Raw genomic sequence first — 72,089 nt, 5'->3', positions numbered from 1 at the left:
TGTTTTACATTTGCCAAGCTGTGCTTAGGTTACAAACAGTTTTGTAGCCTTAGAACACAAAACTATTAACTGATCAAGCTCTAGAATATCATTAAAGTATGACTTATTTTTCTTGATTCGACATCAATTATTTCTTTAATGCAATTTATCACAAGGACTTCCCTTCTTGTATTACCGTATTTCTCTATGTCACGTCTTAGGTTTTAAACACACAATTCTCTTATAGAGTCATGAAAGAGATAGTCTCATTGATCACTCAATATGTCAAGATCTCATCAAAGTCTCTTGATGAGATCCGCATCCAAGCTTCATTCCGTATAAAACCCGGGGTAAAATATAATTTGATAAAGTGAAGATGAACAAATATATAACACACAGGATTCTGTTTCGAAATTAATACGTAAAAATATTACTTATTTATCATCTTAAATGTGTTATAAAGATTCTTCACTTTTTAGATTGTTGGATCGGATCTCATGATAGGACTTGGTGCTCATTTGAGATTTTTTTAACTCTCAACACAAATTTGTGTTATGAAATAAAACTAGTCGATCGCAATCAAAAATAATAACTCAGTGTTTTTATACAGGTGCAATATGTCTTTTCGTATTTTCAACAAATATATATATATATATATATATATATATATATATATATATTTAGGGATTTAGAGAAAAGAGAATGTATGAATAATAAAGCGCAATAGAGAAAATACAATAATTTGTGTATATGACCTTAATACAACCAAATAAGTATAAAACTAAAATAACACTACATGAATAAAATAATGAAAAATATATAATATTAATATCCCCTCAAACTCATGATGCTACAACAATAAGCATTAAGATTTTGTCAACTAAGAACCGGAAGCAATAAGTGGATTAAGCCTTCGTGAATAAATCAGCAATCTGAAGCGACGAATGAACATAGGACAATGTGATCGTACCAAGCTGTAAATGATGGCGAGTGAAATGAAAATCAATCTCAATATGTTTGGTTCGCTCATGAAAGATTGAGTTACAAGCAATCTGGATGAAACTCTGATTATCATAGTATAACAACATAGGATGATGAAGAGTGACTACCAAACAATCTCACATGTAGTCGTTGCCATGGCGCGATACTCAGCTTCAGTGGAAGAGCTAGAAATGACACCCTGCTTTTTGCTCTTCCAAGAGATGAGTGAATCTCTAAGGAAAACTCAGAATCCAGTGGTCGACTTGCAATCCGTAGGATCACCAACCCAATCGGCATTAGGGTAGGCACGTAGCTCTTACAAGGACGAAGAAGAAAACACTAGACTCTGAAACTCAGTACCACGAAGATACCTGGGAATGCGAAGAACATCAGCCCAATGAACTGTGGTATGAGCATTGACAAACTGAGTGACAACATGAATAACATGCACAATGTCGGACGAGTAACCATGATATAAACCAAGCTCCCTACTACCGTGTAGTATTGACTTGGATCGGGCAGAGGAGACCCTGTCATAAGGAGAGTAGAGAGCATTGGTTTCAAGTGGAGTGTCAACAGTCCTACTGTCAATGAGTGAGCTGTCTCAACAAGATGGCGGTGTTTCCTTTCTGCAACACTATTTTGTTGAGGTGTGTCGATGCATGAGGTTTGACAAATGGTCCCATCAGAAGCAAGTAACAAAAACAAACATTATAAATATATTCACCTCCTAAATCACAACAAAAGCATTTAATGACAACAGGGCGTTGCGTTATAATGAGAGCTCTATAATCACGATAAATGCCCAAATAATCATATCTACGTTTCATAAGATAAAATCAAGTATAACGACTGAAATCATCAATAAAAGAAACGTAATATCTAGAACCACCCTTAGTACACACAGAAGCAAGTCTCCACACATCATAATGCAAAATATCAAAGGGAGCAAAAGATGAAGATACACTGTTTTGAAATGGTAAAAGATGAAAATTTTGCAAGTTTACAAACACTACAATAAGAAATATCATGGGATTTTAAATGTCCTAAAGTTCCCGTAGAAACCAAAAAAATGCAAATGAGACGTTGAAACATGACCCAAACGAGAATACCATAAATGAAAGTCAGACGACAAGTGACTCAAACGAAAGAAAGATAAATTCACACTAGAGACAGCCACATCCGAAACTTTGAGTTCATCCAAGACATAGAGTCCCCCCCCCCCCCCCCCCCCCCCCCCCCTTTCGTTACGGTCTGCCCCTATCACCGTCTGAGACCGTGGATCCTGAACACAACAAGTAGAAGAAAAAAAGGTGATTAACAATAAGAATCACACAATTGACTAACAGACACAAGATTCAGCAAGACTATGTATATAGTATACATTAGAAAGCGAAATATGAGATAATGACAATAGAATCAACACCTCCGATGGCATTCGGGTGCCATCGGCAGTCATAATGGGAAGAGATAATTGACAAGACAATGACACATTGGATGGAAAGTGAGGGGACACAAGGTTTGAGGCAACTGAATCAAGCATCGACAAGGAGGATGGTATACCTGAGACTGACGATGAGGACAAACTTTTAGAGGAAGAGGCAGACATGGCATGTGGCTACGAGGCAAGGAACTGTTGGAACTACTCAAACATGTACGTGTCCATGATGGGGCATCAACATCATTGGTCAACTGAAGTGCCCACTGTAGCCGTCGGACGGGGTGCTCACAGAACCGTCAGACGAGGTGCCCACAACTGGGATGGACATTGTTGCTGAGCATGTGGTGGACATTGTTGATGAGGGGGTCGTTGTTGTTGTTGTGGTTTGCCCCTGCTCAACAAGAGTGGAAACTGAGCCTTCCAATGCTCCTTCTTCTTACAAAAGGCACACTTATCAAGATAAATTGTCATTGATAGCCTTGGCGCACTACCGACGGACGACCGATATGGGTAGCGACGCATCGGGTGGTGGAGTCTCCTTGTCAATCTTATACCTGAGATGAACCTTTTTCGGCCAGCAGCTCCTTGACCACAAAATCAACAGAAGGAAGAAGACTTCGGTGAAGAATCGCACCACGCAATCCCTTGAAGTTGTCATGAAACACCGTAAAAAATTGAGGCAATCGCTACTCTTCATGTCGAGAAATGTAAGCCGTAACTGCTCTCAACTATGTCGACTCAATCAATTCCAACAGATCCCACAACGAGGACATGGAAAAATAGAACTCATGAATACTCATACTATTATGCCGAAGCGTAAGGATTTCCATCTCCAACTGATAATTCTTGGCAAAACCAGACTGAGTGTAGAGTTTCTCTATATGTTCCCAGACCTCCTTCGTAGTCTCGTACTTCGCCAACTGAGCACTGATCGAGTGGGTAACAAAATTTTTAATCCACGAGATAATCTTTGCATTATCACCCTCACAAACATCCACTACAGTGACTAATTTGGTATGAATTCTGACATCCACAGTTTGGCTTTGTATGTGGGAAATCTATCAATTTCCTTACACTACAAGCCTAAATTCCTACAAAAAAAAACCCTTCCTTTTTGTCACTCTGACCCCATGGGATCATTGTCTCCGATAACTCTCGCGTTCGGCTTGGGATTGATCCCACAGTTAAAATCAATGCTGGAGGCCCTCATCTGGAGTCCCGCAGCTTAGGAGCGATCATACTAGACCGTGATGCGAGAAGTGTCAACACTTTCATCTAAGCACAGAGCTAAGAAATCCCGCTGCAATACAGTAGGTCTCCCGTCGGTAGAATCCAACCTGTACGCCACGGGATCTAACAGGTCGGGAAGAAATTTCCCACTGGGAATTCAATTGGACTTCTCGAGAATCGAAGTGACTCCTAACCCTAATCAAGGTTAAGTCCATATAATTGAACTTCCACCTCCACCTCACAAAATCCCGCAACACATGAAGACCCTCAGGAACGAGCCTGCACAGGCCCGATCCCCGGTGTCTCAACTACGTCGAGAATGCACAACTTCAGCCGAACCCGCGCCTCGTAGAGCGGAATGCTCTATGAGTCGACCCAACTAACCTATGAACGCGGGGCACCAAGTCCCGCCTTATCGAGCAGGGGTAGTTTGAAACCCATACTAGTCTGACCAGCCAGATGTTGAGCCCGCAAGAGCTCGCAGACTAAGCACACTCGAGGGCCGGTACGACCATAACGAAATAGCATTGTTACGACGGACCGTGGCCAAAACCAATGCAGGGTTGCGCGTTGTGAGAACGCAAGTTCACAATGCTACAAGGTGTAGCCCCCGAATTGATCGCCTAATCAAAGAAACGCACCACACCTCATTCACCGAGAGGGTAACGAGCATTCGAATTAGGGATGCAGGAAAGCTCAGACTTCCCTTCTACGAGGAAAAGATTGACCCAAAGGCACACATGACCACATTCGAAATCATCATCGGGCAGACTTCCTAAACGATGACGATAAGGATGCCGTTTACTGCTGCCTTTTCATGGAACATTTGACGGGGTCCGCCCTGGAATGGTTCTAGAAGTTATAAGAAGGATCTATCGACACCGGTGACCAGCTGTTGATGGTGTTTTTGAAGCATTATTCCATGTACGTGGATGCTAGTGCTTCAGATGCCGACCTATGGTCGCTCCAGCAGCGGGCTCAAGAGTCACTAAAAACTTTGATGATCCAACTTCAAGACGTCATGTTCAAAATCAGCGACATCAATAACACAAAAGCGATTGCAGCCCTAAAGAACACGCTTTAACATGAATCGAGATTCTCAATGAACTGGACATGAACCAACCTGCCACAATCGAAGATGCTATGCATCGAGCACAAAAATAGGCCGTCGCCAAGGAGGAAAACGTGGCCCTAGCAAGAAAGTTCGCATTCGCGAAGACAACCATAAACACAACAAATCCTCCGACTCAAAACGCTCCCTATTTTGCACCCAAAAATCACAACGACTGGACCGGACAACCGCAAGGAAATCACCCCCATAGTCAAGGGGGAGGCCAAGATTTCCGTAACAGTTCGTGTACGCTATCGTATGGGCAGCAAAGGAATATAATCTGCCTCGAGAGCTAACACATGGACACGAGACATGTCCGTCTGTCGTAACCACCACAAGAACTGGGGTCATAAAATCTAAGATTGCAAGGTAATACGCGACTACCTCACGGCCAAATTTACTCGCGATAACCTGGGAGATGTAAACGTAGGCGAACTTTCCCCTCCTTAAGGCGGACCATCACCTGGGAAGCGTGAACGCCCCGAGGAAGGAGCCTTTCCCCCGGAAGAAGCCATCAAGAAGAGAGTCAATTGTATCATAGGAGGATCTAGACTATGAAAAGAGTCGGTAAACTCTATAAAGGCTCACCAACGTCCAGCTATCACCGAGACCCCTGCCAAGTGTCCCACGAACTTGTCTGACGATCGGATCGAGTTCAAGGAAGTTATGACCGTAATTCCAATCGCACCCCATAGTAGTGATGACTACCTAGCCATTGCGAACTGTCATCCACAATCCAAAGCAGTCCAGAAGATTGACCAAATGGTCAATTGATCTCTCTGAATACGACATAGAATATCGAATGAGGACATGCGCCAAGTCTCAAGTCATCGCCGATTTCCTTGTTGAGATCCCGAAATACCAAAAGGAAGATTTGAAACCAGACAGAGTTTGGACACTCAATATGGATGGAGCTGTTGTCAATGGTGCCCACAAAAAGAGTTGTAGTCTTTATTTTGTACATTTGATGCAATAAAGTCTCACGAACACTCTTGCTTGTAATTGCTTATTCATTAATAAAAAATTGAAACGTTCATTCATTCTTCCTTGTCTGTTTGAAGCTTTATGATAAAACATTAGTCTTTAGTCCATAAACAAACTTAACAACTTACGAAGAGACAAATGTAGATTTGCATGAACAAACTCTTCGTAGTTTGCTTAAAACGATATATTCGCAATCTAAGGGTCAAAGGACTATTGACCTCAGTACGATTGTTAGGAGAATCTATGATGTCTGGTTATGGGGCATTGAGAGTTGGAGACTCTATAGTTCTTCTAGGTATCTTCTGAAGGTACTGAATTGACCAGTGCACTTCTAGAGACAAAATAAGAACAAACCACTTAACCTCTTATGTCTCGAAGTCACTACGTATGAATTGCATCGTGCTTACCTTAATCCTGAAATGAGACATGCCATTTCACAGCTTACGTATTCTCATTTGAGAAAGTCAGAGTTCGGACTCACTATGTGATTCTGAACAGGGCCTATTGGTGAAGTACTAAGTTGTGAGAATCTCATGAGTAACTTTGTGAAGTTCTCATAGATATGGAATTCATGTACAAGATTGCTGAAATGCAATGTATATCACCTCATGCTTTATTCATTGGAATGTGAATAAATGAACTGGCCAGTGTCCAAATTGAGTCCTGACTCTTTTGGATGAAACAATGTGTCTTGTTAGCTCCTCGTCAATACATTGTTTCTAACTTATTCACAAGCGACAAAGGAGTTGAGGAAATAACAGCTAGACGGGTAAAATGGTAATTTTATAAATCCCGACTAGTTGATGATATTCATGAAGGGTAAATATAGATAATATTCAGTGGATCCGCTCATCATAATTTGGTTGAATTTTTTAGTAGAAAATAAATTCATTTGAACCGAGAGATTTTCAGTGTCAACTCTTTAGTGGAGTCAGTTGACATTAAGCTAAACTTGGAAAAAGTTTGTGAACTTTTGAGTCCAAGTGTTTAGCTCAAGCTTTGTTCACTTGGATCCATGAGGTCACTATCACAAATCACATCGAGTAGGAATAGTTAAACTAGAAGCTAAGTCAAAACAAGAACGAGACAAGTTTTATGAAAATTGTCAAAACGGTATTTTTGTCTTTTTGGACGTAGGATGAAATGAATGTCAATAAATTTTTTGACAAGGTCATTTGATGACTTAAAACCACTCGGCCAAGTTAGTTTAATTGGGCCTTGTGGATTAATTTCATTTCATAAGAATTTTATTGAAAATTCTTAATGGGCCTTTTTCATGTTGTTATAATTAAATGAAGAAGCTTCTAGAAGCTCCTTCTAGAAAGCCACTTGGGCGCCCATCACCCAAAGAAAGAGAGAATATTTTGTGCATAAATGTATCAAGATACTTGCCAAAAGAAAAAGAGGAAACAAATTTCCTATGCATGGCATAAGGGAATTCGGCCAAGACAAGTCAAGGGAACAAAAGAGGAAACAAATCCAAGCCTTCTAGAAGGCTCCCTTGGCCGTGTGAGTTATGAAGGAATAAGGCAATATTTGCTCATGAATATGTGATATTCTATAGAAGAGGAAACTACCTTATTGAAGGTAATCCCTCTCCTATAAATAGGGGTCTTATTCTTCTCATTTCATTCATTCCAAAGTTTTAGAGATTGAGAGTTTCTCTCTCTAACTTGGCCGTCCCTCTCTCCTTCTCTCTCTAAGTTCTTTTCGTTTTTTTTTTCGCACCTATGTCCTCATTTGACCTAGCGAGATTAGATGTTCGACTTTGAGACTTGTTCTTGAGTCGTAGTGTTTAAAAGTGCCCACATACTAATTCCTATTTTTCTCGAGTGATTATAGTTATAGAAAATTTCGTGGTTGCTCGAGTTGGCGATGATAGAAGAAAGACGTGATGCGAGGGAGACGAACGTTTTCAACCTTCCGAAGGCTCATCAACGTTCAAGCTTTTAAAAAGGTTAGTAATCTTTAATGCTCATAATAGTTTTTATTTACATGTGCTTGCTCTTTGTCTAGGTTAGTAAAATCGTTTTACTTGTCAGAAGAAAATTTTTAAAATTCCGCCCCTTACCGAAGCGTTAAACTTTTTCTTAAACCCTAGATCAGTTCCAACAGGAGCATCCTCGAAGCAAGGATCGGGGTTTGGAATCCGGCTTGTTTCGCCCACAAGAGAGGTACTTGAACAATTCTTTCGGTTGGGATTCGTTGCCTCAAAAAAAGAGACCGAATGCGAAGCCCTAATTACTGGATTACGCCTTGCTAAAGGCATCGGCGTGAGAAACATGAATGCATTATGCGATTCTCAGCTCGTAGCGAACCAGTTCAGCTGCGAGTTTGACACGCGCGAAGAGCGCATGAAAAACTACATGTCCATCATCCGGGATCTAGCTGATCAGTTCGACCAGTTCGAACTCACTAGAATTCGTTGAGGAGAAAGCACGGCTTCAGACGCCTTGCCCGACTCGCCTCCACATCGGACCCAAACACGAAGAGGATCATCCCCATGGAAGCGATATAATCACCTAGCATACTTATGGAAGTTAATTACATAGATATAGAAGAAGCATATTGGCGAACACCAATCACAAGGTATATTGAACACAGTGTTAGGAATTCTTGTCCACGAGAAGATACTTATTTAAATTCTCGTTGAAATTATTAATAAAATAAAAATTTGACATTTATTATCTATTTGAATTGAAAGCGTTATTTCTTATTTATTGAGATTTATTAAACATTCATTATTCCATAGCCTACGTATCTAACTAAGTCACGTGCTAGGCACCTGAGTTCGGGCGGTGTGCTAAAACATGGTCGATGACTGATATACGCCTGGAAAACTATATCTAAAGTCATATATGTGGAACACATAGGTGAAGGCTGATCACTATGTGGGAGCATTCTATACTTGTGGTAAGTGTACGACTTGGACAGGTCTTGGTGTAGATGTGTCGTTTAAGGACCGTTACGACACACTAACCGAGGCCACTATGATGGTCACAGTGAGACTTGATCTAAATCCTGAAGTGATCATGGACACTGGGTTATGTTACTGAGCTCTTTGACTCATTCGCTAAAAGGCTATTCATGCTAATAACAACTTATGTCTTAGGAGTCTTCTCAGAGCATAATTCGATTGGGAAATGATTTACAGATACGAAATCCAGCCTTCCTGAAAGAAGGTTGATGTTCTCTTACCTAAGGGTTGATTCCAGAACCGATAGATTGCGCGCACTTTCGAAGTAAGTAACGTTCGAAAGAATCTATCGCTAGGGAAGCAACAAGGCTTAGGGCTGATATGTATCAAGGGAAGTATAACGGAATAAATTGACTTCTCTCGATACGGGTTGAACCTGGAGGATCTTGATCACGAACTGACTATATAAGTGGACACTCGTCACGATGAGTAAATATAATTCTAGTATAAAGGAGAGTTCAGTCTTGGCTTACAAAGTGGAGTATTTGACCAAGATTAAACGAATCGATTAAAAAAGAGAAAGGACTATTTCGTCTTTTTCATCGGATTTGTTAAGCTTCCATTACTAGGTCCATGGTCTCCGATTCGGCTATGATAAAGGCGTATAAGAACTTTCGTATAATAATGTTATCATTATTCATCTCACTTGTTGTAATTATGATTGACAGCATTAATTCTGGAAAACGGGTATTCGCAGAATTAAATAAATATTTATGGTAGAATTGTTTATTTATTGTTTGATCAAGTAAATAAACAGTTATTAATTATTTGTTTATTGTTGGACCAAGTAAATAAATGATTAATTTGGTTTTAAGCAATTGGGCCTTGCACACATGGAAAAGTCGAATTAGGGTTTTTTGGCACTAGGGAGTTGCATAAATCACCTTGGCCGTGTGCCATCAAGTTCGAAAATTTCAAATTGGTATTTACCAATATTTTCTCTTTAGTTGTTTAAATAAAGGAGAGAGAATAATATAAGATATTGTCTTTTTATTCTCTTCTTATTTAAAGGAACGTATTTAGGAGAATATATTTAAAGGAAAATAATATATTCTCCTTTATTATCTCACTAAATAAAATACTCTCTATTTAAATAGAGAATAATATCTCATAGATATTGATCTGATGGATGAGAGAAAAAGTAGGATTCACTTGTTGAGATCCAAGGGCCTAGATTAAATCCTCTAGTGTGAACACAATAAAAGGAAATAATATATTCTGGAAGGTTCCATGAATATCTCATTTTACTACTATAAATAGGGGTTCATGGGAAGGCAAAATTAAGCAATTGATTTGTGAAAAAAATTCGTGCATTCTAGCCTCCCTTGGCCGTGCATTTCTACCTCTCCCTCTCCTCGGAAATTTGTTTCCATTCTTAGTAAAATAAGAGCGAGATCTCGAAACACCTAGTTTCGTGATCTAGTGAGATAAAGACTGAGCCCACTCATCTTTCTTATTCGTCTCGGAGATTACGTTTCGGAAGACTAAGGTGTCATCCTCGAGTCCTTTATCAAGACGACTCAAGGAGTATGCGATTGATTTAGGAGCGTTTTGTAGCTGAACCGAAAATCAATGTAAGTATTCGTTTACTCTTAAATCGGTTGCTTGACATATATGCTCTCGTATAAATTAACGTAAATATAGATCTTGTCATATAATCAATGAATTAATTAGCTCATGATTAGCGTAATTAATTACTTTTCCGTATTAATATGGTTATATGGGAGAATCATGCTCATCACACAGAGCATTACCACCCGACGAGCAAGAAGCTTGCAAGTTGAAATCCATAAGTGCGAGATATTGCATCATAAACGGGAAGCTCTACAAAAGGAGCACCTCCGGACCGTATACGAGATGCTTAGGATGGGACAAGGCAGATCGAGTCCTCATTGAGATCCACGACGGTGAATGTGTAAAACATACGGGAGGTCGATCCTGTGAAACTCCAAAAATTTACCATCAAATAATTAGAAATTCGGGAGATAATATACATTATTTTTAATTTATAGTTTTTTTTTCTTGCCTTTTGTGTTATGCTTGTTTCCAGGCTGTGAGTTTTTTTTTTAGCTTCAAGTAAATTAATCTAAAAGATTATTACAATAAAAAAATAATTTTTTTATGTGTATATTTATATACACACCAATACACGTCAGTCTATAAGGTATTCCTTAGTTGTATGAGGAAAGTTTTGATTAGCTATAGTTATTCTCTTAGATACATACATATAAATATATATACACACATATATGAATGTGTATAGATCAATCGGTGACAAAGTTTTCTTTTGATATTAGTCACAATAAAACAAAATAATATAGTTTCCGAATTGGTGTTTTACACTTCCTTTTTATTGCACCTATAAAAAAAATATATGAAGAAAGTGTGTGGAGAGAATATTTTCTTTTTTTGAATATATACATTTGGCAAGCAACTGAATATATTATACATATAGAAAAGGAAACTAATAACTTCCTTATGACTTTTCAGCGTGGATTATATCAAACCTTCAATGCTCACATTAGGTTTTACTTTTATGGTTTCAAATCCCAAATCTTGCTATAGCTTTTTTATTTATTTTTTGTACGTTCAGATTTCTCCCTCTGCGCCCTTCTCTTCTCCTCCCAAAGAAAACTTAAGCCACCATACTATAATTCTCATCTAATATATTTTATAAAAGCGTTGTTTCTTTTTACCACCAAAATCTTCTTCTCTCGTCAGGTATTTTCGAAACCTAGTTCTTTTTCTATCTTTCGGTGCTCATATATTTTTCTGGTGTATATTTTACTTATGAAAAGAAAGATGTAAAACTGTTTTATTTTTACAGATTTTGTACCATAAGAATCAGCTCAGTTTCGAAAGCTAAACATTTTACTTCGCTTTGATATTTTTATACCGAAATATTCAAGATGTTTATAATATGTATATTAAATTTCATAATTTTTGGACAAACAGTTTTGTTTCTAAAATTCAATTATGATCAGCGCGCATAATTTTGTTTTCTGTTTCAAACAGCAAGGTTTTGATTCGGAATGAAATAGCTACAAAACGAATTTTTATTTGATATTTTTATACCTGAATAGTATAGATGTCTTCGGTATGTGTTTAAAATTTTATGAGTTTTAGTTGAATGGTTTATTTTTTTAAAAACATTTACCATCGGTGCTCATATAGTTTTAAATTGATTCAATCAGCAAGGTCTTGTTTTTTTAAAAAATACCTAGAAGATGTATTTTTGAATGAAAATTTTATACAAGATACTTTTATATGTTTATAATATATGATAAAATTTTGATGAGTTTTTAATTAGCAGAACTATTTCTAAATTGAAATTTTGGACCAGTGCGCAGATAGGTTACAGAAGTTTTTTTAAAGCGTCTTATGCTTTTAATTTAATTCTGTTATTTGGGATCCGATTTTGGTAACACCACTGAAAATGAAAACGTTCAGTTATTTATTCTCTAGCTTCTGTAATGTTTTCAGAATTTTTTTCCAGAAAACGTTTTTCCCCGATACTTTAGGATTAAGGGTATTTTGGTCTTTTCATGTCCAATTTTCATTTCTGGAATTCTTTTTCCAGCAGCCTTGTATGTTTTTTTTAGAGTACCAGAGATAGTTAGTGATAAGCTTTATTTATTCTTTCTTTCGTTTAGGTCCCGAGCCAAATACGTTTCCCGATCGTTCGATAGTTTAAAGTCGCACGTTCCCGAAACAAGGTGAGAATAATCTCACTACAATACGGATTAGCTTAAAATTAATTACGATGAGTGTGTGATCTGATTTGGTTAATGTGTGTTATATGATTGATTGTGTGATATTTCTTATGTGCGTGTATATGTTATTGACTGATTTGTTATTGTTATGTCATGTTTGGTTATGATGAGTTTATGTATGAGTTTAGTACAACTTTGGCATAACATGTTGTAATTATTAGCATGTTTTATTTATGTTTATGTCATATGTCATCTTTGTATGTAACGCAAATAATCAAGTGATAAGATAAGTAAGAGAGTCGTATCGCCTCGAGCTACGGAGGTATTAAGAGAATTCTCTTGAGCCGACGTACGGGTTCATAAAGGGAGTTTTCTCATATGATATGTTTATTAGATGGTGCGAACTATGGGAGGTCGCAGCCCCGTAGTTCGTTTCCAAAGTGTACACTGAAATTGGTACGACTACTCTAGGGGCACCCCGAATAAAATATGATAAGACTTATGATACGAAAGACCATGACACTATTAGAATGTAAAACACTAATAACCGGATCATGCATTGCATTACTCATCTTTTTGTGAGTCATAGTTATTCTCGCTGAGCGTTAGCTCATATTATGTGTATTCGTCCGTATTGTAGGTAAGCAACAAACGAAGAAGTGGGGAGGTGGATCAGCGGCGTTCGATGGCTAAGGGGTTGGGTTGTGGTTCCGCTCACTTATTTAAAAGACTTCCGCTATGAAATTTTCTAAACACTCGGTTTGAGATTTTTTATGCTTAAGATATTTTTCAAGTTTAATTAGTTTCGCAAAACTGAAGTTGAATTTTTATGGTTTTATTTCCGTCGAATATTCAAACCATCTACTTTAGTTTGAGATTCCGAATTAAGTATTTCTCTTATTTTCATCAAATGTTTTTGTAAGGTTTCAGATGTTGGTTATTTTTAAATTTGTTTTATTTTAAAGTCTAAACTTTATAAGTACATGAAATGATGTTTAAAAAAAAATTACCCACTTTTTTTTCTAAGAGAAATAATAAAGCTTAGTACGACGGTCCGAAAAGTCGGGTCGCCACAGTTGGTATCAGAACAATGAACCTACGACCACCCTCGCTATTCGATCGCACGGCTGCATCCCCTACTCCATTAAGTTAGTTTGTTTTATTTTGTTTATTTCTTAGTCTTTCTTTTTTTTTTCTTTTCACTTAGATGCCTATGTCGAAGAATTTGAGGACAACCACCCGAGAGGTTCAAGCCGACCGTAAGGCCTTTGAGGCTTTCATGAACTCGAATCCCCCAACACTTTTCGGAGACGGAAGAGCAGATGATTATGCTCTTGCTTGGTGTACAAACATGGAGGAACGTTTCCACCTGTTGAAGATACGTGGTCCTCTGCAGCTCAGTATGGCAGCATGCCAACTTAAGGTCCCAGCACTCTCCTATTGGAGGGAGAAACTCAGGAAACACCCAGATGCGGAGTGGAACATAATGAAGGAAGGTATCTTGCGCAACTTCACCACAAAAGGATTTGACGAAAAGATCACGAGACAGATCTATCGTCGAAATTCTGAGACATGGAGAATGATGCCCGAAGAAACGTTCGAGGATTACTACTACCGGTTTAATAACACTTTTAGCCGCCGACCAGAATCAATTACCGACGAAGAGCTGATTCAGCTATTTTGGGATAAGTTGTCCGATTTCGAGAAAACTATGGGGAAGGCTAAATTTTGCAAACCTCTTTCGAAGCCTTCTGGATCTACGCTTGAAGAATTCCTTTCAGACATGGAATTCCTCATATATCCCGCGGCATGGCTTAGAAGAAATTTTCCTTCTGGGAGTGATGAAGAAGATGAAGATGGAGACTCAATGGATGATTGGAGGATGGGATCACCCGGAGAAGAATCGGAGGAAGACCCTTCTGAAGATGATCCAGACGAGGATTAAATTCTTCTTGCTATTCTAGACTTTTGCTTTATTTGTCTTTCCCTGAAGTTTTAAATACCTTTGATACTCTTGTTATGGTTTTGGTTTTTCTTTAGTTTGAGTGATATGCTCGAATTGGATTGCGTGTTTTAGTTATATTTTTTTTATGGGAAATGCACTCTTCTTTAAAGAGTTTTATAAAGTTTTATGTATGGAGTATGTATGTGTTTTTCTTTCTTTTCATAATCGATCCCTTCTAGTAGCCAAAAGAAAAACCCTAATCATGAGTATGTGTTCAAGATTTTAGATGGAAAACGTCTCTGCTGCTCGTGGACGGGGTAGAGGAAGGGCACGAGGCCGAGGAAGAGGAAGAGGCAGAGTAGCCACTGAGGTTCCTAACCAAGGTGCCCCTCAGGCTGCCCTATTCCCCGATCAACAAGAACCTGAATATCCTCGTGGCCCTGCCCCTGCTGCTCAGCCAGCTGGCCAGGCTGATCTGGCAGTTCTATTTACCACCTTACTACATCGCATCGAAGCTCAAGAAGCTGAGATACACGATTTAAGGAACCAGCTTCATTAGGAAAATGAAGAGGTCGAAGAAGGGGAACAACCGCCACCGCCACTCTATGTTCCCATGCATGCGGCAGCACAAGCCGTTCCTCAGGGTGTACGTCAAATGGGTCAAGTCAATGTTGTTGTTGACCTATTCAAGAGGTTCAGGAGGATGAGGGCTCCAGAATTCGAAGGATCGACCGACCCGTTAGTAGCTGACGAATGGATATCGGAGATCAAGACGATCTTCAACTTCATGAACATAACCGAGCAGGAGAAGGTCATATGTGCCTCATTTGTCATGAAGAAAGATGCGCGTTACTGGTGGGAAACAGTGGCAACAAGGAGGGATGTGCGAACTATGACTTGGGATGACTTTTTGGAAGAGTTCACCAAGAAGTATTTCAACATGAGGGCAATGAATGTGCAACAGAAGGAGTTTGCGGAGCTGAAACAAGGCTCGATGACCGTGACTGAGGCGGTTAGTAAGTTCAACCAATTGGCGAGACTGTGCCCACACTTGGTTCCGACAGAGACCAAAAGGATCAGACGTATGATGAGCATGTTTCGACCAGAGTTGGCTTTAGCCATTGATAGTGGAAGTCAGCCACCTACCACGGTGGCCGATTGTCTCGAACGTGCCATGCGAGCTGAGTATCACTTGATCCAAGTGAAGGAGGAACGGGCCCAATTTTATAAGGCTCGGAAAGAAGATAGAGCTCAAAACAAGGGTCCCGACACCAATAAGAAGCCAAACCAACCAAATAACCATCAACTCAACCGCAACAACCAAGGCTTCAGGGCGCAACCCCATGGAAATGGGAATGGGAAGAAAAGGACTCATCCCGGTAATGGAGGTAACGCTAACAACAAGGTCAAGGTAGAGGGAACAAATTTTCCAGTATGCAAGACTTGTGGAAAGATGCATCCTGGAGAGTGCCGGAGAGGGATCGTGACCTGTTTCAAGTGTGGTCAGCCGGGTCACTTCCTCAAGGACTGCCCGAAGCCGAATTTTGTTCAGAGTGGACAGTACCAGCCTCAGAATCACAACGGGCGACTCAACTACATACCAACCGCACTAGAAGGGCCGCAAATCTCTTTGGGTCGTTTGGAAGCACCTGCATCCACCCAAATGCCACCACCAGCTCAAGCTCGTATCTACGCCTACACCAACGCCGATGCCTTAGCCAGCTCTTCGAATGTAGTAGCAGGTCAGCTTCCTATAGCTCATCTTGATGCTTTAGTATTGTTTGACTCTGGTGCTACGCATTGCTTTATTTCGTTAGAACTGGCTAGGAGATTAGGCGATAGTGTAGTGAAAACTAAGAAGGTTTTTAGGACGGCATTACCGTCTGGCGATATATTATTATCGGAATATTGTCTCAAAGAGGTATCGATAATTATAAGTGGACAAGAGCTAAAGAGTGACTTCATTGTCTTAGAAATGAAAGACTTTGATGCCATCTTGGGTATGGACTTCTTGGTGGAGAATAATGCAGTGATCGATTGTCGGTGAAAAAGAGTAACCTTCAAACCGGTGACGGGGAAGAGGTTCACCTTTGTAGGAAGACCACTCAAGAAACCAAAGATGATGGTGTCAGCGTTGCAAGCTAAGAGATTGATGAGTAAAGAGTGTCATGGATACCTAGCATCGGTGGTGGACAAGACGAAGGAGGTCGAAACAAAACCACCAGATGTGCTAGTGGTGTAGGAATATGTTGACGTTTTTCCTGAGGATCCCCCTAGTTTAGCGCCCGAACGTGAGATTTCTTTCGCAATCGAGTTGCTACCTGGAACAGTTCCAATTTCCAAAGCACCCTATCGAATGGCTCCTGCCGAGCTCAAGGAGTTACAATCTCAACTTCAAGAATTGTTAGATAAGGGATTTATTCGCCCTAGTCATTCACCTTGGGGAGCACCCGTTCTATTTGTCAAAAAGAAGGATGGGTATTTTCACATGTGTATTGACTACTGAGAGCTAAATAAAGTGACGGTCAAGAACAAGTATCCTCTTCCAAGGATTGATGACTTGTTTGACCAACTCAAGGGGGCGAAGGTATTCTCGAAGATAGACTTGCGATCCGGCTACCATCAATTACGGGTCAAGGAAGACGATATCCCGAAGACAGCTTTTCGCACCCGCTATGGTCATTACGAATTCACTGTCATGCCTTTTGGACTCACTAACGCTCCAGCAGCATTCATGGATATGATGAACAGGATCTTTAGCGACTTCTTGGATAAGTTTGTTATCGTCTTCATCGATGACATACTGATTTACTCCAAGAGCGCCGAAGACCACGAGGGACACTTACGAGTTGCACTCCAGACGCTGAGACAACATCAACTGTATGCCAAATTCTCGAAGTGTGAATTTTGGTTGGATAAAGTGCATTTTCTCAGACACGTGGTTTCTAAAGACGGAATCTCCGTCGATCCTGCCAAGATAGAATCCGTGAATGATTGGAAGCCACCTCGAAGTGTGACAGAGATAAGGAATTTTCTCGGTCTAGAAGGTTACTATAGAAGATTTGTGGAAGGATTTTCTACATTAGCTACTCCACTCACCGCCCTCACAAAGAAAGATAAGAAGTATGAGTGGACCGAGAAGTGTGAACAGAGTTTTCGCGAGTTGAAGAGAAGACTCACCACCGCTCCAATCCTTATAGTCCCTGAAAGTGGAGAACCTTTGTCTATCTACAGCGATGGATCAAAGACAGGTCTCGGTGTTGTGTTAATGCAAAACGGCAAAGTCGTGGCTTATGCGTCACGACAACTCAAAAATCACGAGAGGAATTATCCTACTCATGATTTGGAGTTAGCCGCAGTGGTGTTTGCCCTCAAGATTTGGAGACACTACTTGTATGGTCTTCGGTGTGAGATATTTACCGATCATAAGAGCTTAAAGTACATTTTCACTCAGAAAGAGTTGAACATGAGACAAAGAAGGTGGCTAGAATTGGTTAAGGATTACGATTGTGGTATCCATTACCATCCCGGAAAGGCGAACGAGGTAGCTGATGCGTTAAGTAGGAAAGATGAGGCTCGGCTATCGATGATGCATGCATTATCTCCTCAACTTGTTGACGAAATCAACAACATGGAAGTTGAAATTGTCACCTGGGGATTAGCCAACATAACCTTAAAATCAGATTTGTTCGAGAGAATCAAAGAAGCGCAAAGACGTGATCCTGATATATCGAGGCTTAAGGACAATGCACTAGAAGGTCAAGAGTCAAAATTTTCTCTTGCAGAGAATGATGTACTCTTTTTCGATGGAAGGATCTGTGTACCCAACGAAAATGAGTTACGAAGACAGATTCTGACCGAAGCACATGAGACTCCATATTCAGTCCACCCAGGTTCCACGAAGATGTATCAAGGCCTCCGAGAACACTTCTGGTGGAACGGAATGAAGGGCGATGTTGCAAAGTTCGTCAGTAAATGTCTTACCTGCCAAAAAGTGAAGGCCGAACATAAACGACCAGCTGGAGAATTACAACCAATCGAGGTTCCTGAATGGAAGTGGGAACAAATCACAATGGATTTTGTGGTTGGTTTACCTAAGATAATTGAGGGTTATGATGCTATATGGGTAGTAGTGGATCGTTTGACCAAATCCGCCAGATTCATACCGATAAAAGTCATATACCCCGTGGAGAAGTTGGCTGAACTATACGTTAATAACGTAGTGAGACTGCATGGCGTTCCTTTGTCCATCATCTCAGATCGTGACGGTCGTTTTACTTCTAATTTCTGGAGGTGCGTGCAAAAGTCGATGGGATCGCAATTGAAGTTCAGTACTGCTTTCCACCCCCAGACGGATGGCCAATCCGAAAAGACTATTCAGACTTTAGAGGATATGCTACGAGCATGTGTCATTGATTTTTGTGGGAGTTGGAATAAGAGGCTACCACTTATTGAATTTTCATACAACAATAGCTACCAAGCTTCCATCAGCGTCGCCCCATATGAAGCTCTTTATGGTAGAAAGTGTCGATCTCCGATTCACTGGTTCGAATCTGGAGAAAATAGCCTAGAGAAGACAGATTTTATTCGAGATACCACTGAAGCCATCAAGAAGATACGAGATCGAATGGGAATTGCCCAAAGTCGACAGAAGAGCTACGCTGACAAGATGAGGCAACCACTGAAATTTCAAGTAGGAGACTTCGTATTTTTAAAAGTAGCACCGCTCAAGGGTGTGATGAGATTCGGCAAGAAGGGAAAATTGAGCCCGAGGTACATTGGCCCTTTCGAAATCACAGAAAAAATCGGAAAGGTAGCCTACCGTCTAGCTCTGAATCCCGAGTTAGCATCGGTACATAATGTGTTTCACGTCTCTATGCTCAAAAAGTATCTGCCCGACCCAAATCATGAGCTAATCCAAGAGCCTATCGAAGTACACGAAGACTTGACATATGAAGAAAAGCCAGTACAAATTCTTGATCATGAAGAAAAGATCCTAAGGAACAAGGTGATTCCGTTAGTCAAGGTACTTTGGCGGAATCATAAAATCGAAGAAGCCACTTGGGAGCGCGAAGATGATATGAGATCACGATATCCCGACCTATTCCTAGAAACTTAGTGTTATCAAGTAAGAATTCTAATGTTGTGTCTCAGCCTTTATATTAATTTTCGAGACGAAAATTCCAATAAGTAGGGGAGATTGTGAAACTCCAAAACTTTACCATCAAATAATTAGAAATTCGGGAGATAATATACATTTTTTTTAATTTATAGTTTTTTTTTCTTGCCTTTTGTGTTATGCTCATTTCCAGGCTTTGAGTTTTTTTTTTAGCTTCAAGTAAATTAATCTAAAAGATTATTACAATAAAAAAATATTTTTTTATGTGTATATTTATATACACACCAATACACGTCAGTCTATAAGATATTCCTTAGTTGTATGAGGAAAGTTTTGATTAGCTATAGTTATTCTCTTAGATACATACATATAAATATATATACACACATATATGCATGTGTATAGATCAATCGGTGGCAAAGTTTTCTTTTGATATTAGTCACAATAAAACAAAATAATATAGTTTCCGAATTGGTGTTTTACACTTCCTTTTTATTGCACCTATAAAAAAAATATATGAAGAAAGTATGTGGAGAGAATATTTTCTTTTTTTGAATATATACATTTGGCAAGCAACTGAATATATTATACATATAGAAAAGGAAACTAATAACTTCCTTATGACTTTTCAGCGTGGATTATATCAAACCTTCAATGATCACATTAGGTTTTACTTTTATGGTTTCAAATCCCAAATCTTGCTATAGCTTCTTTTTTTTTTGTACGTTCAGATTTCTCCCTCTGCGCCCTTCTCTTCTCCTCCCAAAGAAAACTTAAGCCACCATACTATAATTCTCATCTAATATATTTTATAAAAGCGTTGTTTCTTTTTACCACCAAAATCTTCTTCTCTCGTCAGGTATTTTCGAAACCTAGTTCTTTTTCTATCTTTCGGTGCTCATATATTTTTCTACTGTATATTTTACTTATGAAAAGAAAGATGTAAAACTGTTTTATTTTTACAGATTTTGTACCATAAGAATCAGCTCAGTTTCGAAAGCTAAACATTTTACTTCGCTTTGATATTTTTATACCGAAATATTCAAGATGTTTATAATATGTATATTAAATTTCATAATTTTTGGACAAACAGTTTTGTTTCTAAAATTCAATTATGATCAGCGCGCATAATTTTGTTTTCTGTTTCAAACAGCAAGGTTTTGATTCGGAATGAAATAGCTACAAAACGGATTTTTATTTGATATTTTTATACCTGAATAGTATAGATGTCTTCGGTATGTATTTAAAATTTTATGAGTTTTAGTTGAATGGTTTATTTTTTTAAAAAACATTTACCATCAGTGCGCATATAGTTTTACATTGATTCAATCAGCAAGGTCTTGTTTTTTTAAAAATACCTAGAAGATGTATTTTTTTTTTTGAAAGTTTTATACAAGATACTTTTATATGTTTATAATATATGATAAAATTTTGATGAGTTTTTAATTAGCAGAACTATTTCTAAACTGAAATTTTGGACCAGTGCGCAGATAGGTTGCAGAAGTTTTTTTAAAGCGTCTTATGCTTTTAATTTAATTCTGTTATTTGGGATCCGATTTTGGTAACACCACTGAAGATGAAAACGTTCAGTTATTTATTCTCTAGCTTCTGTAATGTTTTCATAATTTTTTTCCAGAAAACGTTTTTCCCCGATAGCTTTATTTATTCTTTCTTTCGTTTAGGTCCCGAGCCAAATACGTTTCCCGATCGTTCGATAGTTTAAAGTCGCATGTTCCCGAAACAAGGTGAGAATAATCTCACTACAATACGGATTAGCTTAAAATTAATTACGATGAGTGGGTGATCTGATTTGGTTAATATGTGTTATATGATTGATTGTGTGATATTTCTTATGTGCGTGTATATGTTATTTACTGATTTGTTATTGTTATGTCATGTTTGGTTATGATGAGTTTATGTATGAGTTTAGTACAACTTTGGCATAACATGTTGTAATTATTAGCATGTTTTATTTATGTTTATGTTATATGTCATCTTTGTATGTAACACAAATAATCAAGTGATAAGATAAGTAAGAGAGTCGTACCGCCTCGAGCTACGGAGGTATTAAGAGAATTCTCTCGAGCCGATCTACGGGCTCATAAAGGGAGTTTTCTCATATGATATGTTTATTAAATGGTGCGAACTATGGGAGGTCGCAGCCCCGTAGTTTGTTTCCAAAGTGTACACTGAAATTGGTACGACTACTCTAGGGGCACCCCGAATAAAATATGATAAGACTTATGATACGAAAGACCATGACACTATTAGAATGTAAAACACTAATAACCGGATCATGCATTGCATTACTCATCTTTTTGTGAGTCATAGTTATTCTCGCTGAGCGTTAGCTCATATTATGTGTATTTGTCCGTATTGTAGGTAAGCAACAAATGATCAAGTGAGGAGGTGGATCAGCGGCGTTCGATGGCTAAGGGGTTGGGTTGTGGTTCCGCTCACTTATTTAAAAGACTTCCGCTATGAAATTTTCTAAACACTCGGTTTGAGATTTTTTATGCTTAAGATATTTTTCAAGTTTAATTAGTTTCGCAAAACTGAAGTTGAATTTTTATGGTTTTATTTCCGTCGAATATTCAAACCATCTACTTTAATTTGAGATTCTGAACTAAGTATTTCTCTTATTTTCATCAAATGTTTTTGTAAGGTTTCAGATGTTGGTTATTTTTAAATTTGTTTTATTTTAAAGTCTAAACTTTATAAGTACATGAAATGATGCTTAAAAAAAAATTACCCACTTTTTTTCTAAGAGAAATAATAAAGCTTAGTACGACGGTCCGAAAAGTCGGGTCGCCACCGATCCCTTGCTCTCAAAGGTAGAAGGAATGGATATTTTGGTCCACAATGTTAGTCAACAACTCGCAATCGGCTATGAAATATGATAATGCCAAAGACACGCACCCATAGTCCGACAGACCGCGGAGGAGCTCCTCCGTCTCCGCACCGTATTCCTTTATAAAATGGTCGATGGATATAGTAGGACCCATGCCCCCAGATCCCAGCGGAAGAAGGTTCCACCTCATCTTCACTGACTATTTCTCTAAATGGATCAAAGCTGAAGCCTTCTCACATGTGAATGACATTCACGTAGAAGGTTTCGTTTGAAAAACTCTCATTTTCCGCCACGGATCCCCAAGGGAAATAGTCGCGGACAATAGATCCCAGTTCATCTCAGACCCTTTCCAAGGATTCTGCGAAAGATAGGGGATAAGGCTGAGCAAATCCACCCCTTGCTACCCGCAAAGGAATGGACATGTAGAAGTTGCCAACAAGACCATCATCAGCAGCCTTAAAAAATTGCATGAGGAAAAGATATGACGATGGGCAGACCCTGGAGCATTATGTGTTGTCAATGGTGTCCACAAGAAGAGTTGTAGTATTTACCTTTGTAAATTTGATGTAATAAAGTCTCACGAAGACTCTTGCTTGTAACTGCTGAATAATTAACAAAAGTTGAAACGTTCATTCATTCTTCCTTGTCTGTTTGAAGCTTTATGATAAAATATAGTCTTTAGTCCTTAAACAAACCTAACAACAAATGAAGAGTCAAATATAGATTTGCATGAACAAACTCTTCATGGTTTGCTTAAAACGATATATTCACAATCTAAGGGTCAAAGGACTATTGACCTCAGTAAGATTGTAGGAGAATCTATGATGTCTGGTTATGGGACATTGAGAGTTGGAGACTCTATAGTTCTTCTAGGTATCTTATGAAGGTACTGAATTGACCAGTGTACTTCTAGAGACAAAATAAGAACAAACCATTTAACCTCTTATGTCTCGAAGTCACTACGTATGAATTGCATCATGCTTACCTTAATCCTGAAATGAGACATGCCATTTCACAGCTTACGTATTCTCATTTGAGAAAGTCAGAGTTCGGACTCACTATGTGATTCTGAACAGGACCTATTGGTGAAGTACTAAGTTGTGAAGATGTCATGAGTAACTTTGTGAAGTTCTCATAGATATGGAATTCATGTACAAGATTGCTGAAATGCAATGTATATCACATCATGGTTTGTTTCTTGGAATGTGAATAAATGAACTGGCCAGTGTCCAAATTGAGTCTTGACTCTTTTGGATGAAACAATGTGACTTGTTAGCTCCTCGTCAATACATTGTTTCTAACTTATTCACAAGCGACAAAGGAGTTGAGGAAATAACAGCTAGAACGGTACAATGGTAATTTTGTAAATCTCATCTAGCTGATGATATTCATGAAGGGTAAACATAGATAATATTCAGTGGATCCACTCATCACAATTAGTTGAATTCTTGAGTAGAAAATAAATTCATTTGAACCGAGAGATTTTTAGTGTCAACTATTTAGTTGAGTCAGTTGACATTAAGCTAAACTTGGAAAAGGTTTGTGAACTTTTGAGTCCAAGTATTTAGCTCAAGCTTTGTTCATTTGGATCCATGAGGTCACTGTCACAAATCATATCGAGTAGGAATAGTTAAACTAGAAGCTAAGTCAAAACAAGAACGAGACAAATTTTACGAAAATTGTCAAAAGGGTATTTTTGTCTTTTGAGCATAGGATGAGATGAATGTCAATAAATTTTTTGACATGGTCATATGATGACTTAAATCACTCGGCCATGATGTGTTTCATTGGGCCTTGTGGATTAATTTCATTTCATGGAATTTTACTTGAAAATTCTTAATGGGTCATTCTTATGTTATCATGAACAAATGAAGAAGCATCTAGAAGCTCCTTCTAGAAGCATGTTGGCCGCCCAACCCAAACAAGAAAGAGAGATTATTTTGTGCATTAATGTATCAAGATACTTGCCAAAAGAAAAAGAGGAAACAAATTTCCTCTATGAGGAAGGTGGGGAAATCGGCCAAGACAAGTCAAGGGAGAATAAAACATAAAAGGAAACAAATCCAAGGGCTCTCTAGAAGCTCCTTGGCCGTGTGACTCATGAAGAATAAATGCAATATTTGCTCATGAATATGTGATATTCTATAGAAGAGGAAACTAATTCCTTTCTTTCTCGAGTGATTTTAGTGATAGAAACTTTCGTGTTTGCTCGAGTTCCCGAGGAAATAAGAGAGACGTGATGCGATGGGTGACAAACGTTTCAACCATCCAAAGGCTTCTGAACGTTCAAGCTTCTCAAAGGTTAGTAAAGTTATATTGCTTGTTTATAATTTTAATTTATATGTACTTGCTCTTTGTCTAGGTTTGTTAAAATCGTTTTACTTGTTTTAAAGAAAATTTTTAAACTTTTTCTTAACCCTAGATCAATTCCAACATTATGGGCATACAATACGTAAGGTTGAAACGATTTTACTTGTCAAAACATTGTCTTTTCAAGGCTTCGAAGTAAAATCTTGAATGACCTCCACGGGCTAAAGCCGGACTCATACGTCCGCATTCTTGTAAGATCAACTTTTTACCTATACAAAGCCGAGTTTCACAGCTCGCACCATAAGACAAAGGGACTTAAGAATCGCTAAACCGAATCCATGCGTTCGCACCAACCTAACCCGGGTCTTGTCCCGCAAAGAGTTTTGACAAAGATATGCTCTATCGAGCTCAAAGCACAAATTGCAGCAAGAAAATATCTATCGAAAGAAAATAGCATTAACATCGTGCTGGGCCTCCCGGGCAAAACTGCGCGATGTACAGCCTAAATACGGAAATCATACTGTTAGTATGCCGAAATACTTTAGAAAAAAAATGGACTAAATAAAAGAAAAATAAAATAACAAATAGACTAAATAAAATAATAAATAAATAAATAAATAAAGAGGGTAGAATGCTTTACACTTTCTTTCCTGCTAGTTGGCTTGGTCAGGCCGGCTTGACGTCTCAGCTCGCTCCTCTAAGATGACAGCGGTCTCGTCTCAGCACGGGGCTTCTTTTGAAAGCTCCCGCTCTGCTGACCCTTAAACAGCCTTTTTTTGGCCGCCTTTGCGAGCTTCAGAGCCCGTGTTGGAGATGAAAGTTGGTATCAGACACGAACAATCGCTCTGATATCACTTGTTGGTGATTATTCACCTCATCATAACCATGCAGAATAAATTAATTACGCTACTTAGCTAATTAATTAAGGTTATTTAACAAGATCTAGATTTATTTCATTAGTATCAAACCATTAAAGCAATTATCAAGCAACCAAATTAAATAGACGAGTTATCAGAAAACTTACGGGTTTCTCCTCGAGCTTCTGAATCGGGTTCACCTTCTTCTTCTTGTCTTCCTCTCCAATCTTTGAGCTCTGATCTTATCTCCGAGATATCTCTGAATCTCTTGGATCTCCTTGGATGACACTGTAGTCTTTCGAAACGTAATCTCTGGGCAAACAAGAATACAGTGTGGGCACACTATATTAATCTCACAAGATCTGAATATGGAGTTTCAGATTTACTCTTATTTTTCTAAGCATGGACCGTTGGATCTCGGCTACAAATCCTACTTTTTCTCTCATCTTTCATATTAGAATCTAAGATATTATATTTTGTTTTATTTTTCTCCTATATATATATGGAATCTAGATATTTGAGAATTATGAGGACAATATCTTATTTCCTTATTTAATGGAGATAATATATCTACCATTATTATTCTCCTAGATATTAGGAAATTGATTATGGGAGAGAATAAAGGACAATATCTTATTTCCTTATTTAATGGAGAGAGAATATCTCAACCATTATTATTCTCTCTCTTACTTAATTAGTTACCAGATTTCTTTTCCACAAATCTAGCAACTAATTAAAGAGAAAATATTGGATAATTAATACCCATAATATGCGCCCAACTTTATGGTCATGGGCCAAGGAAGTTTAAATTTTACAGTGTCCATAAGGCACAACTTAAAATTCAATTAATTATTTACTTATTCTAACAATAAATAATTAATTCCACAATAAATATTTAATTCGGCATATAGACAAATTTTCGAATGAATGCTGCTAAAAAATTTCAAGCTGTGAGATTGTAATAATAATAAGTAATCTTTATCTTTATTATTACTAGAGAATTCTTGTCCGCCTTAGTCAGAGCCGAAACGGGGACTATGGACCTAGTAACAGAAACTCCTACAAATCCGATTAAAAGATGAAATAGTCATTTCTCTTTTCAATCGATTCGTTCAATATTGTTCAGTACTCAACAAAGTACTCCATGACTGCACTCTCCTTATTACTATAATTATATTTACTCATCGTGACGAGTGTCCACTGATCTAGTCAGTTCTTGAATAAGATCTTCCAGGTTCAACCCATATTGAGTAAGGTCAATTATTATGTTATAACTTTATCGCTACATATATACCCCAAGCACCATTGTTTCCCTAGCGAAAATTCTTTTATACGTAACTTATTACGAAAGTGCTAGCAATCTATCGATTCTGGAATCAACCCTTAATTGAGTGAACATTGACTTTCTTTCATAAAGGCTGAATTCCATATATGTCAATCACTTTCTTCTAAGATTACATTCCGGATTCCCAAAACATTCTTAGGAATTATTGCCCACAAGAGATAATAAATAAATGATTACTAAATAGAATAATGGTTTACTTTATTAGCATCATATGATTAGAGGGTTGAGGTCTGAATATCAGAATCAATAGCAACTATCATTCATAGCCTCCGTATTAAACTGATTCATGTGATGGGCACTTGAGTTCGGGCGGTGTTGCTAAAGCATGGTCGATGACTGATACATGCCTGGACAGCTATATCTAAAGTCATATATGCAGAACACTAGTGAAGGTTGATCACGACGTGCGAGTATTCTACACTTATGGTAAGTGTACGACCCGGACAGATTTTGGTTGTAGATGTGTTGTCAAAGTACCGTTACGACACACTAACCGGGGTCGTTATGATGGTCACAGTGAGACTTGATCTAAATCCTGAAGTGATCATAGAGACTGGATCATGTTACTGCGCTCTTTGACTCATTCGCTAAAAGGTTACTATCAGGCTAATCACAGCTTATGTCTTGGGAGTTTCGGAGCAGGATTCGAGTGGGAAATGGTTGACAGATACGGAATCCAGCCTTCTTGAAAGAAGGTCAATGTTCACTCACCTAATGGTTGATTCCAGAACCGATAGATTGTCGACACTTCCGAAGTATGTACGTTCGGAAGAATCTTTCGGTAGGGAAGCAACAGTGCTTAGGGTATATATGTATGACGAAAGGTATAACGGACTAATTTACCTTTCTCGATAGGGTTGAACCTGGAGGATCTTGATCACGCACTAACTAGATCAGTTGACACTCGTCACGATGAGTAAATATAGTTCTAGTATAAATGAGAGTTCAATCTTGGTGTACCTAGATGGAGTCTGACCAAGATTAGACAAATCGATGTGGAAAAGAGAAAGGACTTTTTCGTCTTTTCATCGGATTTCTTAAATTTCTATTACTAGGTCCATAGTCCCTGATTCGGTTTCGATAAGACGAATAAAGAACCTCTACTAATAATTTGTTTCGTTATTATAATCTCACTAGCTGTAATTGTGATTGATAGCATCAATTCTGAAATATGGGTATTAGCATAATTAAATAATTATTTAGGGTAGTATTAATTATTTATTGTTTGATCAAGTAAATAATTAATCAATTAATTATTTGTTTGTTGTTGGACCAAGTAAATAAATAATTAATTGGGTTTTAAGCAATTGGGCCTTGCACCAAAGTGGGAATCGAATTTTTAGGATTTGGCACAGGGATATACGCAAATCCTCTTGGCCGTGAGGTAGGAATTCGTCCACTATATAATATTTTCTCTTTAGTTTTAAAAGGAAATAAGATATTGTCATTTAGTCTCTCTCATGAATATTTAGAGAGAATAATATTTAAAAGAAAATAAGATATTGTCTTTTATTCTCTCTCATGAATATTAAGAGAGAATAATATTAAAAAAATATATATTTCATTTATTCTCTCATTAGTAAATATTCTCTATTTAAACAGGAAATAAAATCTCATAGATATTGATCTGATGGTTAAGAGAGAAAGTAGGATTCATGATATGAGATCCAAGGGCCAAGCTTTGATTCACTTAGTGTAAACACAATAAAAAGAAATAATATATTTTGGAAACTACCAAAAATATATCATTTGCACTACTATTAATAGGGGGTTCATGAGAAGAGAAAATTCAAGCTTTTGGAAAGCCAAAATTTTCGTCCATCTCTAGGAATGGCCAATTCTCTCTCTCTCTCTCTCTCTCTCTCTCTCTCTCTCTCTCTCTCTCTCTCTCTCTCTCTCTCTCTCTCTCTCTCTCTCTCTCTCTCTCTCTGTACCCCTTGGAATTGCTCTATTCCATTCTTAGAAAATAAGAGTGAGATCTTGAAACAAAATTTGTTTCTTGATCGTGTGAGATTAAAGAGTGTGGTCCCATTCCGTATTTCTTTATTCGTCCGAAGATTACGTTTCGAAAGACTATGGTGTCATCAAGAGGAGTACAAAGATCTAAAATCTTGAAGAAGGAGATCAAGGCGTTCAAAGGCAAGGATCTGAAAGCTTGAAGAATGAGATCAAAGGCGTTTGAAGACGGATTGAGAAAGCTTGAAATTTCAGTTCGTGAGCCCAATCCGTAAGTTCTCTATGAACATTGTTCTTTGTTCTTATTGGTTGCTTGACATGTCTGAATGCTTTCATTATATAATTAATAAAGTAAATCTAGATCTTGTTAGATAACCATACATTTAATTAGCTCTTGTTAGTGTAATTGATTTATTCCGCAACTTATATGGTTATCAAGGTGAGCACATAATTACAACAAGTGGTATTGGAGTGATTGTTCGTGTCCGTTACCGCCCGTGTTTCTCCAACAAGGGATATTAGAACAGTTTTCCGTGTCTGATACCTACTTACCTTTTCCAACAAGTGGTATTAGAGTGATTGTTCGAGTCTGATATCCTACGTGCTTCACTAACGAGTTGTGTCAGAACAATCGTTTGTGTCCGATACCCCCCCCCCCCTCGTTTCCCAAAAAGTGGTACCAGAGCGATTGTTCGTATCTGATACCTACTTGTTTCACCAACATACATAAGTATCCCAACGTCTCAGTAGCCTTTAACGAATGAGTCAAAGAACCCGGCGATATGGCCTAGAAGTCCATGATCACTTCAGGAATCAGATCAAGTCTCACTGTGACCATCATAGCGACCCTGGTTAGTGTGTCGTAAGGGTACTTAAATAACACATCAACAACCAAAGTCTGTCCAAGTCGTATAGTTACCATAAGTGGAGAAAGCTCCCACAAAGTGATCAACCTTCACGTGTGTTCCACATATATGATTTTAGATACAACTATCCATGCATGTATCAATCATCGACCATGTTTTAGCTCACCGCCCGAACTCAGATGTCCAGCATGTGATTCAGTTTAATGCAGAGGTTATGGACGATAGTTGTTATTGATTTAGATTCAAAAAATAACCCATTAATCATATTATACTAATAAAGTAAACTTCTTATCAAATTCAGTAATCATTCATGTTTATTTATTATCTTCAGTAGGCAATATTCCTAACATTTTCTTTGCATGAAAAGAGATTCTAACGCCACTTCTTGTTCCAACCTTTGTCAAAGCGAAGAGAGAATTAAATCTGAGAGTCTTAGAAACACACACATGATGCAAGACACATGATTTTCTCCGTGAAATTAGGGATAGTTGAGCTGTAGAGATTCAGAGAAACTGCAATAATATTTTTGGAAAAATCAACCGTCTCGCCAATTAGCTGACAAGTGTAGAGCTTATAAGCGTCATCGAAGAGACAATTGGGTCACCACATTCCATGAGCCCAAAATGTAACATAGGGCTTTAAATGATTACACCTGAAGGAACTAATGGGCCAGTCATAGAATAAGGCCCAATGCAAATAGGAGAGCCACACCATTGTTTGGTAATTAGGTCAAATGGGCCAATCGGAAACACGGGCCCATGAGGAAATACAGAAGATAACACTTAACCCGCTTCTGAGTCGAATGAGCCAATAAAAAAACGGGCCCATGTACAGGAAAACTGGCCTAGCCCCAGTAATTGCTACAATTTGATAACACATAAGCCAAGAGCAGAACGAAGAGATTCATAATGATTTGCGTCTAAGGCCTTTGTTAAGATATCAGCCAGTTGCTTATCTATGCGAACAATGCTCAAGGCTGATCTTCTTTTCTTCCACGAGTTCTCTAATGAAATGATGACGGATTTCAATGTGCTTTATCTTGCTGTGTTGAACCGGATTCTTGGAGATACTAATGGAACTCGTGTTGTCGCAATACAATGTTATGACATCTTGGGTGATATCATACTCAGCATGCATCTACTTCATCCATAGAAGTTAGGTACTGTTAGAGGTGTGAGCCTAATCGATGCCAAGGTGACGAGCTAACGTCTGGAGACCTTGCTGGTAAACCCCTTCTCGAGGGTCTTAGGGAGCAGAGCTCCTTGGGCAAAAATTATATTTTAAGGGTTATTAGTTGACGGTATTTTGTGAATTTCATGCATGTCTGTTAGCCTTAATGTTTTCTCTATAAAAACACTATGTGCCGATGTTCTTAATAGAGCACAAGAGAGTTGTAAATACATTTTCTCCCGAATTGGATTTTAGTGAGAACCTGCAGCGAAAAAATGGATGTAGTTTTCGCATTGAAAGTGAACCACTATAAATAATTGTGTGTTTTATTTTGTTCTTTGCGGATTTTGTTTTGTGCTTTATTATCCATCACAAATAGAAAAAGTCAATGAGACAAGGAAATCACTCAAGAGTTTGAGTGCTCACTCTGATACCAAGTGAAATTTTGTTTAAACAATGTCAAGATTTCGCACACCATGTAGAGTCAATGTATGCGACAACTAGAACTAATAAAATAGACATATAAATAAATAGACAGTGCGTAAATTAAATGAACTCGAGATGTGATAACCCAGCTTGGTGCAACGTCACCTACTCTAGGGGCAGTATGCCCAATTGGAAAGGAAATTCACTATATGAAAAGTAATACAAGTTCAACGATGGACTTATATGTGTTAGAGGTATGGAGCCAAATCGGCGCCGATGTGACGACTGAAGACCTTACATCGATGAAGCCCTAATGTTTGCCTAGAAATATCATATGCACCGATGTTCTTTGTAGAGTGCAAGTTAGTTGTAAACACATTTTCTCCCGATTTGGGTTGTGGTGAGAATTTGCAGCAGCAAAGTGGACGTAGTTTTTCGCATTGAAAGTGAACTACTATAAATCTGTGTGTGCTAATTTTATTCTTTGCGATTCTGTTTTCTGATTTTAGGTCGGATTTTTGTGTCGAATCCTAACAATATGAACAATCCCTTCTTCAATGCCTTTTACCCCGTGAATTTCAACTTAGACTCCCCTGGATCTGAGTTCCCATCACTTTCACTCTTAAACACTCTCCCAAGTATTTGGTACATTTCAATATCAATGCACATGAACAAGAAATCACGCAATTACAACACCCACGATAATTATCCAATACTCAATAGATCTTAAGATGTGTTTAAAGAATTACACCACATTAATCAAGCAATTAGCTTTCTAGTCCGCCGATCGTGCACGTCTAGAAACCCTAAAAGTATGAATGACTGCGTCATAGCTAGTAAGGGAGAACCGAATGGCTTTTATAGTAGAAAACATTTTTTAAAGTCAATATAGGGTTTTCTTACTCATACAGGCGCATATAAGCAATGCAGAAAGTCCTTCGCGAAACATTTTGGCAAAACGAAAAACTTGCCAGAAATACATACCAGCATACAGGAACAAGATGTTTCCCCACAAAGTGGAACATAATGCACGATATCTTTCCAAACAAACTTGCAGTAGAAAATAAGCCAGCAATAGGTGTAATCAACATATCTAATTATGGATAGCCACTTTATGCAATTCGTTCAAACTCAACACATGTAGCCCCTGCCTTACGTGGGCTAAACTAAACGAGTTATATAATGAAATTGAATAAGTCATGTCTTATTTATAGGTTAAATATAGTTATAGATTAGTGAAGTCATCCTATGATCCTGCAAGTTATAGAAGACAACCATTATAACGATGGATGAGATTTGTTTAAGAACCTCACCTTCTCATCTCGAAAAGTGTCAATGGGTTAAAATAAATCCTAACACAACACGAATAGGAGATTGCTGGTCAAGTTCACTTTTTATAATTGAGGATCAAATGACCACTACCCTCTGAGGTAAATATAAGATTGTCGGACGACTCTCGTTTTCTACAATGTAAAATATAGTTTTTGACAGACCTAACCTTCTATGGTCAAATTGAGAGGATTATGTACAATTGGGATGTAAATGATCTAGACTATTTGCTATTAAGTACATCGTTTAATTAATCCTTATGATGTAACGCATCGCAATCATAACTGATGGCCACAATGTAGATCAGCCTAAATTATGAGGTGCTACTCGAATTCAAGGATGTATTCTCGGCTCTTTTATTCATTCGTTCATAGTTACAGAATATGCATATATACTTATGTTTTGGGAGACCGGGGTATGATCAGCAGAGAAGAAAAATATTAAAAGTGAAATCCACCTCTTAATAAATAGACTCAGTGTTCACTTACCTAATACTCGATTCCTTAACCATTAGATTGCACGCACATTAGCACTATGAGTGAAAAAGGAATCTTTCACTCGGGAATCGGTGGAACTAGGGGCTCATATGTGTACGGACCGACTAATTTCACTCGATAGATACTTGTGGCGCTTCGCTAGCAAGTCAGCCTACTGGATGTCTGCAAGACAACATAAGATAATGATCAACCACGAAATAACATTGTAACGAGCTATTGGGACCACATCATTCACACACACAAGAACATATCGAAAAGCATACGAGTAAACAAGCCAGCAATCACGCAATCATTCATAGGGACCCGGCACGGAAATCACGGAAATAAAATTAGTCTACTTGTTCATTGATATCAAACGGGAAGGTTATACGGAAAGTTTGATATCCCTAGTGGTGGACTAGGGATTTTTGGCTAGTTCATCTCCTGCCCTTCCACCACTCTCCCCTAAAGAAGGAAAACGAACATTTGGCAAAATGACTCCAATAAACATTAAACAGGTTGAAGAACCGTACTAAATCCATAAGGGACCTGTGTGCAAATATTTTTTGGAGAGCAAAATAGGAGATCCCTAACAATATGTGATTCGATAATATAATGGTATGTTAGTAGAAATTGCAAGACCGTTTTGTTGAGAATTTATTTTCCCGCTCTTGAGAGGAGTTTTCCAACCGAACCATGGATCCTCTTTCAAATAGTCTAAGATCCCATTCTTATTACAACCCATCTAGCTATATAGGAAGACCCAATTAATGTTATTTTTTCTAGCTTCAGCAATGCCCAAGACTTTGCCGACTCCAACTTTTGATTCGAGGCTGGTATTAGTAAATTTAATTTTATTTCTAAATTATTATTAAATGGTGAGTATTTAATTTCAAGTTGGACCAGTATATTATTATGTTAAACTGACAAATAACGAAAACGAAAATTAACTAAAATTGCAACCCTTGCAAAAATAAATAAATAATAAATGTTATTTCCCTGGTCAAGTCAAACAAGGTGTGGTAAAAGAAAAGAAGAAGAAAAAGTCCATGCACCTTGGAAATAACTTATCAACTGCCATAATAACTATGCGGTCACGTATTCACTGAAACCCCCTTCTTGAGACTAACAATCTCACTTCCCAAACTCTAGAAATTTAGAAAAATAAATACTTTTTTTTTTTCCTTCCAATGTAGCATAGAGTGAAATGGCTAAGGAACTGCAAAGTGACTGCACAATATTGTCCCGGACTGGAAATATAAAATAAAATAGGACCCCGAATTCACACACACTTTCACAGTTTATATGACAGATTAAAGATTGAAGATGTCTGCAAATTTGTTGTTTAGTCCTTGACGTCTTTATCCCACCAGAGAATGATGATTGAGTGCACGTGTGGTAGGTCTGTCCACGTGCATCTGTTTTACTCACTCAATAATTGATTGATTTATATTCGTTGCTTTTCGCTCCTCTATCTTTCTCTCCCTACTTTTTTGACCCCCATTATATACTTTATACTCCGCTCATACCCTCTTGACTTTTGTCATCTTATTACCACATTGCAAATAGGATCTCTAGCTCGTCGTGAAATAAAAATTACACCTTCTTATATTTTCCAGTAATAGTGTGTTCGATTAAATCATTCTTCTTTTTATATTTCTAGCATGGAAAGCGTGACACTTCCGTCGTATGTTTTTGCGGATAAAAAAAAATGCGTGCACGATGTTTCATTTAATATATTTCTATATTTTTCTTCCATGTGACGATATTAACAGATAAAACAAATAACCTGAAAGTAACATAATTCGTTTGATTAGATAGAATGAACAGGTTAAAGTTATATATGGATAGAAATTCAAATTGGTTGAGTTGAGACAAATAAATAGTCCTTTAACTAGTCAAATTTTTCGCTTCTATATATATATATATTGTTTAAGGCTTATTCTGAGAGCAGAAAATTTAGAGTGTGGATAAGCATAAAAATTAAATTAAATAACGTGTCTTCTCCTTTTTATTGAGTAAATTGTGAAAGAAAGAAAATTTTGAAAATTTAGAGTGTGTAAATAATGCGGATTGTTGTAAATATGGGCTTGTGGAAGGAAATGCATTTCTATTTTTAAGAGGCACGGAATTCCGGGTTTGACTGGAATAAATTATTCCTTTCAATGTTGATCGGAATTCCACTAGGTTTGTAAATTGAATTTTCATTCTAAGTATATGGAAATGAATTTTCTTCCGATCATAAGAGTTTTTTTTTTTTGCACAATTTAGAGCCGTTGGATTTGCAACTGCCACAAATCCAACGGCTCATAATTTTTTTTAAAAAAAACATAAAAAAGCTTAATTATACGTGCAAAAGAGACCATTTCCAGTGAAAGGAAATGTTGCACTCACGTTTTCCCACGGAATTAATACTTCTGCTTCAATTTCAAGACCGGAATGAATGGATTTCCATCCCTCTTCCATACCATAAGCACAAAATTAGATAGATGTCATTTTCCTTTAAAATAGGAAGGGAATAAAAAAATCAAAATATTTCAGCGTTTATGCAAGTTTTCATTTTCCCTATCGATGCATGTGATTGAGACTTCTTTAGTTTAAGTTTTTTTTTTATGTTTTTCAGAAGTGAGACTGATTTTTATAGAAAGTTTTGATTTCTGATTACTAGATGATAGAATAACCACAAAAAAAATTAACAAATAAAAAAAAAAACTTATTATTTGAACACTCTTTCTCTTATCCTTGGTGCGATTTAGGGTTTCCAAAAATTTTCTTCATGGTTCATCTTTTGCTTCTCCCTAGGGTGTTCGGCCGCCGCCTTGGTCTAATTAGTGATGTGCCTCCGACCTAGGGGAAGCTTTGCCCGAAATGGATTTTCTTTTCAAGCCTCAAATAAAACTCATTTTCTCCAGATCTGTTCCACCATACCTCGTTGTTCGTTCTTTTCCTCCTACGTTGTTCTTTCTTTTCTCCGTGACTTCTTGGAGGTTGTTCTCTTCTGTTCTGAGTATTTTTGCATGTGTTCGTGGTGGTACAAAGTCTTCGATCTGTCTGTTGGCCACTAGTGGAGTTGGGCATTTTTCCGGTGGTGAAGCCAGCCATCATTGGAAGTACACTCGAGGTGACTAAAAACCCCAGAGACTTGAGTTTTTTGCTTCTCCCACATGTGGATTTTGATTTCCGATTCTCCGCCTAGAAGATTAATACCGATGTCGTCTTCCTTGATAATGCCAGATCCTCGGGCCAAGGCTCCTCTTTGGTGGTAAACCGAACTCGTTTGTCGTTCCCGTCAATTCGTTCTTTTTGTTCGCTTGATGAGGGGCTCTCTGGTGATGTTGAACGAAGACCACTTCCCATAACTCGTATCTTCATGAGTTCGATTCTGTTTGGGTAAAGAGTGGGAACGTGCTCGTGACATTTGTTGGAGGCTGTTTTGTAGATGAGGATTTATTTCGGTTGTTTTAGTTAGATTTATTTTAATGAATTTTGATTTTTGGCTGATTTTTTTCTTAAGTTAACTTCTAATTTCGGAGCTTTGTCCACTGTATTTTGGTGGGTTTTGTGTCTCGGAGATGGTTTATTTGTCTCTTGGGTTCGTCGTTTGGGTTTTATGTCAATCTTTTGGCAATACATACATCCGAACATCCTTCTCCATGGTTGGTGGTCCTCGAGCATTCTGGTTCATCCGTTAACCTCAGAGGGTACTATGGAAGAGCCAATTAATTGCTCGATTTTCTGTGTGGTTTATTTTTCGGTCATTGGGAGTTCTCACACCATGTGCATTCATTGAATTCTAGTATTGAATCGTTATTGTTTTGAGATCTTATACTTCTGGGCTGGAAGATGTTTGGTGTTTATACTCTTAGGTACTAAGCCATTTACTTAATGATTTTATCGCTTATTAAAAAAACAAAAAAAATATGTGTATGAGATTTGTTTGTCACCACAAGTGAATTAAGGGACTCAAAATCAATTTTCTTAGTCTTAAGGCTCCTTGAAATTTCGGACTTTTAGTATATAATAAAGAGAGGTAATATGACCGAGTGCCTTATAATAGTTTGAATGAATCAATGTGTATTTTCGGCCGAGACTACTTGTCTTATGTTTAAAACCAATTCAATGCACCTTATGTGTCCTTTATCCATCGATTATCGAGTGAAAAAATAACCTTATCATAGCCCCGAAACTTATATTCTATTTCACTTAGTCACCCGGCCAAATTTCAAATAGAAGTGATTTGAAATTAACCAAAGACTCCACCGAATACTTCATATGTCGCACTTAAAAGTTTATTAGGTGCGACATTAGGTGCGACAGAGTCGCACCGAAAAACCCGTCGCTAAAGGCATTAGGTGCGACATGTCGCACCTAATAAGTACACCTTTAGGTGCGACACTTTCAGGTGCGACATGCTGCACCAAATGCTCAAGCTATTTTCCTGCCAAATTTATTAAAATTGGCAGGTAAATTCATATCAGGTGCGACATTGTCGCACCTAATGCCGTTCCCGCCATTATATTCGGTGCGACAATGTCGCACCGAATATAATTTTTTAATTAAAAAAATTACAAAATTAGATAACTAAATAAAAATTCATTTAGAATTAAATAAAAATTAATTAACAAAATTCTAAATTAATTAGAAATAATATTCTGAAAATAGAATTCTTAATTAAAAATACAATTTCTTTCTAAAAAAGCGAAAAAATGAATTCCTAATTTTTTTTCCAATAAAACTTATCGATAGTAGAATTCCCTCTACCGAATAAGTTGCCAGAACTTCGGGAACCGCTTCCGCGTCCTCGTCCACCGCTGCCTGACGCGTTGTCGCTCGCTCCGCCGCTTCCGTAAGGACGGTCTCGCAAAAATCCGTAGAACCAGGCGTAGAACCCGGCGTGGAACCTAGCGTGTGCTGATCAGTCCAACCTGGTTGTGGTGCAGGCGGAGGTTGGGGAGTCGTGGAAGGCTGGTTATGCATCTGGCTAAGGAAGGCGATCTGTAGCCACATCTCTTGCAGCTCGGCTTGTTGGGCATCCATCTTAGCTCGCATCTCGGTAACCAATGGATCGGTCTGAGATGACGAACTTGACGAGCCTCTATCTAGCGTTTGGGCAACACCCAGCGATGACCTTGGGATCGAAGGCCCTAAACCGACTTCCCAGTCTCTGCGTACTCCCAAAACTTCACGCATCGCGTACATCTCCTCATCTTCTTGGGAGATCACGGTGTTTTGCTCCGCCGCTTGCCGTAAAATATCTATCGTTTGGGCGGTGATTTGATCCTTAAAAAAACCACAAAAACTTATCAGATAAGAATAATTTAAGTAATTAAATATAGTAAATAAAACAATTAACTTACGAATTGCGACTTCGCGAAGTCCGTCGTCCATGATCCCTTAGCGTCATGGTGTTTTTCTGACCATATCGCTAAAGTCGAGCCTATACTCCCATCTTCCCTTTGCTGTAATTTTTCAACATTAAAATATGAATCACATATATATTGCATATTAATATTAAGCGACTTACGTTCGTCGAGCGATGACCAAAAAAACTAAGCGACCTTTGTCTCGCCTTCGTCTTCTTCATCTTCGAATTTTCCCGGTTGCGGACAGATTTCGCATGCGAGACATAAATTCGTTAAGTTCAATTTTAAGAATTTCAAATAACCATCGGAAGTTCAACTCATACCTTATGCTCCGGCGAGTCGAACGTCTCTATTGCTTTCAAGCAGGCTTCCTGGTTGTAGCCTTCGGGAGTTTCATTTTTAGCGAGATCCTTACTCAAGCAAAATGTCTTGAAGAAGAGCTGCAGCAACCTCGACTTCTGGCCACGACGCATCCTCTTCGCATCGCGAATGATAGCCATATCAATCTCGTTGCGAATAGGATCTGCAGGCACAAGATCGCCACTGTCGGGATGTTCATAAACGAAGTGATACTCGTTATGAATCGAGTTCATAAGAGTCGTCACAGTCTGTGCATGCACATGATTCCAGTCTAGGAGGTCGACTGGATTGGTACTCTTGATCAGGTTTCCTAATTGGTTTTGGAACGTCTCGATCAACGGATTTTGCTCCCTGACGTCTTGGTAGAACGCATGCGCAGTCTGATCGTAGCGAACTGTGTTCGCTCCAGGGGTCCCAACACCAGCTCTCGCAGAAACGACGCTAGTCGTTGGTCCCCGCTTCTTCCTCGGCATCTGCGGGGGGTCACGCTCTCCTCCTGATGGGTCCTGACCTGAAGTAGACATCCTGCAAAATGAATTGTAGTTAGTATTTTTACTACGTAATTAGTATTCGACGACTATGGTTATTACATGGTGTTAGTCATTCATCGTTGTCACTCGATGTAATGTTAGTATCGACATCAACATCGTCTCCCTCAAAAACAGCGTACGCCTCATCTTCTTCATCCACTTCTTCATCATCTTCAACAACAGTAACAAGCTCGGTCGTAGCGGTTTTGTGTCGATGATTAAGACGGTCGATATTTGACAATTCTATTGTCAATGGAATCGATGCTGAAGTGGTCGGATCAACTTCAGGAATGTCCCATATCCCTCGTTGATTGCATTCCTGAACGATTTCCCATTCGCGACCCTTAACGAGATCTTGGATGTAAAACACTTGCTTCGCTTGAGTCGCGAGTATAAACGGCTCTTCTGTAAACCACTCTTTGGCGGTATATGAACTCGTTGCTCCGGTGGTCTTATCAACGTGCACTATATGTCCTGCATTGTACTTGTCACCATACCATATGCATTTGAACAGTACGACACGACAGTTATGTGTATAGTTCGGCACGACAGTTATCAACGTGCACTATACGTCCTGCATTGTACTTGTCACCATACCACACCATACCATGTTTTAACGTTCCAAGGTATCTCTCAATTGGGTACATCCATCGCATATGCACCGGACCGCCACACAACGCTTCATCTGGTAGATGAATTGCAACGTGAACCATGATCGTGAAAAAAGCTGGCAGAAATATATCATCTCAAGCTTACACAATATCTCAATGATTGAATCTTGCGCTTTTTCGAGATCGTCCACTCTCAGGGTTCTAGAACTGATCAACTTGAAAAAGTTGCAGAGCTCGGAGATCGTCTCCTGTATCGGTTTTGGCACAAAAATGGCGAATACCATCAGCCAATAACCTCTGCATGATCACGTGACAATCGTGCGACTTCAAACTTGTGAGCTTCCCGTCAGCAGTTACATTTTTCTTCAAATTTCCAGCAAGCCCGTCTGGGAATTTAACAGATTGGAGGAACTCGCTAAACCGTTGTCTCTGCTCAAGCGTTAACGTGTACGCTGCTGGCGGTTTGTACCACCCATTCCTTTATTGTCTCAAGTGCAGAGAAGACTTGATTTTCAAGTCCATCAAGTCAAATCTCGACTTCTCTGTAACATAGTTCTTCTTTTCCAAGCTGAGCATCGTCCCGAGAAGATTCTCGCACACATTCTTCTCTATATGCATGACGTCCATGTTGTGCTTCAACTCCAATTCTGACCAGTAAGAAAACTTATAGAAGATGCTCTTTTTGGTCCAATTCAATTCGCACTCAGCACGTTTTCATTTACCGACATTTTTGCCAGATGTCGTGGAGGAAACACTAGCCAACTGATCGAGTATGTCTTGCGCGGTCAACTTGACAGGTTTACGGCGCTTCTCGTGAAGATTTACGTAGTGATCAATGCTTTTCCTTAATCGGTGAGGCGTAGGCAAGAATCGACAGTGGTCATAGTAGACAATCCTGTTTCTAATTTTCATGGATGGCGTCTCAATGTTGCACGTGGGGCACGCAAGATACCATTGGCCACTCAATCCCGACAAATACGATCGAGCTGGAAAGTCGTTTATCGTCCATAGAAGCGCGGCACGCAACCGAAACACTTCATCGTTTGCCCCGTCTCGCACTTGGAACCCGGTATCCCACAATTCTTTCAGCTCTTCAACTAGTGGTTCTAAAAACACGTCCATGTCTTTTCCATGTGAGCTCGGTCCAGGTATCAAAAGCATCAGCATCAAGTACTCTTTTTTCATGCACAACCAAGGTGGCAAGTTCTACGCAGTTAGTACCACGGGCCATATACTATACGCTAGACCTATTTCCCCAAACGGGTTGAACCCATCAGAATCTAGTCCTAGACGTACGTTACGAGACTCTGCAGCGAAATTTGGGTATCTCTCATCTAGATTGTTCCACGTCGAACCATCCGCAGGATGTCGCAAAACGCCTTCTTCTTTGACGCGATCTCGTTCGTGCCACTGCATCTCAAGCGACGTGTGTCAAGAAGCGTACAATCGCTTCAATCGATCTTTCAAGGGAAAGTATCGTAATATCTTTTGTGATACATTCTTCCCGGTTGGCTTCCATGTGCTCTCATTGCAAATTGGGCAAACTTCTGCTTTCTCGAGATCTTTTCGAAATAACACACAATCGTTGATGCACGCGTCGATCATATCGTATCCCATGCCGAAACGCTTCAGCTTCGCCTTTGCCTCGTAGTGTTTTTTCGGAATTCGATTATCAATTGGATGAGACTTCCTCAAGAGCTGCAACAATTCTGTAAACGACTTGTTCGTCCAATGATTCGTGACTTTGATGTGCATCAACGAAACCAAGAACGACAAAGACGAAGACTCTTTGCATCCAGGGTACAATTCTGCTTCCAACTCGACGAACAAGTCTTCCACTTGCTCATCTGCACGCACTTCACTCGGAGTCGGATCCGTAAAATCGTCGAAGTCCTCGTGATCCATTATATCATGGAGAGCATCGTGCAATCCACCGACTCCTCTTTGGTTAGTCTCGATGGCATCTTCTACTTGGGTAAGCACATGACGTTCGCCGTGATGATACCATTCGGTGTATCCCCGGGTAAACCCCTTGTTCAAAAGGTGATTCTTTACGACCCCGATGTCCAGCCATCTCACGTTATTGCAATACTTACAAGGACAACGATAATGACTGTTTTCGATCGGGAGTTTACTTGCAACGCGGATAAACTCGTTAACCCCTGTTTTATATTGCAAACTCAACCGATTGTTCTCGGTAATCCAATCCCTACTTGGATTTGACATTCTTTTGAATGAGACGGGAAATTGAGAGATTAAAATGAATCGTTAGAATTCATTTTGTAAGAGTGAATTATTGACATTGAGAGGTAAAATTGAGAGTGAATATTTGAAATTTAAAGTGAATTGTTATGAAATTGAGAGTGATGAATTGTTAGGAAATTGAGAGATAAAAACGAATCGTTAGAATTCATTTTGTAAGAGTGAATTATTGACATTGAGAGGAAATTGAGAGTGACTCGTTAACATTTGAAAGATTCGAGAGCGAATTTGTAAGAGTGAAAGAGAAATTGTGAAAATTATGTATTAATTTGAAAAAATGGTTAGAATTCGTTATATTATTGAAAGAGTTAATTTTTTTTACAAATACTTATTATTCTCTCGAAAATTCGGCAGAGTTTCCACTAAAATATTGACTAACCAAAATCTGCAATTAAAAAAAAACACATACATAACCAACCAGGACTATCAATTAACATACTAAATAATATATCGAGCCTCCGTAACTCGGTTGCAATAAATTTTCAATAAGTTTAAATTAAATTTAACATATTACTAATTCAATAAATTACAATCAAATTACACTAAACATGTTACATTAAATTACACTAAACATGTTACTAATTAATTTAATATGTTAATTTTAACTTAATTAATCTAATCTAACATATTACATATTATTAAAAGTAATCAACTTAATTAATCTAATCTAACATATTACATATTATTAAAAGTAATCAACTTAATTAATCTAATCTAACATAGTAATCAACTTAATTAATCTAATCTAACATATTAGATATTATTAAAGTAACTAACCTTTTCCGAGGCGACGAAGAGGCAACGAGCTACGGCGGGGGGCTGCGAGTGACCAAGCTACGGCGAGGTCGGGCACGGGCAGCGGGGCGGGAGGGCGGTGGAGCAGCGGGGCACCCCATGTCGCACTGGATATGAAATCCCAAACCCGAAAAATTTCGGGGGAATATGTCTGACAACTTTAAATTTTAAAACTATTAAGTGCAACAGTAGTCGCACCTAATGGTATTTGGTGCGACTCTGTCGCACCTGGAGATATTAGGTGCGACAAAAAACGTATCAGGTGCGACAATTTTGCACCGGATACCACTAAACAATAGCGAACTTTTTAATTATCTGGCGGAGTATCCGGTGCGACATGTCGCACCTAATATTGGCTTAGGTGCGACTATTAGGTGCGACATGTCGCACCTAATACCCTTCCGCACCCAATATGTTAATTTGTAGTAGTGGTATTGAATATTTTTCAACGTTTTCCCTTCATAAATATCATGAAATAAGCACATGAGAATTATAAAATTATCACATTCTAATTATTATTTTCTTAAAATCGTTTGTTGTTTATGGATAAGCGCAGCATTCCAGGAGAGATATATAGCTATGTATCACAATACTCAATGAGATCGCTCAATGATTACTAAACTTAGTTAATTTATTCACACTATAAAAAAATGAGGTGATATACATTGTATTTCAATAGACATGTTCATGAGTTACATATCTATGACAACTCATAACTCCAACATTACTATTTCATTTCACCAACTGCTTAGTCAAAAGTTCACTGAAAAGAACTTTTAATTATTATCTCATTATATATAGATAAATAGCAATAACAAGTTATGTTTCATCTCATGGTTGAGGTTAAACATGAGTATATTCATATATAGTGACTTTAAGATGTTGGGTGGTAAATGAGTTTAACTCTATGTCTTGGGTAGTGCATTGATCTTATTCAACATCTCCATAAGATGTCTAGGAAATATTATAGGGTCTCAACTCTCTATATTTCATATAACAAGCTCTCGTAACAACAATAAGAGTGATACAATTTTCCATTTGATCATAAGTTTATGATTAAGCTCCATACCCTCACTTCAAAGGAGTGGTGAATAATGCGTGAATTCTTCTTCGGTTGAGGTCGCGAAAGACATGCCTGCTTCGGTGTCCTCGCAGCCGTGGATGAGTATATTCATATATAGTGACTTTAAAGATGTTGGGTGGTAAATGAGTTTAACTTTAAGTCTTGGGTAGTGCATTGATCTTATTCAACATCTCTATAAGATGTCTAGGAAATATTATAGAGTCTCAACTCTCTATATTTCATATCACAAGCTCTCGTAACAACAATAACAGTGATACAATTTTCCATTTGATCATAAGTTTACGATTAAGCTCCATACCCTCACTTCAAAGGAGTGGTGAATAATGCGTGAATTCTTCTTCGGTTGAGGTCGCGCGGTATGATAAAAATTAATGTAGATGCTTCATTTAAACTTGAAATCGCGGCTGTAGGTGGTGGGTGCTAGAAGTCATGGTGAGGAGGTTAGGTGGCTTTGGAGGAGCAAAGTGTTAGCAAGCTCTCCAATGGAAGCTAAGATGAAGGTAGTCTTTTTGGAAATGCTTATTGCGAAATTCAAAGGAGTGCAGAATGTTATTTTGGAAGGGGACAACAAGAGCATCATGGCGAGCTTGAGAGTCTCTAAGCAATGTCCGGTTTGGTTTATGTTGTCTTTGTTTTTAGATATTCTAGAATTGTCAAAATGGTTTGATGTTATTCATTTTGTCTGGACTAAAAGAACAAACAATGTTGTGGCTCATGAACTTTTTAAATGGGCGTACAATTCTATGGAGTTTGGTTTTTGTTTTGTTAGGGATTCTCCGCCTCCTGTGTGGAGAGCTTTGACCGGCGATTGTTGGGCTTTCATAGATGCAATGGATGCTCTTTCCTCGCCCATCTCTCCCTCCCGGGTTTGATGGATAGGTTTTATGATGCCCATTTTCAAAAAAAAAAAAAAAAGTGTTGTTATGCAAGTCTACATTTGATCGATTTTTTTCTTTCACAAGAGCATTCTAGCACAAAAACCTCACAATGCATAAAAAGGCCTCCAAGGGCATATTTTTTTTATTTTCATAGGGGAAGAAGAGCTGGATGACTTCATTAACGTTTCTGAGAAGATCATAGTCGAAGATATTCATATCATAACAATTTGAAAACAAATGTTCGATAAAATAGAAACCTTCAAAAAAAATTTAAATAGATCATATCTTGCAAGATCTATTCGGGCCAATCAATATGTGTCACACATGTTTCATGATATCTTGGATATTTTTTTATGAAGCATTACTAAGCTAATTCACATGAACAAAGATTTCTAATCAATTTGTTCAACATATCCAAACAAAAAGTGAAAATAGTAAGGAACCAATCTTGTTCTATCGATTTTCATGACTTTCAAAACACAATAACTCTTATTTTTCACACTCACAATTTTCATTTTCAAAATGATTTTAATTTTCCTTATCGTCAGAGCTCATAGCATAACCTAATTCCAAAAAATATAATACAAATAATTAAGAACACATCATGTATATATATAGTGAGAGAGAGAGAGAGATGAGACATGGATTTTAATCAATACTTAACTAAAATTAGGTGGTAGTTATTTTAATTAGTTTAAAAAATGGTAACAAATACTTAACTAACTTTTTTAGCGTATGTTTTGCACTTTAAAATAAAATAAGAAGAAAAAAGTGTTTAATCAAGATTAATGAGTAATTAATCAGTTTAATTCATGGATGTTAAACTCTTGAAATAGATTGAGATAATATGGTCATTAAGGAGGCATTTCAATTCAGGTCTCTTTCAAAGGGACGATTGGGTCGAATGCTGTCAAACTACAGAAGACGTTTTGAAAGTCCGAGAGGTTTATGTTATCGCTAAAAATTGAACAACGACGGTTCGACCCAAGATCGGATCAAGCCGGACATGCGGAACTCGAAAGTCACGAGTGTTGCTCCTCCAGCTCAAGAAAGTTCTTCGTTCATCACGGAGACCTGAGAGAAAGAAGAAGAAGAAGAAGAAGAAGAAGAAGAAGAAGAGTTAAAAGGGCGCAGGCGATGCCTCTGGCACGCGCTCCGACGCTCAAAATTAGTCTTATTGCTATGAATGAGGTGTGGGTACCAATATTCTTTGAGAATATTTTAGGAGATTTGTGCTCGATTAGAAAAAACTGTGTGTGGAAGATCCCTGGCAGCGTTGAAGAACTCTATAATTGAGTAATTTGTATTTTGAAAAAGTTACTTATTCCTATGAGTGAAGGGTTTATTCGTAGGTGAAGGAAGGCTGAAAAAACCTCCCTTGTCGAGTGCACGGGTGCGCGTGCGCTTGTTGTTGTGCGGCGTACGCACCTCGTGATGAACGTGGGCTGGTGTGCCCTTGTTGTTGTGCGGCGTACGCACCTCGTGATGAGAGGCGTGCGCGAGTGAGTTATTTAGGCGCACATCTCCAGACAACGTGTGCGAGCATGGGCTCGACTTGGGCACATATTGAAAGGGTTTTTGACTCTTTTAGGCCCATGATGGACTTTTCAAGGGCTCGGCCGACAATAATTTTTTCATGGTCGAGGTTTCTTTGGCTAATTGATGACTTGATCTTGTGGATCACCTTTATTCATTATTTATTTGTGATATTTATGTTACGTGGCAATCGGTCAAGATTTTACCCAACAACAACGGTTAATACATTATATATGTTCACATAATTTCTTAAATCAATTAAAGATTTCAAATCTGAAAAGGAGATGTAGTCTAACTAATTAAATATTATTCAATTTTCAAAATGAAAAAGGAAAAACATGAAGTAATAGTTTTGCTTTGCAAAGTGGTTATTGGCTTTAAAATTGAATAGACACGCTAATAATTCATGGATAACGTACATAGCTTTTTGTTTTTTTTTTTTTTTCCCTTTAGGCAGCAAGCAAAGCAGGCACACCAAATCATTCACAAATATTTCATGGAGCAGACTAATAATAATAGGAAAAAGAAAAAGAAGAAAAAATTAAATGCATGAATGTATCGATATAATCCTTTACTTGTTGCCAAAAGGAATGCCATAGTTAGTGCATATCTTGGTGTGATGGAGGGTTCAATAATTTAGAGGCCAAATAATGCTTACGATGCCCATTCTGGCAGATAACAACAAAATACAGGCCCTCGTGCAACTGGGGGTTTCAATGTACATCACAATCTTTTATTTTTATATTTAAATAATAGTGAAGCAAATTAAATGAAAGGGTATATATGTGAGCATGCATGTGTGTGCATGCGTGTGGGTAGACATTCCTTCTCGCTTTTCTGACCCCACATCATGGCCTATCAATAATAATAATAAAAAATTCTCTCTCCGCAATTATCATTATATACATATGTATATATATATATATATATATATATCTATATATATGTGTGTGTGTGTGTGAAACAAGGTAGTTATTTCCTAAGCCGACGTGTGATATAGTAATTTCCACCTTGATCGTTTCGTCAATTAGTTATATATATGCGCGTTATAGTTATATCATTATTTGCCTGTTGGTTTTTGTTAAAAATATATCTCACTCACCTAATGTATAAGACAAATATCAGCATACGCTCTCAAGTCAGACTTGCAAGGGAAAAGAAAAGTCAAGACAATTATTTGGTGTCAAATGATTTCAAAATGGTGTCGGCAAAATTTCTCTCTCAAAATATCAATCATTAGAATTTAAATTTAAAGCTCACTAAATCTTCGGATAGTTAAGAGTTAAAACCTATTATTTAAAGGGTTAACCGAATTTTCGGTTAACCGATTTTCGGTTTTGGACCAATTCGGTTCGGTCATTGGTCCAAAATTTTCAAAACCGAAAATTCGGTTTCGGTTTTCAAATTGGTCCAAAACCGAACCGAACCGAACCGATTTCACCCCTACTGCCAAATATCACATCCAACACCATAATCCATACTTGTATCATCAGAAAGATATATATGTATATATAGATAGATAGATATATATATATATATATATATATATATTTGTACATATCCAATTGGCAGAATATGTTAGAATTAGTTTCTAGTAGTGCGTCATCCGATAATAATTGGTACAGAAATTTCATGTCTGAAAATCTTAAATACATATTATAGAAAAGTTTCGATTAGTAACATAAGGCTCTTAAAATTTTTATGTAATTATATATACTTTTAAATACACTTTATCACAAATAGCTGTTTTTTTTTTAAATCACACAAATAGCTATTATACATGCAGTTTCTGACCATTGGATTAATTGTGTGCTCTTTTGCAAAGTAGTATGACATATATATAAAAAAAAAAAAATAGATAATTAATCGACTAAAACATTTGAAATTGTTATATAATCGTCGTTTCGTAAATTTTAAATAAATAATCATAAAAATGACGTGATATTCTTGATTTATCCTTTCATTAAAATAAAAATAGGTATTTACATCAATTTATAAATATAAAAAGTTAAAATTGAACGAGCTTTTAGCTAAAGATGGTTTGTGAACAAACTGACCTTTTCATGTCAGTAAGGAAAAAAAAAAAAATTATGTCACGCTTTTTCATTTGATAACTTTGGAGGTTCAAAGTTTGAACCATTAAGACACACAACTTTCCAGAACATATACTCTGCTATACATATATACAATCTATTATTAATATAGCTTTAGGAAGGTTATCACATCTCATAATATGAACTATGATTTTTCAACCATAAAATATCGGAAAAGATGGTATACCAATATGAATACCACACAAATAGATATACATGCTCGATATTAATTAATAATAAATAAATAAAAGAAGGAAGAAAATTTTGAAAGGGGGTTATTGATTAATTTGTGAAACGCATCTTTTGTGTCAAATCCCTTTCGAAGGATCGTCCATTTGATTCACTATTTTCTTCAAGTCATTGTCCAAACCAACTTTTGAGTCACTTAAAGACAAACCCATCAGCTTTGCGGAGGAAAGTCAAGAATACAAAACGAGAACTAAATCACCAAATAAATTACAAAGGCACAAAACCTCATATCATATGTCTCGTTTACAATTGCACAAAAAAGAAAAACACTATATATATATGGTGATTAGACCGGCCTATCATCATGTACATCTACTGTACGGAGCTTCCTCGTAAATAAATATATAAAAATTTATGAGCATGCATAGATATAGATAGATATATGAAACCCTAGTACGGCAATAGCACACGCACATACACTAGAACTTTGATAGTAGCCTAACTTGGTTGTATTCTTTCAATGCATCTAATTGTGGGTCACAACATAGAAAGATAAATCTGGCATTATACTATATAAATGTGTGACATGTTTACGTGTCTGAATTATTGATATACCTTACATTTTATTTGATTTTAAAGCCATTTTTATTTGTGGTTCATCACTAATTTTTCGTATAAGAGTAGACGTGGCTGGGAATTAGTCAGGGGTTGATGAGGGCTCCAACCGTAGTTGGATTTCAGACTTGCGAACATAATATTCCTTTTTAATTGCATAATCGTATACAAAACAAAGTTAGAACGAGATAAATGAGAATAATCTAAAATACGATATGGTAATTATAAATGTTTACGTATCTTCTCTTTTTTTGGCTATGATGTGAATTAAACACATGTTAATAGAATATTTAGAAATTGAGAGATATGTTTTGTTGTGAGACTATAATAGATCTCTTCGATTGAATTTGGAACCAATGAGTTGAGAAATATATATAGATAAAGAGAATAACAATATTAGAGATTCTTCCAAAAGCACGATTATTTGGTAGTTTTTTTTTTCTTTCCATTATTATCTATATAAGCCATTTATTTTAAAATTATGACAGTATATATCATTATAAACAACTTTTTCGTGACATTTTATTATTTTAAATATAATTTTTTTATGACATGTGTCAAACTTCAAATGACTCCTATTAACTAATGAGAAAACACTATCAAACCGTTATACTTTGAAATAATCCCATAATATATATATATATATATAGGTTATATACAAAGAAATATAACCTATATATATATATATATATATATATATATATATATATATATATATATATATATATACACACACACACGCACAAGCACGATGCCAGTTATTGCTCATGAGTGCTATAGCCTCCTTCAATTTAATCTCTTGCACTTTTTACTAAATTTTTTATTTTTCTCTAAAAAAAATTACCTTATTTATTTATAAATTAGCTCCTTTCTGAACCTTTTTTTTTTTTGTATATTAACCCCTCTTAATCTAAAATCCAGACTTTGTCTGCACGAAATTACTTTAAATTTTTGTTATTTTGTTGAAATGTTTAGGCGAAAAGCATTTCAAGGTTTCAAGTTCAACATCTTACTTTAACCATTTTGAAAAACAAAAAATAAAATAAAAGAATAATCATAATGAAGAGTCAAGACATGGACTGTGATTTATTGCATGCATTTCATATTCGATAAGTGTGACATATTTTTTGACCTCCATAGTAATGTCTAAGATCTTCTCAATGAAAAGAGATTGATATGAAGACGATGTTCCTCATTCACGCTGTTTGGACCATTTGCTTTAAATTACAACAGGCTACAGAGAGATATGTACTTCCCTACTCTATATATTGTCAATAACTCTCTCCTTTAACTGCTAAAGACAATCTTTTGCACACAAATCAATGCACAATTCATTTTTTTAATTATTAAAATTAATTAATATACATACTTGATCTCCCGAAGATTCTTAATGACTGACCCACATCGAAGTCTTTTACAACTTTAAAGAGTCTAGTTAATTTTGTGAGCTATATATAGTCTGCATTCCTACAAAAGATGACACAACACTAATGTTGCATGAAAAACGCCATACATACGTTTTTACTCCGGAATTGTTGGTTCAACTTTAGCATTGAAAAAAAAAATGTATCATAAATAATTTGAGATAGTTTCTTTTTAAACTACTTATTTATATATATTATATACCAGCACGAAACTAGTAAAAAGTCGGAGTGAGCTATAAACCCCCTTTAATTTTTTTAAAATTTTTTTTTTTGTATTTTTTGCTTGTTTCTGTTTTTTGTTTTTTTTTTTTTTTTTTTTTTTACCTTCAAAACTTACAAATCAGCTTCACTCAATTTTTTTTTCGCAAATTAATCTCCTTTAACTTAAATTTTTGGATATATATATATATTCCAAGGGACAACTCTTCGTTTTTATACTTTAACTCAGAACTAATTTTCATTTTAAGAGGTATGTATAGCAACTACAAGTTAGCACATTTTGTCTCAACTCCTTGATTATTTGTTTAATTCGCTTGGTTTTTTAAAAAATTAACTCAAATAATCAATATTTATTTTCTTACACCCTGAGAGTTGAAATATATATATATATATATATATATATATATATATATATATATATATATATATGCGTGTGTGTGTGATAATTTTCGCAAAAGGTTCATGTACGTGAGAGACTAAGAAAGTTAAGATATGTAAGGATATCAATTTATTAAAGATACCTAGATGATATCAATGGTAAAACTCAACCCTTAATTTATAATATCAATTCAACTTAATTCAGTTGTGTAACATTATTGAAAAGGGTGATATATGGAATATGTATATACGTATAAAAGATCGTATACTATTGGTATTTGAATCACAAGACGATTGTGCACTAATTTCGGAACAGGTATAAAGCAAAGTTGTGGTACCCGGTTGGTGGAATGTACATGTTTACGGCAAAAAAATTCCAATCATTGAAGGAAAAGGGTCAATATTTTCATCATAACGAGCTAAGCATATATATTATTTTTCTCTTTTGGCTTTTGAGCTTTCATAACAACGAAGCGAAACTCCAAAAATATATCCAATGATGTGATTAGTTGAAAGCTAAGTATTTATCTTATTCGCATGCAATTAATGACGCATCGTCAATAGTAATTAAGCTATAAAGTTCGACCCAAAAATATCAATTATTTCAGGAGTCAATAGCCCTTATCTCATTCTCACCTATGCCTCCAAAAAATTCCTGTATTAGGAACATTGTTTTTGATCGACATACTTGGGCTATTTTAATATATATATATATATATATATATATATATATATATATATATACATATATATATATATTATAAGTTGAAAATCTGAATATATCGATTAGGTCCAAATTTATGCCGAGCTGCCACATAACGATACCGATTAGATTAGTCATGTATCATACCGAATGAGAAACAAACAACCATAAGTTAAGATCACACAACCCTTAAACAGAACCGATAATATCAAAAAAGTTAGCAATTACAATAAGACTAGTCAAAATCGAACGTTTACAATAGCCACGTAAATAACAGATAACCGTCAATTGACCACACAGTCCAGACAATTATATATCAAAATAACTCTCTCACAGATACACACAAAATAAATGGTTACCAGCATAACCTTTAGACTGTGGATCTGAACATCCTACATTCCAAACAATCCAAGGACTATAAAAGACAAGCAAAGAGATGAAAATGTTGGCTATACTTCTCACCTATCATTAGCACCCTCAACATCTATCTATTATACAGAATATTCGACCTAAATCTTCATGTAGTCGATGTATCTAGCCCGCATGTTCTAGTCGCCGTATTATGATCGGTATATATGGATTTTTACTGAGACAAATATTGAGAAGTGTAGAGAGTGCAAGAAGATTGACCACTAACTAACAAGATCAGGTAAATAACTCTTTGATGGACAAAGGATAAAAACAACCATTGATACTCCATGTAGAAGAAACAACGAAAGATTGTTAAGTTCGCAACAAAATCATGAAAAGAACCTATTAGGAGCTTTCATGGTGAAAAATAGAGCGGGAAGGCAAGAAATGCCTTTACAAAAATACTTAGCACATTGGAGAGATTTATCACAATTCAACGGAATAAAAATCATATTAACCAAGTAATTGTATAATTTATGTACTTTGTCATAAAATCACAAACATGAAGTGAAGTGGATGATTAACGAACTAAAAATCTATTACTGCCACATTCCTTTTAAAGAAAAAATAGATAAATACAATACCAAATATTTGATATATGATTAACGAAGTATTCTTAAGACACTTAAGAGATATTTTATGAATAGAAAATATCTACTCAAAAGGAATGAGTGGAAGACTCTTAAGTGAAATTCCATGCATGAGACGTAACAAAGTTTATTCGGACTTTATAGTCTCTATTCGGTGTAGATAAAATTTCATGATAGAAAGTCTCTACTCAAAACGAATGATTAGAAGATTACTAGAAATTTCATGAGTAAAAATTATATACTCAAAAGGAGCGAATATAAGATTTCATATGAATACAAAGTCTCTACTCAAAATGAAGGACTAGAAATCGCTTAAATGAAATTTCATAAATAGAAAGTCTGTACTAAAAAGGAATGAGTAGAAAACTCATAAGTGAAATTTCTTGTATAAGACTTAACAAAATATATTCGGCTTTACAATCTCTATTCAATATAGTACGAATAAAAGAGAGATTTAAAATTTCATGAAGAAATGAGTAAACACATCTAAGTGAAATTTCATGAATAGAAAGTCTCTACTCAAATATGAATGACCAGAAGACACCAAAGGGAAATTTATTGAATATAATATGTGTAGTAAAAAGGAATGAGTAGAACATGCCTAAGTGAAATTTCTCATATAAAAGACAACAAAGTCTATTTGGTACTTTACAATCTCTATTCGGCATAGCACGAATAAACGAGACGGATGAAATTTCAAGAATTGAAAGTCTCTATGCATAAGGAATGAGTAGGAGCCTACAAAGTGAACTTTTTCCAATAACAGAGTCTATTTGGCACTTTATATTCTGTATTTGGCATAGTACGAATATAATAAACTTAGATGAAATTTAACAGATAGATAGTCTCGACATAAAATAAATGAGTAGAAAATACTTAAGTAAAATTTCATGAGTTAAGAGTCTCTACTCAAAGGGAATTAGTAGACGCCGCCTACGTGAAATTTCATGAATAGAAAGTCTGTACTCAAAATGAATGAGTAGAAGACTCCTAAGATTTCTCGTATATGACTTAACAAAGTCTATAATGTAGTTTATAGTCTATGTTCGGCATAGTACAATAAAAGAGGCTTAGATTAAATTTCATGAATATAAAGTCTCTACACAAAAGGAATGAGTAGAAGACATCTAACTGAAATTTCATGAATAGAAAAAGTCTTTATTCAAAAGGAATGAGTATAATACGCATAAATGAAATTTCATGAATATAAAGTCTCTCCTTAAAAGGAATGAGTAGAAAACTCTTACGTGAAATTCCTCAGATAAAACTTAATAAAGTCTATTAGGTACTTTATAGTCTCTATTCAGCATGTATGAATAAATTAGATATAAACTAAATTTCATAAATAAAAAGTCTCTACTAATTAAAAGAAAGGAGTAGAAGAAACTTTAGAGAAATAATTTATTAAGTTATTGTTGTTCATCTTCATGTGATCAGTTTGTATTTTTCTGTTAATTTATTTTCTCATAATAATAATAATCTGTCTTCATTCCCGAAAATATTTTGTAATATTTCTAACAGTCTTGAAGCGTTGTTCGTTAGACAGATTGCTTACAGGAGTTGAATATATTTTTCCAGATTATTACTTTGAACGATTTACTTATTTGGGTTGATTTCTTTTGTAGATATGGTCACCAACACAAATCTGAACAACCTGGTGGATGAGTCGGGAACCCCGATCAACACCAACGTGGATGTCTTGACAACCAACATACTGAACCCAAATATCGTGGTGCAACCACATGACCTAATGGCGGCTACGGTCGGGAATGGACCTGCGGGTCTTATTCAATCAATGGCCAACATGGGCATGAACGGACCTGCTGGTCTTACTCCCAATGGCGGTGCTGCTCGAGGGCCACCCATGATGATGTCGGTCGAGAAGCTGGGGAAGTTTGATGGGACGAAATTCAAGATGTGGCAGCAAAAGATGCTGTTCTAGTTGACAACCATCGGCCTTGTACGGTTCTTTACCGACGATCCGCCTATGCTTCAGGCCGACGAAACTGATCCGGGGGTAAATATGGCATACCTTGCTTGGAAAGATGCTGACTATTTGTGTCGCAACTATGTGATGAATTGCCTTGCAGATTCTCTATACAATGTGTATAGCTCCAAACGGTCATCCAAAGACTTATGGGAGTAACTAGATCAGAAGTACAAGACCGAAGACGCGAGCTCAAAGAAGTATATCGTGGACCGCTTCCTCGAATATAAAATGGTGGACAACAGACGCGGGCTCAGTTTCGTCTTGTTTTCGGTGAAGTTTTATTAAGTTATTGTTGTTCATTTTCATCTGATCAGTTTTTATTTTTTTGTTGATTTATTTTTTTCTAATAATAATAATCTGTCTTCATTCCCAAAAATATTTTGTAATATTTCTAACAATATATTGTATCAACTTTTTCTTTTCTTTTTGAAAGTCTCTAGTATATATAAGAAACAGTACTAAAAGTCATTAAAATTGGGAGTCCAAGTTTCAAGCTTGCAGTTAGAATGGAACCAAGCAAGTAATTAAATAAATGAACTAAAAAAAAAGAGACTCTACATATGTTCTCTTTCTTCTGTTATTCACATGGTTGTAAACCAAGAGAGTGTCTTGTTGTGAAAATTCCATTATAAGCAGATCTTGGTGATGGACATGTGAAAGACTCTGTTTTGGGGTCACTATTCTATTAGGTCCAATAAGGTGGTTCGCATGTGCAAGCTGTGCGTACTCGTTTTTATGCCTTTGAAATAACATAATAATTGCAATAGTAAATACTATAATATATGCCTTTGAGGTACATCCAATTCCAAATCCCCACATCCATAGTGTAATAATAATACCTTAATCACTTCATCCAAAGAAAAAGAAAAAAGAAAAGAAAAAAAGCATGCATGAGTAGTAACTAGTAACTAGTTAGTTGGTATATCTCTCCCCCCTTTCCCATGTTACTATCAACGTCCCGAATAGTTTATTATTTCAACTCTCTCTCTCTCTCTCTCTCTCTCTCTCTCTCTCTCTCTCTCTCTCTCTCTCTCTCTCTCTCTCTCTCTCTCTCTCTCTCTCTCTCTCTCTCTCTCTCCACATACTGAAAAGTGTTTCATGTATATAATTAAACTATATACTGATAACTGACGAGTGTTAATTGGAGGGCTTTGACAATTCAAATCTTTGTCTAGTCAAGCAACGGTTTGGTAAGTTAAAATAGTATTAATCGTTATAATAATAACAACTAAGCGCAAAGAGCCAGATGTCGTAATTTCTGAGACATTTGTATTTGCTGCACTTCTAAAAAAATTAATCAGAGATCTCATTATTATGACATGTAGTTGAGTGTTTAAGGTATATTTATTTTACTGAGGAGAAGGGTTAGATTTAATTACCTATTCTGAGAAGATCTTTCAAAAATAAAATTATGAGGAGAGATTATGTTCTAAAACATAATCATTTAGCAGTACTAAGATGATCTAATTATTTAAGAAGAGGTTGTTCCCACATTCAAAAAAAAAAAGAAAAAAAAGAAGAGGTTGTTCTCTAAACAATAATCATTTATTAGTACTAGTATAGACGAATAGTTGTAGGCATTTTGTACTTTATAGTTGTAGAAAAAATTAACAAATATTATCCTAATAAAGATAGGACATGACAATTATGTGTGGTGTCAAAGTAGAGGTAACAATTAGAATAGAGTGGAAAGTTATATATAATATTTATGCATGAGTTTTGGCATCTATTATTTGAAGAGTGCTCTTTAATATATATATATATATATATATATATGTATATATATATATATATATGTATATATATCACGAATTTCATATATAGTCACGTAGATTAAACATCCATTGATATATTTAGGTGAAATTATAGCCCAAGTTTCATTTAAATAAGGAAATAACCCATTTTTTTCTTAACAAACAATTATATCATTCGCGAATCAGTTAATTAATTAACAGACTGAATTGAGTTAGGTTAATTAATTAACTGAATGTTTGAATTGGAAATTCACAAAAAGTTCACAAAATCAGAACTTAAGTCAATTCATATTCAAAGCATTCAATTAATTAACCTAATTCCTAATTCAGTCAGTTAGTAAATTAACTTTACTCACAAAAAAAAAATCAGAACCTAAGCTAATTCTTAATTCAATCAGTCAGTTAATTAATTAACCTAATAAATTTTACGAAGTTAATTAATTAACCGATTCGCGAATCAGCACTTAATCAACAAACAAATGAAAAATCCACCGAATCAACAAACAAAAAAGAAATTGTAGAACGAATCAAAAACACAAACGAGCAGAGGTATGTATAAGTTGATCGAAACTGCAAAGAGCGGGAAGAAGAACACGAATGTGTCCAACACCACAAATCCCTCGAACGCACGCTTATTCCATAACACCGTCGTCCTCTACTCCGCCGCCAATCCATCGCCGGAGACCCCGATCTACACCGCCGCGAACCTCGTCTACTCCGAGAACCCCTCCGATACCGTCGCCGAGAAGCTCGAAGGCTCGCTCCCACTAGTACAAAAAATAGCAACAGGTGCGACTTTTGAAAGTCAATTTTCGCACCCAATGATACCTTTAGGTGCGACTTTTTCGCACCCGAAAGTCCGCACCTAAAAGTCTTGGGTGCGAAAAGTCGCACCCAAAAGTCTTGACTTTCGGGTGCGACTTTCCGCACCTAAAGTCGCACCTAAAAAAGTCACAAAAAAAAAATGGCGACTCGTCCAGGACCGGGATGGCTCCGGCCTCCGTCGCCGCTCCTCGCCGCTCCTACACACACACACACACACACACACACACACACACACACACACACACACACACACACACACACACACACACACACACACACACACACACGGTCAAACCCAAAAATCAAACCTATAATCCAAAAACCCTTTACCGAATCCAAAAACCCGAAAATCAATTCCAAACCCTAATCCTAATTCATCTCAAGTTTGATTTCTTACCTAATCTTTGTGAGATTCACTCTTCTCGGGGGTTACTCTATCTTCCTCCGGCGTTCTTTCTCGGGCGGCGGCCACGGCGAGCTCGCCGCGGTGGTGCTTTGCTCGGTCGAGGCGCGCGGTGGAGCTCGGTTGGCGCGCGAGGAACTGAGCTACGTGAAGACGAAGAAGATGAAATGGAGGAAGAGAAGGGATTGCGATTCAACGATTCTCGGCTCTCTCTCTCTTTCTCTCGGTCTCTCTCTTTCCATTTCTCTCTTCTTTCTTTTATTTCTTTCCTTTCTTTCTTTCTCGGTCTCGCTAACTTTATAGTCAAAATGTTTTGGAAAGTCGCACCTAAAGGTATGTTGGACTTTTGGGTGCGACAAAGTTGCACCCAATGATATTTGTGAAAAAAGGGGGAAAATTTGACCGCGGAAAAATTTAGGACATTTAGGTGCGACTTTTCCGCACCCAATGATATCATTGGGTGCGACTTTCCACACCCAATGATATTTTTTACAAAAAAGAGGGGAAAGTTGGCCGCTAAAATATTTTCAGCCTATGGGTGCGACTATGTCGCACCTAATAGTTTTGATAGACTTTTGGGTGGGAAAAATCGCACCTAAAGTTAAAAAAATCAGCTAAAATTTTCAAATACTTGTTTGAGTTTTGGGAGCGAAAAGTCCCACCTGAAAGTCTTATTTGGTGCGACTTTTGGGTGCGAAAAGTTGCACCCGAATATCTTCCGCACCGGAAAACAGTATTTGTAGTAGTGTCCTCAACGCCGTCGTGTTCGTCGTCCTCGTCGCCACCGTGACGTTCCTGATCCTCTGAGTGTTTTGGGTTATGAGGGTAATTTTGGAATGAAATTTCATTTGGGCTATTCTCTTAATTAATTTAAAATTGGGCTATTCCCTTAACAAAGATGGGTTGATTGGGTCAGTAGGCTAATTCACCGTATATTTAGACCAAATAACTTAAAAAATGTGCAAGTTCTTATAACATACTTTACAATGTTATCAATAAACCACCTTATTTTTGTGACATTTATATTTGATGCAATTATTATTATTATTATTATTATTATTATTATTATTATTATTATTATTATTATTATTATTATTATTATTATTATTATTATTATTATTGTTACAAATTTATAAGTAACTAAGCCACCAAAATTAAAAGATTCGCTAAATAGCCACTTTTTTGTAAATTTTAAGTAAATGAATGTTTCGATGAGGCGGTATCTAATGGATGGTTTAGGCTTTCAAATATTGCTCTTGTGATTCTTTTTGCACGGTTTAAAATTTTTTCCACGATTTTGAATTCAAAAAATAAATCAAACATACGATTGAGCCAGTTATTATCAATTTATTGATTTATTTCCCATTTGTAGCCATGTCGGCATGAAAAAGTACAACGAGGTCTTCGAGGGCTTTCATAGCACCAATAAGGAGAAATGCGTAATCAAGATTTTCAAGCTCGTGAAGAAGAAGAAGGTCATTCGATTTCGTCTTCATTCTCGAGTCGTCATATTTTAGGTTTTCCACATGATAATATTAAGTAAGCCACATGATAATCGTTAACGGCTTGTTGTTTTTTTGGTTTTTTTTTTCCTTCTCAATCATTACACTTCATTTTAGTTAATTATCATTAATTGATTTATGCGTTTTTTTTATCAGATTTTGGTGTAGAAATATATTCTAATATTTTTTCGAGGTTAGAGAAAATTAAGAGTAACGATTTTTTCAGAAACAATTAATTGCGTGTATTATGGAAACAGTAATTTAATTAGTGGGATTTTAGTTACTTTCCATTTTAATTTATGAAAATAAACAATTAAGGATTTATGAGTAAAAGGAAAATATATCATGGCTAGTTAACTAGAAGATTTAAAATATTAGCTATTTGAAAATTACGACGTTTCAAGATGACTAGTCGGATAGAGTGCCTAAAATTATAACTCCACTACTACTTGTTGAGTGCACTCCCCCAAATGAGACAATATAAGTTAGAGACACGACTAAATTGAAAGAAAAAGTTCATTTCACATGTGTGGTTATAAGTCAAATATAAGGTTTATGTAAAAAAAAATTACATAAATTTGAAAACTGTGCGCACTTTTATTAAATTCTCTTAAAATTAATAAAATTCTAGTGGTACTTGATTGCACCCCATATTTTTGTTTTCTTAGAGTAGCGTGCCGTGTGTGATGAAAAGCGCGACAAGTTTGGTGTAAGGGGGTAAGAGTTAGATTTATTAGTTTGGAGGGTAATTTGGTACTTGAGAAAATGCGTACAAGTGTAGAGCGAGTTTATGTTATTTTGGATATAATTAAGATCTTAATTTGACCTTTTCTATCACGCATATAAAGATTTGTGAATTTATTTATAATTTATTTTTGAAATGGAGAGCAGAGTAGAGAAGAGTGCATGGTTTGGTTTGGTTTGGTTTGCTTATTATTATTATAAGTCTTTCTCTCACATCAGGCATAATAAGGCAAAAGGCATTGGAGGAGGGAGGGAGGGTCTATAAATATGGACAATCTGAGGGAAGATGAAAAAACTAAACTAGAAGAGCACTGCCATCTTTGTTTCTTTGTTTCTCTCTCTCTCTCTCTCTCTCTCTCTCTCTTTGTTAAAAATAATAAAAATAATAATAAAAAGGGAAAGAAGAAGAATGGGTGTGTTGATAGTGATAGTGACGGTCCTGTGCGTGTGCTGCGGCGTTCTGCGATGGAACGAGGTGCGGTACAGGCGGAAGAGGCTGCCTCCGGGGACAATGGGGTGGCCGGTGGTGGGGGAGACGACGGAGTTTCTGAAGCAAGGGCCGGAGTTCATGAGGAAGAAGAGGGGCCGGTACGGAAGCGTGTTCAAGTCGCACCTGCTGGGGTGCCCCACCATCGTGTCCATGGATCCAGAGGTGAACCGGTTCATCCTGATGAACGAGTGGCGGGGCCTGGTCCCCGGGTACCCGCAGTCCATGCTCCACATCCTGGGCCGCCGCAACATCGCCGCCGTCCACGGCGCCACCCACAAGGTGATGCGGTCCGCCCTGCTGTCCCTGGTGGCCCCCGGCGTGATGCGGCGCAGCCTGCTGCCGAAGATCGACTCGTTCATGCGGGGCCACCTGGCGCGGTGGGGCGGGCAGGTGGTGAACATCCAGGCGGAGACCAAGGAGATGGCGCTGCTGTCGTCGCTCAACCAGATCGCGGAGGAGACGGAGACCCACTTCTCCTACCGTGACTTCAAGGCCCACTTCTTCAACCTCGTTTTGGGCACTCTGTCTCTGCCCATCCACCTCCCTGCCACCAACTACACCCGAGGCCTCCACGCCAGGAAGGAGATCGTAAGGATGCTCACCAATCTCATCACGCAACGAAGAGCAACCATGAGCCACGAACACCACCCCGACGACATGCTCGCCTCTCTCCTCCGCCAACCCAAGCTCGACGACCACGACATCATCGACCAGATCATCACCATTCTCTACTCTGGCTACGAGACTGTTTCCACCACTTCCATGATGGCCCTCAAGTTTCTTCACGATCACCCCAATGCCCTTCAACACCTCAGAGTAAGCAGTAGTTACATGATGGCCTATACCATACTCTCTTTTTCTCTATTTATTCATTCTTTTTCTTTTTCTTTGCAGAAGGAACATTTGGAAATCAGACGCAACAAAAACCCTGAAGATCCCCTTGACTTTAATGACCTCAAGTCAATGACCTTCACTCGTGCGGTAAGATAACACATTTCCCATCTTTTCTTTTCACTTGAATCAAAATAAATTAAATTATTGATTTACACACGCACAGGTGATTTTTGAGACATCCAGACTGGCTACAATTGTTAATGGCGTTTTGAGAAAAACCACCCAAGACATGGAAATAAATGGTGAGCTGCCAAAATGAATAAATTAAACAACTTTACAGGGCTATAAGATAGAAAACCCATATCAAATTTATAAACTATTTTGTAGCTTTTGACATATATGTTTCATTTTTGGTGGGCTCAAGGCTAGCTGCTAGCGCAGCAGATTATATATATATGTACCACTTACTTTTGTCACAATTATTATGTGTATGTGTATGTGTATGTGTATGTGTATGTGTATGTGTATGTATGTGTATGTGTATGTGTATGTGTATGTGTATGTGTATGTGTAGACATGAGACCTATAGTAAGCAATAATTCAATGATCCATCACCTAGCCGCTAAGCTATAGCTAGCCCATTCGGTTAAAAAGAGGAATATAATTTAATTATTTGACGAAAAGGAATGTCATCCTTTTTCTTAACATGAGGAGAAATACAACTCTAGTTTTCTGTATTTTTCATCATCATACTTTTAATGGCTATGATTTATTGACATGATGTTTTGGACCAAGCTCTCTCACTACAAAAAAAAATATGTATAAAAAAAAAAAATCATCACCCATGACCTATACCAGGTCCCCTTCATTTTTTTTCTTATTAATACAAACAAGCTCCAAGTCTAACTAATATTTATGTATTAACCTTTTTTCAATTTTATTTTTTCAGGTTTTGTGATTCCAAAGGGATGGAAAATTTACGTGTACACAAGGGAGATAAACTACGACCCATTTCTGTACCCTGACCCATTAGAATTCAACCCATGGAGATGGCTACAGGTTTGTGTCATGCAAATAATTTAAAATTTTCCATTTCTTTATGTTGAAAGATAGTATTACTAAAATCTTTTATACTTGATAAATACAGGACAAAAGATTGGAGTCACAAAATTACTTCTTCATTTTTGGCGGAGGAACAAGGCAATGCCCTGGAAAGGAACTTGGCATAGCAGAAATTTCAACCTTTTTGCACTACTTTGTAACTAGATATAGGTGACTATTTATTCACGTCCATTTTAATTATTTTTTTTATTCATGCTACTTCTTTTTTTTCTAACAATTCTTTTTATTTTATTTTATTTTATTATTATAGGTGGGAAGAAGTTGGAGGAGATAAATTAATGAAGTTTCCGAGAGTAGAAGCACCAAATGGATTACATATTAGAGTCTCATCTTACGAATGATCGCTAATTTAATTTATGTACATAGAAAGATAGTACAGTGCCAAAGAAGGATTTATGTGAGCAATAATAAGTCCTAACAAATTAGAGAGAATGAATGTGATTTGAGGGATTTTTCTTTTTGTCGGCCAAAAATATTGCGGTCAATTATTGAACAATTAAGTAGGACTGACAAAGTATGTGTAAATTTTTGTGGTGGAATTGAAATCAACCTTTTTTTTTTCCCTTTCCTTTTTTGTCTTTGAAAATTTTGGGCAAACTTATCAATCTAAATAGTAAGTGTTACCTCACTTTCCCTCCTACCTAGCTAACGAAAAAAAAAATAGATGATGTTTAATGATAACCATCCATTATTACGCAATTGACAGTACATACAATTTATTGTGACGTACTTAAAGAAGTTTCTTAAGAATATCAAATGGGAGATAGACAACTGAGCACAAAAAAAAAAAAAAAAAAAAAATTAAATAAATAAACAAAAGGGAAGATAGACAGAAAGTATTTTTACGGAGGGATTAATTATTTCCCCATTTAATCTAACTTTGCCTTAATTGTTAGGTAGACAGGGTTGTGGTACATATGCTTTTGTCTAGTAAGAAATATTCATTATCAATTCTCGTACGCTCATTCATAATAATGGATTAAAAACAAGACTAAAAAGATAAATGATATAATTTGAAGTTGCTTGAGCATTGAATCTCTCTAAAAAAAATCAGAAAAAAGTTATATATTCTTCATAATAAAACAAATTTCTTAAATCAAAAGAAACTCTCAAGTACTTGCATATATTGTGTATGGCATTGTTTTGGGCTTCATGTTTGATGTGAGCGTGGTTCACCTTTAAAATTGGATATCAGAAATGGAATGGATATGGATATTAAAAAGCCCCAATAATACAATTCACAAAGCGTCTTCTGTTCAATAGGCCCAAAAATAATATTATAATTAGGCCTAATTCAGATATATTCAATAGATAATTTTCAGGACGTATATTAAATATCATGATCGGAACAGAACAAAATTATACGTCCTATGAATTTCAAGATTAACTCTGGATATAGTAAAATTACCGTTTTTTGTTTAAAATTAAGACAACTTTGTACTTGATGATATCTCGGCCTAAAAATATTGACAAAGGTGATCGAACTTGGAAGGAACCTTGAAACTGAGGTTCTAATAAAGTTTAGATGAAAATAAAATGCCAAACTCACTCTATGGTAAAAGAGTAAATGCACAAAATAAAAATATCAGATTGTCAATGCGGGTTCAAATATGTTACAACATTCTGTCCTCGGTGGCGCTTCATCCACTCTCAGAGGATCGGCCTTTCCCCCCAAGGGATGTTTTCCCGCGGTGCACGTGGCGAGGGGTATAACATCGAATATTTATTTTCCAAAATCGGAGCTAAGTTGAATGAGAAAGTGATGCACAAAGTATGTTGGAAAATGTTGTGATTGAGTGTTTATATACAAGAGTCCCACATGGAAGAGATATATGAACTTTGTAGTGCGTATATATATGCAATTTGCGGTCAATGGTTTGGTTTCTCAAGTGTGACCCAGTTTTATAGAGAGACAAAGGTTTAGGGAAGGCCAACTCCATCACACACATGAGCACGCGCCGCCACCGCCATCCTGTTGGGCGGATGGGCCGGGTTGAGAAGGGAATGAGATTGAGCCTAATATCTAAATTTTTCCTTCATATTATATATTATTGTATTAAACTAAAATACAATTATGTTATTAATTGATATTAAAGGCTACAGTTTTGCATGGGTTTATTGGTTGTAACCGTGCATTTAATACGAAGATTTTGAGCTTGTCTGAACCGTTATTACTTGATCTTGGAAATCTGGTAATGTTCATACAATGCGCATTAAGTGCATTCATGAGCTTTTATTATGGAATATTTTTTTGGTCCAAATCCGTTCAGAATTTGGCTATAAAAGGTGGCCTAGGCCTCTCATTCTAAACACACCGAAAGCAAGTCTTTCTAAGCTTCTTTTTTCCCTCTCCGAAATTGTTTGTTTTCTTTGTAGTCTGGTGGTAGTTTTCAGGCCTTGGTTCTTGATGAGTGCGTTTCTGATGGTTCAACATCATTCATACTATATTTCTTTTGCGATACGTACGCTTGCGTGTGTAATTATTTCAGAATAGTTCTAGTTTTCCGAAGTCGAGTCTTGTGGTGAAAAAAAAAACGTTGTATGATCCATTAGACTACTAAACGAAGTCGAGTCTAGTTTTAGAAACTTGGGCTATTTTGCTCTTAATTGGTAAACTATGACTATTTTGCAAAAATTTAAGTTCTATTGGACTATATAGCCGCTGGACTCTAAAAAAAAGAGTAAAATTGTACACAAAGATTTGTATATTCAAAATTTATTAATAATTTTATCATAGTTATGTTTTTAGTTAATTTTTGGTCAAAAAAAACTTCCAAACTACTAATCTTCATGCTCAAAATCTCTATATAATACGTATTAACTACAATTTCAAGTTCGTTTTTATTAGGATATGTAGCTCGTGAGGCATTTCATATTTAATTTCAAGTGTGAGATAATTAAGAAATTTTGGGTTTATTTCGAAGAGTTACTAGTTTTCTGGTTAAAAAAAAAAAACCAAACTAGAGCTAATTTCTTCAAAAGTAAGCCCAACACACATTATTAGGCCCAAAGGCATAATATGAGAATAAGCCCTAAATATCATACAAATATATATATTATATATAAAGCAAAACCCTGATTTTACTATTCATACTACAGTAATCCCATATTTTTCTTAACATTCCCAAAATACCTATTTAAGTTTTAAAATTACATAAGTAACCGTATAACAAAATTCAAGAAACAACTTTAAAAAACGAAAAAATTCTAGAAACAACTCTAAACAGCGAAAATTCAAAAAATAACTCTAAAAATGAAAATTCCCTAAACTAACTTTAAAACGATAACAATTATTAGCCGATTAATAGTTTTATAATTCAAATTACTTATGATCAGTACAATTATTGAAAACTAATGAACATATAAGTAATGATGTTGGTTAATCATAATATTGTGTTCATAATTACAACTTACTATTTCTAATTTTTTTTTTATATCTGAGTTATTATTTAATTAAAATAGTTTAAATATATATTAAAAAGTAGTAAAAAATGCAAACATTTACATATGACAAATGATAACCAACAATTACAAATCATTCACATTATTATATAAATTAAAATTTATCAAGCCTCCCGGGCAACGCCGGAGCCTATTTCTTGTAACATATAAATGGAAATTTTGTAAATAAATTGAATCACAGTAGGAACTTAGCCTTATTTGTTCCTTGGTCGTATTTTACTGGACATGGCTTCTGGTAGATATAATTTTTAGAATTTGATTTAATTTAGAAGAAAAATAATTATATATAGTTTGAAAAACAGTTATTTTTCTAAAGATTTCAAATAGCAGTTATTTTGGAAGTTACATTTAAAAAGTATTATCTTTGTAATTTACCCTATAACTTTTTCGAGCCGGTCCAGTTAAAAAAGTTTATGGCCCAAACAGGTCGTTTAACCGATTCAGTCTATTTAATTAAAAAACTGTTATGGCCCATACAGGTCTCGAACCTGTGACCTTCGCGTTATTAGCACGACGCTCTAACCAGCTGAGCTAATAGGCCAACTTGCTAGCGGTGGACTTTACATTTTATTGAAACACAAAATCTAATGGATAAGATATTTAAGAGATGATCGTACAAAGATGATCTAAAAACAGTAGTGTTGTTAGAGAGGGAGAGAGAGAGAGAGAGAGAGAGAGAGAATGCAAGACATAACGGCGAGCGAGATCCAAGGACTCGGAGTGGGCGCGTTGCTGTTATGCGCCACCATCGCCGCTCCTAGAATCGACGCTTTCATTTCTTCGTATCAGCGCCAGTAAGTATTTCATTTCTTCATGTTTGCCAACGAGTACGATAGGTTTCATATGATTATTTAGGCTTTGGACATCCCGTATGCCATTTTCAAGAATAGGTTTGAAACACTGGAAGAGGGAAAATATGGGAATTTGAGGAGAATAATTCGTAGCTTGGAACAAGTATATATATTTGTTGTTATCATTATCCGAATCATGCTTGTTATGCGATGTTTTTTTGAAACTCTGGTGCTCTCTTCTACCAGACTTCACCATTTTCCAAACTGACAATATCTATTTTCTTATGGTTGCAATCTAAAACTGTTATGGTAATGAATTCTAGGCTTCTTTCTTTTGAGGGATTGAAATTAATCATCGCCATTTGTCAATTTAAGTCTCTTATCTTGAAATTTAACATCTCTTCATTCTAATTTATGTTTGCATTTTCATTACGGATTATTCTAAATGTGTGACTAACATCATCCATTAGGAAGACATTTTTTGACAAATATGTCATTAAATACTGCATTTAACACAAATATGTTACAAAAAGACTATAATTAACAACCATAGTCATACAAACGGAATATAGCCTTCCTAATAGATAATAGGAAAAAGCTAAGTCAAATGGGATATAACAATGTAATAAGTGACATGATCAATATATACATATAAAAATCAGAGAGTAAACTAATGTTATGACCACTCGTAACACACACAGATCTCTCGGGATGTGCAAGCGATGCGGCGATCTAAAGGTGATTGCGTGCAAAAAATGCAAAGGAGGCGGAGTGATCAGAGAAGATTCGTTGTTCGGTTTCAATCCCCCGACTCGGGCGAACAAATATCCGGCTTGTGAAATTTGCCGAGGCAAAGGCCATTTTGGCTGCCCTGACTGCGCTAAATAAAATTTGTATAGATTTGACCTTACCACGGACATGATTCCACTAAACTGCAACAATCTGATTGAGAGACATATCTTATCAATCATGTGTCCACTTTTTGTGTTGTAGGTTCGATTTGATTGAAGGGCTCAAATAATTTCGTGGCTCTGGTTTTGGTTTGTGATGCAAATAATTGTTTTAAAGCAAAGCTTTGTTGGTTGTGTTGCGTAAGAAGAGGAGTGAAAGTGTGGTCCTTTTGACAACTTTTTTTTTCTTTCCAAATTTGGCAATAACAGCTCTAAAGTGAATATCATAGACTAGTTAAAAAAATAATTTCCGTTTTCTTTTTATATCTGCATTATGGAGTCCAGGTTAGAAATGTGTATGCTTTATTTATTTATTTTTGGAAGGAAAAAAAAAATTGGAGTGTGGTAGTAGTGGAACATTGCGACTGCAAGAAAAGTATTGCATTACTTGGTGAGGAGCCAAAAAAAAGTGAAGATAATTTGGAGCCGAAATAATTAGTGAATTGTCATATATGACAATGACTTTAGTTGCTCATTGCTTGCATGGCCAGTGAAAAAAATATGATGTATAATTTGATATTTTACAAGCTTATGTTTATTAGTGTGAATTTAATGAGAACGTGAAGAGAAAAAATTAGCTCCCTCATGGATCTTGAGGTTCCATAGACAATATCTCTCTTGACAGCCGACTTAACAGTGATACGCCCTAAAACTATTGGCGTTCATACCTTCTTATCATCGTGGGGTTCGCAAAGTCTTCGACATTTTTGGATTTCATCAATCCACCAACGAATTCTCTGATTATGTCGTGAAACAACGTGTCAACTCTAATGCCCATTAAATCACTCTCCACGTCATCTCTGATCACAACCTGGGTCTAACCATTTATCTCCAAATAAATTGACATTTTTACCACTACCAATAAGGTAACAGCTGTTGGTTTTAGCCCCTGAATCAAAAACACCAAAACAGAAATAGAGAAAGAGAACTTTGCTGAGAAATAAAAAAAAACAAGTCTGGGAAAGTTTTTTATTTCTTCCTGAGTTTTTGGCAATTACACAAACACTTGGTGTGCCTTTTATAACAAAACGTAATAAGCTCAGATCCTATAATTACTCATCTACTTATCACCAAGTCTACGATCCTACAAATACTCCAACGTTATTTGACTACCCACAACATAATAATAAACGGTCAAAACACAATAATTAAGTAAAGCAACATACCAAGTCTTGATTAAATATAACAAATTCCCCCCTAATCTAGACTTGATTACTGTTGAGTTCTTTGACACCTAACAGTGCACGCATTTCACTGAACTTGACTCTTGCTAATGCCTTGGTTAGAATGTCAACTCTCTGCTCTTCAGTGCGGACGTGTTTAACGACGATCTGATCCTTCTCCACACACTCACGGATGAAGTGGAAGCGAGTGTCGATATGCTTGCTTCTCCCGTGGAACACCGGATTTTTCACGAGTGCTATGGCTGATTTGTTGTCGACGTAGAGAACGACTTGCTTCGGCTCGCTGCTTGTTATATCGCTCAACAGACCTCTGAGCCATATTGCTTGGCAAGCTGCTGCAGTTGCTGCCATAAACTCAGCTTCGCAAGAGGAGAGCGCCACACTTTTTTGCTTCTGCGACGACCAAGTGATCAGGTTTCCACCCAAGTAGAAAGCTAACCCACTTGTGCTTCTTCTATCGTCCACATCTTCAGCTAGGTTGCTGTCGCTGTACCCGGTTATGACTTCTTCTCTCCCTCCGGTGTAGCGAAGGCCAAACTCCACAGATCCTTTCACATACCTCAGGATATGTTTGATAGCTTGGAAGTGCGAACTCATTGGTTTCTCCATGTACCTGCTCACCATGCCCACTGAAAACGCCAAATCAGGTCGAGTGTGAGTTAAATACCTCAGGCTGCCAATTATCTTCCTGTACTCTGTCGCATCTACCAGCTCGCCTTCACCAGCTTTTTCAAGTTTGAGCTTCGAGTCCATTGGATACTTGGTGGGATTGCAATCTTCCATTCTGGACTGTAGCAGAATTCTTTTGGCGTACGATGCTTGCTTCAAGGTGATTGTGCCTTCCTTTTGCTCCACCTCAACTCCGAGATAGTAGGAGAGAAGTCCGAGGTCGCTCATTTCGAACTCTCTCATCATCTGCTGCTTGAAGTCGTTCACCTCCTTTTCACTTGTGCCAGTCACAATCAGATCGTCGACGTAGACACCAACCAATAATTTTCTGACTCCGCTGGACCTCTTGTACACCGCATGTTCATACGGGCACTTCTCGAACCCGAGACTCACCAGACTTTTATCCAACCGGATATTCCAAGCTCTTGGTGCTTGGCGCAGCCCGTACAACGCCTTAGATAACTTGTACACTTTTCTCTCCTGATTCTTTATAACGAAGCCCACCGGCTGTGCGACGTACACCTCTTCTTCGAGATCGCCATTCAAAAAGGCAGACTTGACGTCGAGATGGTGCACAGGCCAACCGCGTTGAGCTGCGAGAGATAAAAGCAACCTGACCGTCTCGAGCCTCGTTACGGGTGCAAAAACTTCTTCGTAATCGATGCCTTGCTGCTGCACATAGTCTCTTAGAGACAGAATAAGAACAAACCATTTAACCTCTTATGTCTCGAAGTCACTACGTATGAGTTGCATCATGCTTACCTCAATCCTTAACTGAGACTTGTCATTTCATAGCCTGCGTATTCTCATTTGAGAATGTCAGAGTTCGGATTCACTATGTGATTCTGAACAGGACCTATTGGTGAAGTACTAAGTTATGAAGATGTCATGAGTAACTTTGTGAAGATCTCATAGATATGGAATTCATGTAAAAGATTGCTGAAATGCAATGCATATCACCTCATGCTTTGTTCCTTGGAATGTGAATAAATGAACTGGCTAGTGTCCAAATTGAGTCATGAATCTTTTGGAAATCAATGTGACTTGTTAGCTCCTCGTCAATACATTGTTTCTAACTTATTCACAAGCGACATAGGAGTTGAGGAAATAACAGCTAGAAAGGTAAAATAGTAATTTTTGTAAATCCCGTGTAGCTGAGGATATTCATGAAGGGTACACATAGATAATATTCAGAGGATCCACTCATCACAATTAAGTTGAATTCTTGAGTAGAAAACAAATTCATTTGAGCTGAGAGATTCTCAGTGTCAACTCTTTAGTGTAGTCAGTTGACATTAAGCTAAACTTGGAAAAGGTTTGTGAACTTTTGAGTCCAAGTATGTTAGCTCAAGCTTTGTTCATTTGGATCCATGAGGTCACTGTCACAAGTCATATCGAGTAGGAATTATTAAACTAGAAGCTAAGTCAAAACAAGAAATAGACAAGTTTTACGAAAATGGTCTAAAGGGTATTTTTGTCTTTTTGGACATGTGATGAAACGAATGTCAATAAATAAGTTTTTTGACATTGTCATATTGCGACGAGTCTGGCTTTGTGCTTGATCACTCTCCCTTCAGGATCCTTTTTCAGTTTGTAGACCCACTTCAACCCGATGGACTTGTGGCCACATGGGAGATCGGTGAGTTCCCAAGTCTTGTTCTTCTCAATCGCGTCGAGCTCATGTTCCATTGCTGCCTGCCACTCTTTCTCCTTGACCGCCTCATGGAATGACGCTGGCTCTTCTGCTGCAAGTAGGTACAGCTCGTCCGAACACTGCACTTCTTCCGTCTCGGCATATATGTCATCGAGGGGACGATATTTTCTTGAACTCACATCGGTCGACGAACTCGAGATACTCCTTGATGTGGCCGATTGGGTTGGTGACGAGGATGCAACGGCTGCAACGGCTGCCTGCCATGATGCTGGTGTTGATGGAGTTGCTGCTTGTTGTGGCACATTCGTCGCAGCACTCGCCATACCATCCGAGTCTGTCGCGTCACCTCTTGTGCCTTGCTCTCCGGAGGCCTCTTCAACTATAAATGACCCCGTGGTTTGCTCATCTACATAGATAATTATATTACAATCCCATTTCTTTTCCTCTTCGAATACAACATCTCTACTAACATATATTTTACCTTCATGGGAGTTGTAGAGTCGGTGAGCTTTGCATCCTTCCTCCGCCCCGAGATACACCACATCTTTACTGCGATCGTCAAGCTTCTTGGTTTGCACGCTTGGCACCTTCATATGCCCTACACAACC

The 72,089-nt window shown here is 37.0% G+C and overlaps 3 protein-coding genes and 1 non-coding gene across 4 annotated transcripts; 3 read left to right on the top strand and 1 right to left on the bottom strand.

The window, feature by feature from the left end:
• Positions 1 to 14,974: 14,974 nt before the first annotated feature.
• Positions 14,975 to 55,049, top strand: LOC149408350 (uncharacterized). Its single transcript, XM_089625195.1, has 7 exons — positions 14,975 to 16,046; positions 16,644 to 16,790; positions 17,004 to 17,905; positions 18,668 to 19,387; positions 44,482 to 44,682; positions 44,841 to 44,937; positions 54,733 to 55,049. Exons 1-7 carry the CDS (start codon positions 14,975 to 14,977, stop codon positions 55,047 to 55,049), a joined length of 3,456 nt encoding a protein of 1,151 aa, XP_089481321.1.
• A 5,591-nt stretch (positions 55,050 to 60,640) lies between these two features.
• LOC149408349 (cytochrome P450 85A-like) lies at positions 60,641 to 63,338 on the top strand. Its single transcript, XM_089617012.1, has 6 exons — positions 60,641 to 61,631; positions 61,710 to 61,796; positions 61,873 to 61,951; positions 62,599 to 62,708; positions 62,797 to 62,921; positions 63,022 to 63,338. Exons 1-6 carry the CDS (start codon positions 60,735 to 60,737, stop codon positions 63,110 to 63,112), a joined length of 1,389 nt encoding a protein of 462 aa, XP_089473138.1. The 5' UTR covers positions 60,641 to 60,734; the 3' UTR covers positions 63,113 to 63,338.
• Positions 63,339 to 66,700: 3,362 nt separating this feature from the next.
• TRNAI-AAU (transfer RNA isoleucine (anticodon AAU)) lies at positions 66,701 to 66,774 on the bottom strand. Its single transcript has one exon. It is a non-coding gene; the product is annotated as a tRNA-Ile (tRNA).
• A 47-nt stretch (positions 66,775 to 66,821) lies between these two features.
• On the top strand, positions 66,822 to 68,221 carry LOC149408347 (chaperone). Its single transcript, XM_089628785.1, has 2 exons — positions 66,822 to 67,027; positions 67,726 to 68,221. The coding sequence occupies exons 1-2, from the start codon at positions 66,915 to 66,917 to the stop codon at positions 67,910 to 67,912; spliced, it is 300 nt and encodes a 99-aa protein (XP_089484911.1). The 5' UTR covers positions 66,822 to 66,914; the 3' UTR covers positions 67,913 to 68,221.
• The last annotated feature ends 3,868 nt before the right edge of the window (positions 68,222 to 72,089 follow it).

This window comes from Urtica dioica, chromosome 1 (genome assembly GCF_054948205.1).
Source record: "Urtica dioica subsp. dioica isolate 48M chromosome 1, U.dioica_male_clone48M_v1_H2, whole genome shotgun sequence".
In the NCBI taxonomy this organism is placed as follows: Eukaryota; Viridiplantae; Streptophyta; class Magnoliopsida; order Rosales; family Urticaceae; genus Urtica; species Urtica dioica.
Note: the sequence above shows the minus strand (reverse complement) of the source record. Positions and strands in the feature narration are given on the sequence as shown.

Bases quoted from the DNA above. Each gene is read 5' to 3' on its own strand.
- LOC149408347 (XM_089628785.1), top strand. From the start codon at position 66,915: ATGCAAGACATAACGGCGAGCGAGATCCAAGGACTCGGAGTGGGCGCG. The intron at 67,028-67,725 runs GTAAGTATTTCA...TAACACACACAG, and splicing joins ATTTCTTCGTATCAGCGCCA to ATCTCTCGGGATGTGCAAGC.
- LOC149408350 (XM_089625195.1), top strand. From the start codon at position 14,975: ATGCATGCGGCAGCACAAGCCGTTCCTCAGGGTGTACGTCAAATGGGT. The intron at 16,047-16,643 runs GTATCTACGCCT...CCCCTAGTTTAG, and splicing joins GCCACCACCAGCTCAAGCTC to CGCCCGAACGTGAGATTTCT. The intron at 44,683-44,840 runs GTTTGGTTTATG...TTGTTTTGTTAG, and splicing joins GAGTCTCTAAGCAATGTCCG to GGATTCTCCGCCTCCTGTGT.
- LOC149408349 (XM_089617012.1), top strand. From the start codon at position 60,735: ATGGGTGTGTTGATAGTGATAGTGACGGTCCTGTGCGTGTGCTGCGGC. The intron at 61,952-62,598 runs GTGAGCTGCCAA...TTATTTTTTCAG, and splicing joins CCAAGACATGGAAATAAATG to GTTTTGTGATTCCAAAGGGA. The intron at 62,922-63,021 runs GTGACTATTTAT...TTATTATTATAG, and splicing joins TACTTTGTAACTAGATATAG to GTGGGAAGAAGTTGGAGGAG.